At 47.4% G+C, this 63,875-nt stretch overlaps 2 protein-coding genes across 2 annotated transcripts; one reads left to right on the plus strand and one right to left on the minus strand.

The window, feature by feature from the left end:
• Window positions 1–25,144: 25,144 nt before the first annotated feature.
• On the minus strand, window positions 25,145–26,651 carry C1QL2 (complement C1q like 2). The gene is made up of 2 exons (XM_042877913.1): window positions 26,013–26,651; window positions 25,145–25,863 (listed from the first exon to the last, which is right to left on the minus strand). The coding sequence occupies exons 1-2, from the start codon at window positions 26,649–26,651 to the stop codon at window positions 25,684–25,686; spliced, it is 819 nt and encodes a 272-aa protein (XP_042733847.1). The 3' UTR covers window positions 25,145–25,683.
• A 16,394-nt stretch (window positions 26,652–43,045) lies between these two features.
• On the plus strand, window positions 43,046–60,500 carry STEAP3 (STEAP3 metalloreductase). Its single transcript, XM_042877689.1, has 5 exons — window positions 43,046–43,111; window positions 52,366–52,849; window positions 53,307–53,834; window positions 54,998–55,162; window positions 60,075–60,500. The coding sequence occupies exons 2-5, from the start codon at window positions 52,367–52,369 to the stop codon at window positions 60,363–60,365; spliced, it is 1,467 nt and encodes a 488-aa protein (XP_042733623.1). The 5' UTR covers window positions 43,046–43,111; window position 52,366; the 3' UTR covers window positions 60,366–60,500.
• Window positions 60,501–63,875: the final 3,375 nt, after the last annotated feature.

Genomic DNA, 63,875 nt, shown 5'->3' on the forward strand with positions numbered 1-63,875 from the left:
TATAGAGCCAGCCTGCAGGACATCTCATGAAGATCCATCCAGATGCTGTGTTTGTATACAAACACAACTGGGAGGTATGGCTCTACATTTTCATGGGTGGGGTGACTGACATTTAGCTGATGCTGTTCTTCTGGAAGCTATTTGTTTCTCCTCTACTCCAACTGCATGAGCAGCTCTGCTCCCGTGCTCATTGTGTTGGTGCTGACTCCAGCAGCTCCCAGCTGACAAGCTGGGACAAAACAACAATCATGAAGCTGGCTTGAAGAAAAATCACAGGGCTGAGTATTTCAAAACACCACTACCAATGAGTAAATGCCCTAGACTCGTTGCTCTGAGTTTGCAATGCCTTGGCGAGAGGCACAAAACAAATGCAGAAAGCAAAGGTTTGGGTGTATACAAAACACAGGCATGATGAAGCCAGTTGGCTCCCTGGGGCTCTACCATGACTTTCCCTTTCCCGGGGGGGCTTGTCGCACCCCTGTTCCCCCTCAGCCTCTCCCACCCTTCAGCAGAAATTTAAAGAAAAATAAATTTGCGTGCAAGCAGAAAGAAAGTTTTGGGGCATGGGTTTGGCTTTTAATTGATTAATTAATTTAATTAATGGCCTTTCATTTTATTTTTCCCTGGGTTTGTGCAGACATCTCCCATCCTCCAAGGCACACACCAGATTTGCAGGAGAGCTCAGGCCGGTGGTGGAGGTAGGTGTTTGGCAACAGTGCTTACGTGGGGACGTGTGTTTGCTCCTTGCACATCCTTGCTGGGGCGGCATCGAGGAGCCAGAAAGTTTCATCATGTCCAAAGAAAAGAGCAGAGTAATGAAAGGCTGCTCAGACAGTGTGGCAGGGTGCCAAGGTAATAAATCACTGCAAGGGAAGTAAAAACAAACAGGAGTGAAAACTTCGATTTGTGCTGAATTTCAGACTTGCTTTGTGCTAAACGTAAAAGCATTCGCTGAGAGCAACTCCTTATTTTTATGCAAAATTTGAAATTTCCTTCAATTTCTCTCCAGGTATTTTTATAAATCTAGGATAATTTCGACAATATTTCCACAAAAGTTTTTGTATACAGTGCATCTAAAGAAATAATAATTTGAATAAGATTCTTTTTCCCCAAATTGATTTTTGAGATAAAATGCTTTTCTCTATTTAATGTGAAATGCAAAAAAAAAAATCATCATTCAAATCCTCCTGGCAGAAACCCTGGCCACAGTGTAATGAAGGGGATTTTTTGTTCTTGATTACAATGGGGACCAAGATTAATCACAAAATTTTAAGAAACAGCTGTATTTTTGGCTGTAGGGGAGGGAGTTTAAAAATAAAGTTGGCATAAAGATGAAAACAAAAGACTTAGGCATTATGCTTAGCTAATTAGCTAATTATCCTGTCCTAGCAGTTCTTCTGTCTGTACAAAACTAAAATAGTCTTAAGCAAGTGCCAAGTATTTACAAAGAATAGAGCTTACAAAGAAGAGAGGGATTGACTTTTTATATGGTCTCATAGTGATAGGACAAGGGAGAATGGCCTTACACTAAACAAGGGAAGATTTAGGTTAGATGTTAGGAAGTAATTCTTTACTCAGAGGTGAGGCACTGACATAGGCTGCCCAGAGAGCTGTGGCTGCCCCATCCCTGGAGATGCTCAAGGCCAGGTTGGATGGGACCCTGGGCAGCCTGAGCTGGTGGGTAGCAACCAGCCCACAGCAGGGGGTTGGGACTGGTTGTCTTTGTGGTCTCCAACCAAAGCCATTCTATGATTCTATGATTCTGTGTTTATCTGTGTAATACCTTTTTCGATCCCTCTTCTCTCCATAGACGTACTGCTGGTGGATCCAATGCCCCTATGGATGGAAGCCTAGCTTGGAGGCAAAGGGCTTGGGGTGGTGGCCAGACATCCACAAGGATATGTCACAAAGGAAAGCTGGGACTGTGATTTGGGAGCTTGGAGTCAATACTTGAGTCATCAGCATGGACCAAGTTGAAGCTTGCGGATGAGAAAATCTGAATAAGCATAGAGGGAGAAGGGGGGCCAGGATAAATCTGTGATGTTTGAGGTCCCTTCTAACCCAAGCCATTCTGTGGTTCTGTGAAAGCTGGAAAGACAGCAAGGATCCTGCAGAGGAGATGCTCACAGCTGGCATGCCACCAGAGAGACACAGGAGCAGCCAGCCTGCGCTGCTGGTGGGGCTTAGATCAGATAGAAGCTAGGTCCACAGCAGCCACCGGGCACTTGGACCATGACAAGGCTTGGCCTCTGGCCTGTCTGGGCCTCAGTAAGATGCTGACTCCCATGTCCTCCCCTTCCAGGACAGCTATTTCTGCCCGCAGAGGAGCACCTGTCAGTCAGCAGGTTGTACCATGTACCTGATGGGTACCATTCTGGGCTTTCAGACCCCACAGCCTTTCTCAATGAAAACAGTGCTTTTTTGACAACCTGCTCCCCAGCCTCCTGCACTGCAAGCTGCATGGATTATTAGTACAGTGCGTCCAACTGAATACATCATGCAAACTTCACCAATCCACATGGATTACATGGGGTTCACCCTGCCTAGTATAATTAAGTTTGATAGTGTATTGGAATTGTTGATCACAGCCTTAACATCTGATTGACCACCTGAGGCAAGCAATGGATCAGCCACAGGAGCACAGGTGAAGGTAATTCCTTCTCCTAGATCCCGTTTAAGTGCTGACTGCCACTGAGGAAGGATCTTTTTCTGGAGATTGCTCCTTGTGGAGTGTATTGTGAGCCTACAACATTGGTGAATTTTTTGGTTTTTTTTTTTTTTTTTTTTTTTTTTTAATTATCTTTCCACCATGATGATCCTATTTAGCCTAACCTTTGTACACTTATTGATTGTACAGATGTGCACAATTCCTTAGTTGGGGTTGGCTGTAATACCTCCTGGTAAAGTGATCCTGTAGTAAAATTAATAGGGAGCTGCAGAAGGGGGGGATGTTACCAGCACCAACCACCTGCCTCTGCCAAAGGTGTATCTGAAGCAGTCTGCAAAACTCAGAGTGGACCCCAGCACTGGGGCTTGGCTCCTGTGAGCACATCAGCCAATGTGAAGAGAATGCTTCCAATTCCCTCAGCTGTGCTGGCTGCATAGGGATACATCTCCACATGCCTCCAGCAAGTGAGGATGGGCAGCGTCTGTAGTCCAGAATCAGCAGCCTTTTTGCCAGCCACACCAATAAATCAGTGCCTACTGTTTCTGTGAGGTTGGTTCCTCATGCCTGATCCACTACATAAATGCAGTGAATTGTAATGATTTCCTAAAACCGTCACTCACTGAAGCCCAGAGTAAAATACCTCTTGTCCTTCTCTGTGATGCTTCAGTCCTCAGTGATGTGAATATAATATTTTTAAACAGGCATTTTCCCATGACACTGTTTAGAAATGTTCTCCAGAACAAGCCGCACTCTGATTTACAGCCGCACTTCTGCTTTCAGCATCTCTGTCTAAAAGCCTGTCTCACAGGTTTGATTTGCGCATGGCTTGTGGTACCCAGCAGCACTTTGCTAATCAGTACATCACCAGCAGGCCTGGAGCACGCTGAGCAGTTTCGTCATCATTGGTTCAGGTGCAAGCAGAGCTTTGTAAGAGTTTAACAAATTTGACAGTATGCCTATGAAATGGGGAGTGAATGGATGCTCAGGTACAGCTCGCGTTTGTTCAGGTCTTCCCAGGCTGATGCTGGCCTGCGGTGGGAGTAGAGCAGAGTTTTGCCTCTAGGATTGCAAGATAGATAGATTCAGGCTGAATATTTGGAAAAATATCTTCTCAGAAAGAGTGGTGATGCACTGGCACAGGCTGCCCAGGGAGTGATGGAGTCACTGTCCCTGGAGGTGTTCAAGAACTGTGGAGATGTGGCAATGGAGGACATGGTTAGTGGGCATGGTTGATGTAAGTTGAGGTTGGACTGGATGATTTTAGTAGTCATTTCCAACCTTAAAGGTTCTAAGATTCTAATATATATGCTGGGTCCCTTGGGCAGGAATGTGCTTGCAGGTCTCTCGATAGGACCAAGTCACCCAAAGCCACCCAGCAAACAAATCAGTAAAAATTAGCAGTCACCCTTGGTATGCAATAGATTTGGCCAGGACCTGGGCTGCTGTGCCAGCAGCTTTGCCTGCAGATAGCATAGGAAGGTGGACAAGCCAGGAGCTTTTTTACACCCATCATAGTTTGCTCATTACTTAGTTCTCACAAACTTTCTGCTTGTAAGTCTCTTTGCTCTCAGTCAGAGCACCAGCTTTCAGGGTGTGTTTTTTGTTTTGTTTTGTTTTGTTTTTTAAGCTTCCCTCATTTCCTTTTGTGGTGACAAGGGCTGGCACACTGCATAAAGACAATTTCATACCTGTTTATTATGTGGAATGACACACGCGTCTGTAACTGATTTGATGGAAGACAGCATGACAGATGTTTTACAGGATTTTCCATTGAAATAGTGAGCAAGAGGTTTGCTAGCACGTATGGGACATATTTATATCCAAAACAAAAGGGCAGTAACATACATAGCAAGAAGCCTTGCTTGTACACAGCTTTCAGCAAGTTTGTGCCAAGTGCTGGCTCCTTGCCAGGCTCACTTCTGGTGCAATCTGGCACAGCCCCACTGACTGCAAGCAGCTGCAGCAATCTGCACAAGGAAGAAGTGAGGGACAATTTTCTCAGTTATGCATAGAATGACAAGGAAGGGAAAACAGGTGATCTACAGAAAGCTGGGAGCACGTAGCATCTCCTTGTGCTGGAGGGGAGAGCTCTGGGCATGCCTGCAAGGGCTGAGCAGTTTGATTTGTGCACGTTCCAGGGGCAAGCATTAAGGAAACAACCATCTTAAAAGACATGAAGACTTTGTCATTCTTAATTTTAGCTTGCTTGTACTAAAAGCAAGATTGGAAATTGAAATGATGTGCCTGCATCCAGCACATCAAACAATACAGCTCCCTGTAAAGGCGAAGGAAGGTTAAAAATCTCCAGTCTTTCTGCCACCAGCAATTTTTATACCCAAGCATTAGGAAGAAGAGGTACAAAGATCACCTCCAGCTCTGTCAGAGCCAGAGAGGTCTCCACTTTAGAGCAAGTTAAAACTGATTTTTTGTAACTCAGTGACCAACATAAAAAATAACATATTCTCTTCATCATGCTCTATAGGAAAGACACCACTTCTCCGTGCTACCTCCACAGTACCTTGCACCACCAGGCTCTGGGCCTAGAAGTGTATACTTCAATTCATTAAGAGGGGAGAGAAGAAATCCCATCGAGAAGAGATGCCCATTGAAGGACATTGTCAGAAGGCTGAGAATTACTGATCAATGTCCTGATTATATCACTTCACTTTTACCCCGGAAAAAAGATATGTGTAATACAGAGAAACAAATAGAACGTAAATCTTAGAAGTTCCCATCAATTTACATTCCTTCCTATATAACGAGTTTTATGAAAGATATCATGAAGTTGGCTTGTTATGTCAAGACCAGTATGTTAAAAGAAAGGTCTGGGATTTTTTGTTTCCTTTTTCATCAATGGAGGAATAAACTTCTCATTAGTTTTAGCTTGCTAATACAACAAGTACCTTTGCTGTCAGAAAATTGAGATAATTTTGCCTCCAGCTATTAAAAGCAATAGTAAGGAGTATTATATGCTTTAAAAAAAAATGATACTGAAACAATGGCAAAACAAGAAGCCAGTGTAAGCAAATGGATGAGGCAACAAAAATTGAATGAGTCGTTCTCAAACATTTAATGATTACATGTCAAAGCACAATTTAAATGTCACAGCGCCTTATGTGTTCATGAACAGGAAAACAAAATGACTGAGAACTCCTGGCTAAAATAGTCTCGTTCCTGGCACTGATTGATATTCTTGAATGGAAGACTTGATGGATTATGATTTTTGCAAGAGAATCATTACACGCCAGGTGCACAAATAGAGAAGTACAGCTTGTTGACACTTCTGTGCAAAATAAAGCCATTCTAGGAATTTTGATTCATTATGTCTCTATTAGGAATCAATCCGCCTGACCTAAATTTTGAATCATAAATCAGATGAAGAACCCTGACTGGATCTCAACAAAGACTGCACATCCCTGATTTAACATCACTCCACTATATCCAGTGCACCATTATTATTCTAAATTCAATAATCTATGCAATATAATTTAGGCCAACTTTATCTCAAAGTAGAGACGAGCATTTCCACCCACTCATCTGCATAAGAATTTAATCATTTTAGGGTCATTATTAGGCTTTCTGTGCATGGGTTGTTTTCTTCTTATTTTGATGCTCACTGCTGAAGACATAAAGACACCCAACATCATGCATAAGAATAGAAAAGTATGATCATAAAGCAATTTTGGAGACCTTTAAAGTAGTGATACATCATTTTCTTACTGGGGCACTCTTTAATTACAGTGAATAGGATTTGCTCAGCTGAGTTAGAGGCACCAATTCTCACTGGTTGGCCACAGCCCGTAAGAGGAGCCAGGTAGGTTTGTGTGATGCTGCCTGAAAGGCTGTGACAACTGAAAACTTCCCCAGAAAAATAACTAGGAGCACGTAGGTCTTGCTGAAAGTCAAAGGGATTTACATCCAAGTCTGAGGTGTTTTTGAAATTATCCCCATTGGCATCAACTTGGAATTTGGTGTCAGTTTTAAAAGGAAAGATGGCAGCATTTTCTGCATAAAATTAGACAAGTTCATTAACCGTGAGGATTTTTTGCTTAACTTTGAGGAGCCGCATCACTCAGTCTTCTTTGAGCTGCAAAAGGAAACCCAGGGGTACAGCCCCAGCCTTTGAGCTACACATAGAAACAAAATGGGCTTTTGAAAGCTTCAAGCCCATGACAGCTGCGAGAGAGCAATAATTCAGGAAATGTCTTGGGTAAAATCAGCTCAAATGACTCAATGCTTTGTTTTATCATTATGAACATAAAGGAGTTTATTTTAGTTATCAACTGCAAATTCTCGAGGGGCTCCCCGCAAGATTTGATAATAACATGCCTTGAATAGGAATGGCTGCAAGTGGCAGGAGAGTAGCAGTAGAAAAGGGACATTTTACTCATCAGTCTCAGTTCTACCACTAACACATGAGACTCGCACTCTATTCCCAGCCCTCTCTCCATCCCCAGCAGTACAAGTCTCATCCAGCCTTCAGTGCATTCACCCCTAACTGTCAAGGCTGGTTATTTACCTTCCTATGGAAAGTTCCTCTCCTCATAGCGTAAATGGATCTGAACAGGAACATAAAGGCACCTGGATCCTTCCTGACTGACTCTTTTATGCAGCATAGTGGAGTGGATGGAGTAAGTAAGCACAAATCTTACCTATCCTGTATTCTATGAAATAACTTCCAACTTCCTCCTTACCTTCTAACACAAGACAATGAATTCTCTTCAGACTTTTCTGATTTTTTCCCAAGTTCTCATACATACTTTCTTAACAAAGAAAACTAAGTCTTTCTCCCAGAACTTTTGGAACAAATGACAAGATGGCATAACAGATCATTCATAAAATTGATTTCCATATCCCTTCAGTATACAACTACTCACTGACTACCTACGGGAGGAAGAAGATACAAGCTTTAGAAAGCTATAACAACATTTTTGCACCAGGAAGAGGCAAGGAGGAGCGGGCAGCAAGCTTCAGTGGGTAGTCTGGGGATGCTCTGCAAGCACTGCACCAGTGACAGCTAATTCTCACATCAAACACTGTCACTGCACCATATCCTGATCACCAGCAATATCAATGGGTACTTCACAGAAAATAAAGACTTTGCAATAGACACGATTTAAATAATACAGTCTTGGCTTTTTAAAAGAGAAGGAAACAAGCCATTCAAATGTGGCATGATTTCTTTCTCAGAATATTTCAAAGTCATGTCAGTCTATCTATTACCCAAGACAAATTACTTTGACAGCACTATCTACTCTTGACATCTGAGTTGTCTCTCCAGCCTATTATATTTTAGCACAGGCATAAAACATTGTTCAGACAGTATGGTTAGTCTAAAAGAGTAAATCTAACTGCTTTGAAATGGCCTATTAGGAGATGAACTCTCAGTTTGGCTGCAGGCAGAGAATTAATCCAGTGCTTTTCTTAGTTCTTCAATAGCAATCTTCTCTTCCCTACTAACTACATACTCTTTATTCTGAGGGATGCAAAAAGGGAGTAATCTTCAGAAGGAAAGGGGGAAGCAAATTAAACAGAAATCAGACAGGAAAGCATCATTAAGAAATCCTGATAGATGACATAGAGGACATTTATCTTGGCTCACCTACCATTGGAGAAATAGAGAGGAGGATCAAATTTTGACTTCAGTCCCAAGAACAATTATACATGCAGCTTGCTCAGCTCTGTGCACACCTAAACATTGCAGCCCATCGCTGCTCCCGAGCACAGAGGAACGTCCCTGGGGACCCCCTCAAAGTAGGAAGAGCTCAGCCCCAAACCTTGTCCCCCCTGCACCAGCAAAGCAGAGGGATGCTGCTCAGTTCAACAAGGCTTTTGGCTGCATCACAGTTTAACCTTCAACTGTGGAAGTGGTACAAGCTTGTGCTTGGACACAGCATCCTCCCAGGCATATCTGTGTATGTGTTTTTAATAAACAAACAGTCCCAGCTGCTTCAGCACAACTCATTTCAATTCTCCCCTGGAGCTGTTCCTCACTGTAGCACCTGCCTAATCAGTGCTTCCCTTCCAGGGTGATTCAGCTGCTTTTATTGTAGCTAATACATCCCTGGGCAGCTTCTCCAGGGAAGGATCTGAAACTAGAGCCATGGATGCATCCACAAGGCCCAGTTAAACACATCTCAGAAGCTCATGTGTGATGGCATCTCAGAGACCTGGCGGATTGTCCCACACCCCCACAGAGCTCGCTGGCTGTGATGGAATGGACTGTGCAGATGAAGGCAGGCATTGCCACCCTGTGGAGAGAGAAGGGGAGCAACCGGCTCTGCTGGGAACTGCTGTGCCCCTCTCTAGCCAACCACTCCACTGCCGAGCCCACAGCTATCCCAACATGTCAGCACATAGGAGGCTCACAGGGAACTGGCTCCATTCTTGGCAGGTCCCAGGTGCCAGGTTTGTCCCTATTGCATCTACTTGGTCACCCACTACATCCACTGGCTCAGAGATACCAAAGAGAAGATGAAGTCAGAGGTCCCACCTGGTCTAGAGAACTTGAGAAGTAGCCACCAACCTACAGCACCCAACCTCAGTGAAGCAGCACACAGAACCCCTAGTTGCCACCTTCAAGTTCTCCAACAGTACGTGTTAAACCTGTCTTCAGCCCCCTCGCTCCTGGAGAATGGTGAGGCTTAAACTCTGCAGTGCTTCCCACACCACAAAGTCACTTCTTGTTAAAACACATTTATTGCCATAACAGCTTCACTTTGTGTAATTATCTGTTGATCAGCCTACTCCTACTAACAATCTTAGCTCTTTTCTTTTTTATTCATTGCCCCTGATTAGTCTTGAAGATAAATGATAACAGGTGAAACAAGCTTCCTGGGCTGATCAATCAGCCCTGGAGACAGTGTCTTGCCTTGTTCAATGAAAGCCCCCAGTAGCCCTCCCTGTACGGGGTGATTGCCTCTCCTTCTCCTGGGACTGCAGCAAAAGGATCCTGGAGGCATTTGTTTTGCTTTTTTTAATTGAAAAGTGAAAACTCTCCTAATTAATGATCCACCTACTAGGCCTCATTGTGTCATTACTCCTTATTGATGAAAAAGGAATAACAGTCATTGGATAAATTAGGGTAGGCAGGCACTCTAGGACCTACATAGTTCTTCTAAATGGAATGTGCTCTTTTGTGAAGGACAAAGTAGCATGAAGAGCACTCATTAAGAATAGGTGGGAGGCAGAAAGGGACACCCCAGAACTACTGTCTTCTGCTGTTGCACGTGTCTGAGGTACAAACCCCATTCATAGACCAGGAGGAGCTTGCACTCATTCTCATATTCTCTTGGGAGCTGTACCAGAAGCCCTTTGTGCTGGTAGGTGGATAAATAAAGTCTTTTGGGCCATTAAGGAAGCAGCATTTTAAAAAATCTGTCCCATGATCTACCTTTGAGAAATATCTTCATTAAGATCCATCCAGCCTGATACTTCTCTTTTCAAAGCTCCTTACTGTTGTCCATCTATGAACTCTCTATTGACCTTATTTTGTTCTCCTGCTGAGAACCAACTTTCCTAGTTTCACCAAAGCCTTCTCGTGAAGTACTTTCTCATGAGTATATTTCCAGCAAGGATATGTACTGCACTTGTGTTGAAGGTGTTTGTTAGCTAAGCCAAGGTGTGAGAGAAGTCACATTAATCTGGTGCAAAGTTTTTTGGCAACACCTTGCAGGATTTTGCCTTGCCAAACTGCTTTTAAACTGCTTGGGACTCTGATCCTTTGTCTTCATAAATCAAAGCAATCTTTCCTACTGTTTTCACAGTCTACAGATCAAACCTGGCTTCTGGCAGCAACCTCTGAAGGTTGTTTGCCATGGTCAAATCTTCCCCAGATCTCTACCCTGTGGAGGTGCTGCCTCCCATGTCAGCCTTGTATTCCCCTGAAAGATGGAGAGGACACCCAACCCCTCTGAAGTTAGGAAGAAGAAACAGGAGAATAATACCTGCCTTTCAAAAAAATGTATTGAGAGACTTTCTCCAGTTGCACAAAGCCCACCTTCATACAGAAAACTGTGGAGCTGAAAGACTCATGCAGCTCTGTGCTGATTCTGCCCCAGATCAGTGCTACAGCAGAAGTAGTACAAGAGAGGCTACAGCAAAGTTGGTCCTAAACTTGGCTCACATGAAGATGGCATCACATACAGTAGTGAACAAAAGGCAGATTAGAGGTATCACTGGAGCACAAACAGTAATCATGAAGGTGTCTTCGGGGCACATGAGTTGTATATGCACACACAGCTATTTAATTGCATTATAAAATGTCTCACCTCCTGAACCACGCCAAACCAGCCATGGGAATTCTGCAAGCCCAGCAATTGTAAGGAAGAGAGACCCATGAAAGACTGGCATTTTTATATAGGCAATAAATCCTACTTCGTGAAGAAACATGTTGAGGTAAAATTGCCAGTGGCTGTTTTAATAAGTATTTATGATACATAAAGGGATTTGATTCATAAATATAGTAATTATGTCCTTACTACAAAGCAGTACAAATATAAAGCCTCCTACCTATTACATTGAAACTGTAATTGCATCTCATTAAAAAGAATATAAGCAAATCAAAATTAAAATCTTTGGGGGGAGGGGGCGGGAAGAAGTGTTACCCAAAGTCTTGATGGTTAGATATTATGGGCTTTCTGTTGTGCCATTCAATCTGTCTAAATACCTCATAAAGTGCAGTGAAGCCCTGAAGATCTGGGTGGTGTTTGTGCAACCTAGAAGAAAGTGTTGCTCACCTTGGACAGAAGTTTCCAAAGAGACCTGTGCACTTGAAAGGCTTAAACAAAATCTTGGCTTTAACATCAGACAAGTGGGAACTCCACTAGGGACTTCCATGCAGCCACAACAGAACTGTTCCAGCCATGCCAGAGCCACAAAGAAGAGTTAAGGCCTTCCTCATTCAAACACATCTGATAGACTGAAACAAGCATTCAGCTTTTTTAATCATGTTTAAGTACAGGCATCTGAAGAGAGAATTGTTTGCACTGCGGTAACAGAGAGGTGTAACAAAACCGGGTTCCCATACTGTAGGCACCAGGTGGTTAGAGGGTAAAATAAAGTCACGTAGAGGAATAATAGCACTGGGGATCAGGGTTAGGTCACGAGAGTACAAGAGGATATCTCAGATTGGATATATGGAAAAATTTATTCTCAGTGGTAAGGCATTGGCACAGGCTGCCCAGGGAGGTGGTGGAGTCACCATTCCTGGAGGTTCTAGACATATAGATGTGGCACTGAGGGACATGATTAGTGGGATGAGGGGGTTCAGTCGGGTTGGACTAGATGATCTTAGAGGTCTTCACCAACTTTAATGATTCTATGATACTACGATTCTAAGAGTCTGGTGAAATCCCTGATGCTTTTGTTCCCCTCCAAGCTAACCTCATCCCACACAGCCTTTGTCAGGACTCCTGTGGGTTCCTCATTGGGTCATCCATCAGTATTCTGTTATTTCCACTTAAGCGGCATGATTTTGGGGTGAGGAGTTCTCTATCTCACATACACTTAATTCCTGGCCAGTATGACTCTCTGAAGGCATCAGATTTCACTAATTGTGCTCATGATTATCTCCTTATGACCCACAGCAGCTTTCGTTGTTCCAAACCAGTGACTGGCCTTGATACAGGAGCACCTCTGCAGCGTGTGGGAGCAGTGCTGGACTTATCGATGCAACTTCCCTACCAAATGTTCTTCGGTCTAATCGCTTTCTTAAACTACACAAACACAATCTCTGCACCATGATCAATTATTTAACAGAAAATGATGCATCAAGTTAGAAACTAAATACCATTTAATATGCTCTAGGAATTCTAATTGAGAGATTTCACTGTATTGCTAATGAAAACTTTAACTTTGCGGTATTTTTAAATCTTCCTTGCATACAGATAAGCCAGTATCTATATGCTTTCTTTTAATGTCTGGAATTATTTTGGTATTTTAATGTAATCAGTCTTTCTATTTTGAAGAGAGTGTCCTTGTAGGTTATTTGTTTTCTTTCTGTTTTGCAAATTGTTCCCTTTTCAAGACTGTTTGTTTAGTGTCAAGGGGTTATTAAACAAACCAAGCACAGTCCTTAAACTAATCAGCTAGAAGTGACGATAGAGATCAGGAATAATTCAATATTAAAGAGGTTACTTTTAAAACTGATCTGAAAGTGTAACGTATATGGGGGGAGGGGGAGGCACACGCACATCTCTTACAAAAGTTGAAAGGATGAGCTGAAGAAGATGCCTGGCAGCACAAGCCAGGCGACACCAGCTCATTGCCACAAATTCTCCCTAACCAGAATGACTCAAGCAAAACTATCCGGGGCTTTACAAAGAGGCAAGAGCTGCTTTCCACTCCTTTCTTCAGGAGTGTCACTTTCCAGGCATTTTTTCAACACCCCCTTGAAGTGCAGGCAAGCCTTGGGCACGGTGGTGTTCCTCTTGGCTTGCTCACTTTCTTCTCCCTCCTTCCACTTTCCTGCAGCTGGCCAAAACCCAGAAGGGGAAGGAGAAGAAAGCTGCCCACTAATGGGACTTTTTGAAGGACTTTTACTCATTCTGACTGGGTGCTGATCCTTACACAGTAAAGACCATGCCTTTGCGAGGACCCAGCCACCTGCTGATGTTGTATGTAGAGCTTTCTGTGTTCAGCTTTGCTGCCGCATCCTCGGGGGCAATACCCTGGAAATGTACAGGATCAGTTCTCATCTATGTATTAAAGTTTCTAAACCTGAAATCGTTTGGTTTTCAGAAGAGGAGGCTCAGAGAAGATCTTATCACTCCTACAGCTCTCTGAAAGGAGGCTGTGGTGAGGTGGGGGGTTGGCTTCTTCTCCCAGGTAACAGCAATAGGATGAGAAATGATGGCCTCAGGTTGTGCCAGCCAAGGTTCAGGTTGGATATTAGGAAACATTTCTTCTCCAAAAGTGCGATTAGGCTTTGGTACAGGCTGCCCAGGGAAGTGGTGGAGTCACTGTTCCTGGAGGTACTCAGGAAACATAGAAATGCGGTTCTGAAAGACATGGTTTAGTGGCAGTGTTGGTGTTGGATGGTTGACTAGATGATCCTAAAGGTCTTTTCCAACCTTAATGATTCTATGATTCTAACTGGGCCTTGACACAATGAGCAGATTGTGAAGCACAAATGAACTGCACACAACAACACTGCAATGAGTCAAGCATGTCCAGTTGCTCACATAGATAAAGAAGGAGGAGGTTGCTAGGAGCAGCAGTTGATGAAAAGCCATCAAGTAAAGTTTTGCCACCAGGAGGTTGAGAGACCACACTTCTCCTCTTTCTCAGTGTTTTTCCTTTTATCTTTCATAGATGAAGCAGCATTTTCATTGGGGTCTAAGTTGCCTCTGTGCATAAAACATACATCTGTCTCCAAAAATATCAAGCCAGACCACAACTTGGGCCACAGAAGGGGCTGATTCACCCTTCAGAGGAGCCTTCATGTCCTCTGACCAGCCATGAGCAGCCCTTGACCAGTTCTATCAGCAGAGTGCTGCTGACAGAGGCAGAGCTGAGCACACTAGGGTCCCTGCTTGGAGAGATGGCTTGTGGAAAAGCTGACATGTTGAATTAATGTAAAAACTCCCTCCCATCAGCATTTTGGGCAAAAGATTGCACAGCCAGACTATTTATATCAGAGATATTCATGGCACTTGTCTTCTGTCTGGGATGCTTGGCCATTTTTTCATCTTAAACAATGAGAAAACACCTCTGGAGATCAGGAGAGGTGATCAGGGTGGGACACCACCAACCCAGTGCAGGAGCTGCTGCCCGGGTCCTTCTGCTCTGCTCTAATGGGTCTGTGTTGGCTTTTCTTCTTCCTGATGTTGCTTGAAATCAGCTTTAATCTGAAATGAACAAAGTAAGCTGCTCTTCTGCAGAGATCTGATGGGTTTACTGGTCTTATTGTAAGGTACAACTTCCCTGTCTTTTTTCCTGGGGGGAAGGAAGGAAGAGTGGGAGGGCGGAATCTGGCAAGAAAACTGCTGCTGTCAGCAGGGGGGGATACTGCTGCCTTTAGCACAGAGGGGGAATCCAAAAAGCAGAAATGATATTACCACTGGGCCAGCTGTTGAGTAAGTGCCACTTTTCTTTTTTAAGCTATTCTGGTTACAATTGTCTTCACAAAAGGGAAATAAAATATGCAGTCAAAAATCACAAATGAGGAATAAGATATTGCAAAGAGGACAAACACCATAGTCTAAGTGTCTTTCTTTGTTACAATCCTGGAATAAACAAAGTTTCTTAATAAATATTTATATTGTTTGCATATCCTGCCTTTGAAAATAACAGAATGATTCTCTCACCTCTTTCCCTCTCTGGACAGACATCAAGTTCATCACCTCCATACCATTTGTCAGAGAAAACTGAAAAATAAATCTACACCACCACTGAAAAATCCATTATGGGTTTTTTTTTTAAGTGTTTAGCTGTCAGTGCCCATTCCTCAGTTGTAATTCCTGGGAAAAATCAAATTTTTCCATGCAGAATAGACAAATTGACTCCAGTACCAGATTTTTGCCCAAGATGTTAACTCAGGGTGGCTCTGGGGTCACCTTACCTTTGGATAATTTCCCATGGCCAGACTGGGCTGCTCCCAGTCCATGACTTTGCTGGGGTTGCAGAGGAGGACCTGAACCCCATGCACTCTCCTACAGGAGTTTTGCACACCCACATGCAGTCTCCAGAAAAAGGACATGCCAACATTCCTGTGGTGGGTTTTAGTCTTGCTCACCTCAGCTTCAGCTTATTGAACACATGCCAGTGTGTATGTAAATACTGAAGCAAAGCTGAAGTGTAGGGAGGTCCCCTGTGGTCAGCAGATTGCTCCACTGGGAGCTGTGACATGAGTGTCTCTCACATCAGATTCACAAGCACACAGAAGCCAAGACAACAATGGCCAGGGCACAGTTAAATCACCCCCTGGCTTCCCTCCTGCTGCCGTCAGGAGCCATCAAGCCAGACTTAACTCCAGCCACTGCCGGCAGCGACCGCTTCTTTCCCTCTTATCTCCACAGGCAAGGACGATGCTCCCAGCACCAAGGGTACCGTTGTCACATCAGGCTGCCAACTGGATGCTGTTCTCAGCGCTCTGCTCCTCAGCTCCTTCCAACAGGGGACATCTCACAGGCTCTGGTTTTGCAAGTTTCTACCGACATGATTCTGAGGATCTTTCCTACAGCCCAGAACTTCAAGGATCTAGAAGTAATGAACGTGACCCTGCCCGAGGCTATTGTTCCAAGAAGTGAAACACTGAGGATGTCCCAGATCAGCTCCAATACAGCATCCCAGAGGTACAGGAGTGCTGACCAACAGGGTTGGGTTCCTCCTTGCTCGGGAAGGCAGGGAGGTTTGGAGCTGGCTGCCATAAGTTGTTCAGCCATTGTGAGTCTTGCCCAGGGCTTGCGGCACTGGAGCTGAAATTTTTCCCCTTGTTTTTGTCATGAAGTTGAATTTGAGAGCAAAACATGTCACAGAGGGAGGCACCTCCCACTCTGGCAGGTCCCAGCACAGTCCACATCCCCCCATCTTGACATCTGCTCATGTCACCAAGAGCTGGAGGCAGCTCCACCACCAATCCACAGCAACTTCATTTGAAATAAGATGATTTTTCCCCTTGAAACATCCCTACTTCTCCAGAGAGGACATGACTTTGTTTTTCCATTGATTAGAGAAGAGGCAAAAACCAAAACCTGATCCAGAATAGATAAGGCCAAAACACTCTGTTTGAGTTGAGCCCTAGGACATCCGCAAAATCTACAAGGCTCAGGCCAACATAAGGATAATCCATTGCAAAATTCCAGCAGGAGGTATGTTAAACAGACCCCGTGCCACCCAACCCTGCCAAGGCTTTGCCAAATGCTGGAGGAACTGACCACCCCTGTACTTCCCCACCAGGGCTGAGCCAAGGAGTAATTCATGAAGCTTCTCTGTTCTCCGTCCGTATCATTTTTTAGTACTTGCCACACTTGTTTGCTTTTTCCAGTAGTCAGATGATGACACAAACCGCTAAATAACGTCTTCAAAATGTGCTCGTCCCATATAAATTATGTGGAGGTGTTTAATTATGACTTAGCTCTAGCACTTGCTGCTGCTGGTTCTGTATCTCACTGTAAATATGCCAGTGCTTGGTAAGGGACTGAGTGCACACCCGGGCAGTGGATGTGTGATCTTTGTTCTGTATCCTCCCCTGCTCTGCATCTCTGATATCACAGAGAGATGTGCATTAAGAATATTCACAGTGCTTATTTATATTTATATTTATTCTTCATAATTTTTCCCACAACCTCACCAGCTTCTCTGATGGTGGAGAGCCACACTGCGTTTCACAGCCAAGCAAAGATTAACATTCAGATGCAGGTAGTGCAAAAGACAGGAGATAACACAACAATGTTTGTTCTCACGCTGGCCATGCATCATCCCTCCCCAGGCTGCTGTCTGAGGCAGGGCGGATTTCCTCTGGAGCAGCAGCCGGCATGAAACCATCATGCATGGTCACTGCCTGCATGGAGAACCACGCAAGCATGGGGCATGAGTTCATTAGCAGGCACTGCTTGTTGTACCTCTCTCACCATCCTCATCCATGCTCATCAGTGCTCTCTGCACACAGTAATATCTACTTTCAGCCCTGGTTTCTTGCAGGTCACAGACCCCAGTGCTCTGATCCCTCTGGATCATGCTGGTTCGCTTCACTCTTGATGTGCTTGTTATCCTTCTAATTTTGGGGGGAGATCAAGGATGAAATTGCACCTGAGATACCCAACATGAAGAATAACACTGAACAGAGGGGTGGGTGTTTTTCTGTTTTAGTTTAGCTGTCCAGAAGCCTACTGGGAATATTTCAAAAAAAGCTTTACCCAGAGGGTTGTTATCAGCAGGTGATTCTCCACCCTGCAGCAGAATTTGAGAATCATAAGGCTAAAAACACAGCATCAAATCCTTGTCTTTTCTCTCCCTCCCTGCTCTTTGCAATGAGGAACAGGTCCGTGTTGGTCTGAATTAAAATCATTTTAACCAACGGATCACACGGACTGCTTTTGCTGTTGATGAGGTTCTGCCAGGGCACTGCCCATGCATCATTTCTGTGCCCACTTCAGCACCCACTGAAACAATGCTGCTCCGTGAGGTCACACCCCTCAGCTGCTCCTGGATGTCTAAGGCTGCACCAAAAATGCAAATCCAGAGTGGGGGGATGCAAATAACCCAGTGGGTTATTTGGAGTGAAGGTGCTTTCAGGTGCTTTCCCTATTTCACACAGGCTCAGCCCATAGGAGCTGTAGCACTGTAGTCACACTGGTGACTGGCATTGCTCTGCAGGTCCAGGCTCACAGAACCCTTTTCGGCACGGAGTTGGAAGAGGAGGAAGGAGAAAGCCAAGAAAGCCCCAAGGCACCAACACTACATGTAGTCTGGGAAACAGACCAATTCCTGCAGAAGAAACAAGTAGAAAGTCACCTGCTCAGGCTCAGAAAGAGTCATCCCCATCCCACCAGGCTGGGAGCAGATGTGGGTTACAGTTCCCAAAGGCAATCTCATGCTCTGCATCTCCCGGAAGTATTGGTGATGCCCCCATGGCACCACTGCAGGCAGAGATGCCCCAGCCCCAGGCTGTCTCCCAGCCTCACACAGGAGCACAGACTTCCATGCCCCAACCCCATGTCTTCCTCCCTGCCACCCATCCCAGTGCCATCCCTGCATGTGAGCACATACAGGTAATTTTTTCTTCCATGATTTTGGCTGAACTGGAGGGAATAACAAAACAAAGCAACCCAAAACACATGTTCTCCCCTTTCTTTTTTAAATTCCAAAGCCTTTCTTTCACTGAACACCTAGAAAAGCTCAAGGACCAGGACCTGTGGATCACACTGGTTTGCCATATCTTCAGTTTTACCTCTCTCTCCCTGTCTCTTTTTTAGGTTTTTGAGAGGGTTTTTTGTTTGTTTGTTTTGTTTTGTTTTTGGGAAGGATGGCAGCGGGAAAGGGAAGAGGAAATTTGAATTGCAGTTCCCAGAAAACACCAACCACAAATTACTTCAACAGCTATTTATCTGATTTGTGCTATTCTGGAGGAAAAGCACATCCATCCCATGCTCTGCTCTGCCTGCTTCAAGGAGCACATACATCAATACAAAGGCCTATTGATTATGCCAAGACCAAATCAAATAACTTCATGAGAACTGAGAACAGTAACAAAAACCACTACCACCATAAAATCCTAGCCAAACATTAAACCTAGCCTTGACCCTGTCCCATTAAAGCCCTGAGAGCCTGCCTACTAGCTCTGATGGGAATCAGGTCAACCCCATGGAGGATGCGGTCCACCAGCTGCACGCCTTCCCTTGGGTCCTGGTTATGAGGGAGTAGGGCTCTTTCAGACATGGGGAAGCTCACTGACGGTGAGTAAAATGACAACAAAATCTCATTCTCGAGTGGTTTGAGACCAAGAGGCAACAATTCCATACAATGACCCCCAGCACTGCCACCTTAGGGAAAGATACTGGAAAAGATTTCAGCTGAAGTATTTTTTCAGGCTCAGTTGGTGTATCTTTCCTCTCTGCCACCTTAGTCCTCAAAGCAGTGCAATGTGCAAACATATCCTCAGCAGTGACACACTTCTTCATGGTCTTCTTGTCCCATGGCGACAGGCAGTGGTAGAGCAGGTGCAGCACGGTGACTGGGACTGGGAGTGGTGTCATTTGGAGACTTCATGGTGCACACTGCCAATGTGTAATAACATTGTGCAATGTGAGTTATGGAGTTGCTGGCATCGATGAGATTTTGCATATTAATTGCAAATACCATCCCCCCTCTTCCCCCCTCCCCCGCCACCCCACAAAAAAAAAAAAAAAAAGAAAAAAGGACAAAAGGATTTATTGGCTTGATTAGTGCTTCAGCTGTAATAAAGTTCAAGTTTCATCTTCATACAATTGACAAAGTGCAGCAGTGTCACTCCTCCAGGATGTTCAGCCTTCTGAAAGGGAATGCTGAAGCCTACCACAGCTCCAAGCTCTTGGCTGCAGTGAGCACTCAGTGAGGACTCAGAGTGGTTGAGCTCTGCAAATATTTCATACCACTCTGAAGGAGGTTTGCTAGAGGCTGGCAAATGGAGCTGCTTGACCCTCTCACAGATGCTGACAGTGTTTTCCCTGTGAGATGTTTACAGAGTGACACTTACTGGAGAAGGACACAGAATGGACCATTGCTATCGCTGGGTACAAAGGGTGAGATTCATTATGGCCAGCCCCAGATACTGCCTAACAGGAACACTGCTGTTGCACTGTATGGTGGGTACATGCACTAAAGGACAAAGCAAAATTCAGCTTGAAAATGCTTAGATTGATGCAACTGGAAGCAGAATTTGTGCCTTGGGCTCCCAGAGCCCAGGAAGGAAAGATGCATGGCAGATTAGGTGCCAGGAGAAGGAGAAACAAACTTCAACTTTGTACATCAAAACAAAACAGAGGGAACCCTACTAGGATCTGATCCCCACCACCTCACACATTGGCATGCTGCAGCACAGCACCGTTAATGCAATGTTTCAGAAGAAACAATCTGTAATGAGGGAAGATCAGGACAATACCTGAAGAGCAGCTAACTCCCCAAGGAGTTAAAACATTTTCTGCATTATCATACCATCGATATTGCATCCTCAAACTAAGATCAGACAAAGACTCATTGTTCATAAAGCCTGCTCAGAGGGGAGCTCACGTCTTCAAACGCGTTATCCTCCCTAGCATGCTTCCCCCCTCCTCAGAGGCAGATCTCTCCTCTTCGGGATGACAACCACAACCCAACACTCAGGCAATATGCAATTTGTTGACAATGAGATATGCCAACAAGGAAACATTTCAGCTGTATTCAAGACTGAATAATTTTTATAATTTTTTTCTTTGCTTTTCTGGACACGATCTGGCAGCTGCGAGCAAAAAGAGAAGGCAGGATGCTGCATGTGTCCCCTCCCCACAAGGAGCACAGCCAGTGATGCAGGCAAGCCATGCTCCCATGTCACTGTGCTCACAGTGCACTGGAGGAAATAATCCTGCATTAGCAGGGCAGCAGATCACAGGGATCAGATGGGTCTTTTCTGGTTTTGACCTAACCAGTGCCAAAAAGCACAGAACAGGAGCAAATGAAATAGAGAGAGATATGTCACCAGCCCCCTGCAAAGAGAATCTGCAGAGCTGTGCTGCACAGGGTAATGGTTAATCCAGGGTGTCTCATAATTGGAAGAACTCAGAGAAGACAGGCATTTGTCTACAATTATAACACACAGTTCCTACAGAACCACACTATATAGGGCACTGCAGCATTCAGCTCCTTCAGGATGTGACCTTAAGCACCTAAAGGCTCTACCTTGAACATGGAGGGAGAAAACACCATCAGACAATCATAAAATGGTTGGCTTGGAAGGGACCTTAAAGCCCACTTAGTCCAACCTCCTGCTGTGGGCTGATTGCCACTACATGTGAATTGCTAAGTCAGGGCCTGAACCAATGATGGAGCACCTGGTGAAGGGACACAGCCAGCCCTTGGAGCACAGGTGAATTGCTTCCACCTGTGCAACCAGAAGGGATGGAACCAGGTTCCACCCCTTCCTAAGCCTCATTTAAGGGCTGGCTGCCACAAAGAAAGGATCTCTGCCTGGAGATCTTTTCTTTTGGAGTGTTTGGTAAGCGCTGATCCTTGGGATGGGTAAGTAAAACTTTATTTCTTTAACTGGATTGTGACCATTACCCTTTTTGAGTAATTTGGAACTGGTTATCTGCCATTGCTTTTCCCTTTAGCCACTCACTAGCTTAGGCTGCCTGGGGCCCCATCCAACCCAACTTTGAGAACTTCTAGGGATGGGGCACCCACCCTCAACTCTCTGGGCAGCCAGTGCCTCACCACCCTCTGAGTAAAAAAATTCTTCCCCATATCTTACCTAAATCTCTTACTTTCTTAGTATAAAGCCATTTCCCCCATTTCCCCCTTGTCCTATCACTATGAGATCATTTAAAAACAACAACAAAAAACTAGTTTTCCTCCAGTTTGTAAGCTCCCTTCAAGTACTGGAATGCTACAATGAGATCTCTGTGGAACTTTCTCTTCTCCAAGCTAAACAAGCCCACCTTCCTCAACCTCTCTTTATAGGAGAGAGGTGCTCCAACCCTCTGGTCATCCTTGTGGACCTGTTCCAACAGCCTCTCATCCCTCCCGTGCTGAGAGAGCCCCAGGCCTGGACACAGTACTCCAGATAGGGCATTTCAATAGGTAGGTATTCAAGTCTAGGCTACCAAATCACACAGGCTTTTTGCAGGCAACCAGCATTGCCCTCTGCTGGCCGCCTCACAATGCCTTGATGGCCAGTGATGAAAAAGCTGCCCAAGAGGATGTGGATAGAGCCTTGCGTCAGGGGAGAAGTGTGGTGACCTCCAGGGAAAACTGAGAGGTGACCAAGGAGCACAAATCTGAATTGGCATAGCCCTGGCCTAGGGAAACAGAACTAGCTGAGAGAAGTGGACCCTGTTGGCACATTAGCCATAGCTTTCCATCAAGCTGCACATCTTGGAGCTCAGACATGGAGCAACCCCAGAGGAGGCTCTCACCACTGTGCCAGTGCCTGCATGCCCGCCATTCATCTCCTATAATCAATCTTCCCCATCTCCATACAGCAAAAAGGCCCAAACCCTTTGGAGCCTCAAAGTCAGTGAAGATGCAGTTAGTCTTTATTTCATTCTGACAGGCTCCTTTATCCCAGAGACAATACAGAGACATGGGATCTTAGCTGGAATTCTTCCCAGAGTTCAATCCAATAAGGGTAAGGGGAAAAAAGTCTCATGTTACTGAAGAAAGGTATTTAATAGGAACGTAATAAATTTACATGCTGTTTTGTTTTAGTCCTACACAGACTTCTTTAATGTGTGAAAAGAAAGAAGCCATGCAAAGGCTCAACAAACCCAGCCTCCCTGCTTTGTGCGCTCACAGATTGAGCCCATCAGGCACTGGAAACCCTGAAGGAGACGAGCAAGGAGATGAGCAAGCATTAAATCACCGAGAAAAATGGCCACGGTGAGTTCCAATAGTGGGAAGCCTGAGAGTAATGTGTGGCTCAGTACATGTGTGTGTAAAGGCAGAAGGCACAAAAAGAAGCACTGGCAAATGGGAGGAAACAGGAGCTGGGTCAGGGACTCTCTCACTCTGCTCCGCAAGAGGAGGATTGAGGAGGAATTTGGGGAAACCTTCACTTCCGCAGCCCATGGGCAGTGGAATGGATTCCCACCAGGGGCATAAAGATCCAGGATTTATTGCTGCAACATCTTGCTGTGAGAGCACAGATACCTACTTTTTTTAATATTATCTGAACTGCTTTTATCATTATTTTGAATACACAACTGGTTACAAAATGAGAGGTAAGGCCCCAAGTTATGCCAGGGAGGCTCAGGTAGGATATTAAGAAAAAAATTCTTCTCAGGAGGAGTGTTGAGGCACTGGAGCAAACTGCCCAGGGAGGTGGGGGAGTCACTGTCCCTGGAGGTGTTCAAGAACCATGGAGATGTGGCACTGAGGGATGTAGCCGGTGGGGATGGGTTGGGGTTGAACCAGGTGATCTTGCAGGTCTTTTACAGACATCATGATTCTACAATTCTATGGGTGAAGCTGGGGGAAAAAAAATGCAACCTGCACCCCAAGGAGGACTCTGTCCCAACAGCCATGGTGGGAACAGCTCCCACACCCCCCAGTGCCATCTCGGAGCTCTGCCAGGAGGAGAGGAGCAGAAAAACACGCAAGCAGCCAGCAGACGATCCTTCCATCGATTGTGTAAACTGTCAGTGGAGTGGCAAGGAGCATTTTTTTTGTTTCTATCCCAGGGAATAATCCAGCCCAATAATTAGTACATAAGAGATAAGTGGAAAATGAGACATCTAGTGAGGGTGGTTCGAGGCTCCTCATGACATTGATAATGTGCAGATACATAGATCACTGTCGGGGCAAACCGCCACCACGAGCCTGTGTCTTCCCATTGCCTCATCAATCCATCATCTGCTTAGCTGCTGACACCTTGGCAGGCACACACCACCAGCCCCGCATTAGAATTGCAAGGAGCGGGCTCCACCGGGGAATACAGATTTAAAAATCTAAGATTCAAATTTGTTTAAGTATTGTGAACAGCAATTCCCTTGCAAGGCATCTTCATTGCCCTTTTGCCAAGGGGGAACAGTTGGGTCTTTGTTAGAAGTACAAATTGCTTCTTAATGCAAAGGATAAAGCGGAGCCCAGGCACCTCCTTAGAATTCCTCCTGGCTCCTGCTAATGCTGCTGCATGTCAATTTTAATTTTTTGAAATTTAAACCGAGGGCTTTGTGTCTAAGCTCCATTTCGTCGAGAAAGGGGGGGGAGGAATAGTCAAAAAGGATTACAGATCTGGAGGGAATTGGGGATCCATAGCAATTATACTTCATTTGGGTCTGAGACACTGCTTTTAATCATATTCTAAATGGTACAAATCGACAAGGCGTTGGAGATTGATAATTGTTGAACGCATGTACCTGGGTATGAACTCTGCTCCCCTTGGCCAGGCAAAGCTGGAGGATGGGATGAAGGCAGGAACTGCCTCTTCCCTCCTGGAACAGGGCACGCTGTGGCCCTCTGCGCAGCCAACGAGGGGACACATCCCACCAAGGGCTGATAGGGGACTGTGAGAGCACAGCCATTGCTGGGCTGCCCAGTGTGGGACTGGGGTGAGCCCATCCCAGATGTGAGTCTGCACAGAGATGCTGCAGTTGGTGAAAGTGAGAGCAAAACAGGGAACCAGCATCTGTAACTCAATTAACTCCCTCGCAGTCAGGAAATCCCATTTTACCCAGATAGAGCCGTTCACTCATTGCTCGTGGAAGAGCTCAGGGCTATGTACACCATCACGCACCTTTACAAAAACACACTGTGCCCAGGATTTACCAATGTAAGTGGTATGAATCAAGTCCCATTGAGCCTCTCTTATCCCTGTCCTGGAGCTGACTGTCAGCTGTAGCTCAGTGCACATCTGCACTATGCTGTAGGGGCTCACTTCTGTCCCCACACACTTTTGTACTTGTTTGGCACAGTGCTGGAGCACAGCTTTCTCTCACTGCTGACAAAATGATTTTTGTGTTCTTCAGCACCTCTGGGTCAGCCTCTGCCCCGTGGATGTTCAGGAGATCCACTCTGCACACCCACCTCCACCCCTTGCTGATGCTGTGCCTTCTTTACACCTTCTTTACAAAACCACATAAAGGCAAAGGGCTTTTTCCTCTTCCTACTTCTTCCCAGACCTCTTGAGCCCCAATCATGTTCTACATAAGGTGTCCCATCCAAACTTTTAATGTCACTGCAAACCTAAAGGACTGAAGCAACACCTCCCACCCCCTGCCACCAGTGCAGGGCTCCTCTGCAGCACCAGAAGAGACACACAGTGAGAAGCCATTGTCTAAAAACATAATTTAATGTGATATTTTGTTGAGTGTGGTCAACGACTGAATTCTTTCGCAGACAGGAACAGGTTTGACGTTAGAGACATCATCATTCACACGAGCATCGCATTGCACAGAAAAGTTTACATTTGATCCCATACAAATGAAGCAGCAGAGGAAAAAATATGGTCCAGTGCCACATCATGAATAATCCATCTGAAAATTCATCATTGTAGTTAATATTCATTGACCAAAAAAATAATGATCGAGCAGTTCAAATGCTGTGTATGGCACAGGCTGATCTCTGAATCTCTGATACAGCACAGGAACCTCTTGGGTTTCTGGCTGCAGGTTCCTGGTGTGACACAGAACACTGACATGAGGATGGGGGTCAGGGAAAGGGGGCAGCCAGGGAGGGGTCGCGTTGTTCACGTGTATTTTGTTTCCACGGGAAAAGAAAAAAAAGAAAAACATAGAAACCGATAACGAAGCTGAAGTGACCCGCGGAGAGCAGCAGGGAACCGCGGCACAACGGGAGTCAGAGGGGAAAAGCGGGATCGCCCGGGCCACGTCGCTCACCGCGCTTTAATCGGGGTATAAAAGAAAGCCAGAGAAAGTGCTGTACTTATTGTTGTTGCCCCCGTGCGCCTTGCCTCCGTCCAGCTTGACGTACACCTCGTCGCCGGAGTCCAGATGCAGCACCACGCTGTTGCTGGCGTAGTCGTAGTTCTGGTCGGCGTCCTGCGCGATGGCGCTGGCCCGCACCTGCGGCACAGCCCTGTCAGCCCCATCCGTGCCCACACGGCTCCCCGCCCGCTTCCCCCTCCCCGTGATCGCGGTCGTCGGTGCGCGCCGGCCCCGACGGCGGGGGCCGCACGGTGAGAGCGCGGCGGGGCCGGGACGCGAGCACCCACCTGCCCGTTCTTGCAGAGGTCGGCCCACATGCTGGTGCCGTCGCCGCCCCGCATGAGGATGTGGTAGGTGAAGAAGTAGATGCCGCGCACCTGGCAGGTGAACTTGCCGCTGGCCGGCTCGTAGTGATTGCCCAGGTTGGTCACCACGTCGTCGAACTTGAGCACCTCGTAGCCCTCGTGGGGACTCTTCAGCCCCACGTAGAAGGCGATGCGCGGCCCCCCGAAGGCAGCGCTCAGCCCGCCCGCCGCCTCGCCGCCCGCCGCCGCTCCTCCGCCGCTGCCGCCGCCGCCCGTCCCCGCCAGCGGCAGCCCGGGCAGCCCCGGCTTCCCCGCATCCCCCCGCTCCCCCGGCGGCCCCCGAGGGCCCGGCGGGCCCGGCTCCCCGGGGGGGCCGCGGGGTCCCGGCTTGCCCGGCCGGCCCGGTTCCCCCTTGGGTCCCTGCGCGAAGGGCGGCGGGGGATTGGCCCCCAGGTCCTGCAGGGCCTCCACGGCGGCGGTGCTGCCGGGGCCGGGCGGACGGGCGCCGCTGTAGGGGTCGCAGATCATGCGGCAGGTGCCCATCATCTCGTAGTGGGCACCGCTCTCGGCGGGCGCCTGCAGCAGCAGCAGGGGTACGGCGACGAGCAGAGCGACGGCCATGGCCAGGGCGAGCCCGGCGGCGGCCAGCAGCCGCCTCCTCCGCTGCCAGAGCCGGGCGGCGAGAGAGAGCAGGTCCTCCTTGCCTCCGTGCGAGGTAATGGTGGCGCGGGGGCCGGCCGCTCCCTGCGGGGGGGGGACGGCGAGAGAAGGCGGTGAGCCCCCCGCCGCCGGCGCCTCCCCGCTCAACCCGCTCGCCCCGCCATTCCGAGAGCCGCCGCCCCGCTCCGCTCCGCTCCGTTCCTTCCGAGGGGGCGCGGAGCCCGGGGCGCCCGGCGGGGCAGGGCCGGAGCGGGGGCGTCGCGGAACGGCCGCCCCTCGTCGCCGCCCCGACGTGCGGGGGGAGTGGAGCGGACCCACCTGCGGGGCAGCGCCTCTCGCCGGGGCCGCGTGCGGTCAGCTGCCCCCGCGTGGGGCGGGCCGAGGCAGGGGAGGGGCGGCGGGACGCTCCCCGATCCCCCCCGGATCCCTCTCTCGTCCGTCCCGTCCCGTCCCGCCCGCCCCTCGCGGCGCGATTCGGGTATTTTCAAGCGCATCCAACAAGCGGCCGTCTTACGCGCGGTGACATCGTCCCCTCGGCTCCCGCTGCTCCTCCCGTCCGGCCGCGGCCGCGCAGAGCCGCGCGGAGAGCAGCGCGGCTGCACCGCACGCCCCTTCCAGCTAGGTCCCCCCACCCCCCCCGGCTGCCAGGTGGGAGAGCGGCGTTGCGAGGAAATACCTTCCACAGAATTCTCGTTGTATGGGTTTCCCTCTGTGTGTTGGCTCCAAACCAAGCGCTCGTGGGATTTTTATTTTTTTATTCCTCCCCCCGTCCCATAAATTGTAATTCGTTGCCTTTGATGTTCTGGTTAAGCGGTGGTAGGGCAGCCGAAGCTCTCGCAGCGTTGCATTCTTTCAGGGATCTGCCTCCGGAGTATACACTGTGCCCAGCAGCGGGGCTGAGGTGAGGGCACAGGGACCGTGTGAGGTCCAGGCAGATCTCTGCATTTGGGTGGGAGATGGGGGAGTTCAGAATGGGTACTGCACAGCTGAACACAGCCCTGGGACTCTTCTGTGGCTCTCCTTGGAGTTAAAGAGGGGACAGCAGGGCTCTCCCAGCAGGCATGCACCTGAGGATCGCATCTCTCACTCTCTCTGGTGCTATCCTGGAGTCATTCAGGTTTCGCTGCGCTGCTGCTGGGATCAGGATTCAGCCCCGGCCCTCCAGAACTGTCTGCATCTTTTATGTCTGTGTATGCAAAGCTGGTAGGGGAATTAATCCCATAAATGCAAAGCCTTTCCCCGTGTGTCGTACTGGTAGTCACACCAGAGTAAGGATGTCTATTACTCAGCACACTGCCGCTGAGTGTTTCAAGAGGCAAAGTTGTGACAAAGCTGTAAATCCTCTTCCTCTCTTCTGAATTAACAGTTGCATCCTGCAGTGTTATTATCCAAAGCCTTGTAACATGTAACTTGTCCAAAGCCTTGTAATGTGATTTCTAGTCACTGTTTCTGTTTCAGCCCTAGTGTAATTTTCCGTATAATAGCTGCATTACATACAAATACATTTGCAAATAAGTGATGCCACTTTGTTGATCATCCCTACTTACGTGTCTGCTAATTTCCCTTTTGTTAAGGAATTTGTCACTAGCTCAGCTCTCCCTGTGTGCGTGAGTCTTCCCTGTCCCCCCCGCTCTCTGCAGCCCTCACCACAACATCTCTAATCTCCTGTTTTCCAAAGGCAGCCGCTACACCGTCGCTTTGCTAAACCTTTTTCTGAATAATTAAGTGTCTGTATTATTTGGGCTTTGGTGCAACTTCCCCATTTCCATCGGCTCCCTCCTCTAATGAGGTGGCCAGTGCTGGGAACTTTATTCCGAGCGGAGCTCACAGGTCCCTCTGCAAAGCCGCAGTAATTTGTAGAGCAGCGTCTGCTGTGCCCGCGGATCAGCACAGGCAGAAGCAGAAGTGTGTTCCAACTTCCAGCGGAACAGTTCTTAATAAGGGAAGTTAAGCGCTCAAACAAGCAGGCAGAGGAGATTATGGAGATATCGGCGCTGAGGTGTCCAATTCCAGCAGTTTTGGTTAGGAATAATTTTATCACTGCTCTGTAATGCAGTGAGAGGGATGGAGCACCCCGTTAATCTCTCTGTCAGATTGCTTTAAGGTAAACAGTGATTTCAGCATTGTCTCCAGGAGGATCCGTGTTTCAACCCTAACGCAGTGGGTGCCACCAAGGTAGCCCTGTGGAGGTGAGGTGGCTGCTGCCATGCTGTGACATATCTGGGGCTCTGGGTTAAAGCACTCTGGTCTGGAGATCCAGTTTTCCACCCAGAGCTGCTGCTTCATTGGGTCCACATCCTCACCCCAGCAGCTGGCTTTGTGTGGCTTTCTTCGGCCACAATTGATGAAAGTTTTGGGTGACATTGCCATCTGACCCCCCGAAGTGCTTCATTCTTCCCCTTTCTCAAATCACAAGACTCACAGGTTATCACTGATGGAATAAATAATCTGAAACTTTGTGCATTCAATAGCTGGTAACACATAATGTATGCACTCCTGAAAAGTGAGCTAAAGTACTCAGATCTCACTAAAACTAGGTGTGTATGATATGATTTCCATTCACAGCATGTAGAATACGAAGATGCTAATTGCTTCCACTTGATAGTAAGCTTATCTTTCACCTGCCACTATCCCCATGAACATCACTCTATAGGTTTTGACCCACCCTGGAGATTCTGGCAGCAGCACAGTGCTGCACTGAATGTGGAGGAACCCTTAGGGGAGCTCTTGGTACCCATCCCCAGAGCAGACTCTCAGAGTGAGGGTGAATACAGCCCTCCTTCCCCAGCCCTCTGCTTCTCAGCGTGCTCTCACAAACTGCTTGAGGAGAAGCAGGTTGGCCCTAGATTTGTCTTGTTCAATTTGTCTCCTTGGATAACTAACGCTTTTCCAGTGTGACTGCTGGGATAACTCCGCACTGGCGATACAACCAAGCATCTGTTTCTGTAATTGAGCTGGGGCCTTCCGTACAACATACAAATGATGAAAGCACATTTCTGGTAAACATCGGATTAACTCCAAGCGGTGAAGACTGACATTTTAGCAGGCAGTTGGATATCAGGGAATTTGGATATCTAGCAGGAGGCAGAGATCCTTCCCGTGACTTCTGAATGTAACACGTGCACATTTGGTCAGTGTGGATGAGACCAAACCCTTGGCAGAGTCTCCCGCTGAGCACCACCATCCGTCTCATGAGCCCTCTGCAATGCCTCAAGCCTCTGTAACTTCTGAAGAGGGAATGGGGAGGCTGGAAGGTCAGAGAGCTAAAATCAGCCCTGTTATGCATATCCCTTATCTTCATTTAGCAATGTTTCCACACCCAACAATTAGGCTAATTATTTCTATTCTGTGAAGGAAAAAATTGCTGCGGGGATTTGATGTGCAAGGGCAGCTGGTTTAACCAGGATGAAAGACAAACATTATAAACACTTCTGAAGTGCATTTGGGCTTCCCTCTGGGAGTCAACTAAACCTCCAGTCAGGTGCCAGAGAGAATTCATCCCCTCAAGACAAAGACAAGAGTAAAATCAGGAAGGAATAATAGCCAAATCCACAGGTGTGACAGATGGCATTGAGCAGACATCTGTGGCATCGCGTTCTGCAGCCATGCTCAACTTTTACTATACATCCCTCAAAAATTAAATGCATCCCTCTGTTAATCAGGTAGCATAAAGAGGGAGATGTGAGGGTCAGAGAGCCAAAGCTAAGTATGTTGGGACACGTGCCTTCGGGATGCTTAGGCATCAATAACCAGGCTAACAGAGGTGGTTATTTTTGAGAAAGCCTGGTTAACCCAAGAGAAAGATTCACAAAGATGGCTCCGTAAGACTTAAAGAAGGTTTGATTAAAACATGGTAAAATTTTCCCAACATATGTAGTCACCAATGATGATTGATCCAAAATGAACAAATTAAAAGCATGACAATGGGCTTTATTTAGAAGCATTCTGACCTTTCTCGTATGACTCGTGTCCTGCCGTCTCGTTACTTGTCACTCTCAGTCACTGTATCTCGCTTAAATGAGAAGTGTAAGCTCTCCAGGGCATAGGACTGCATCTTTTTTCATCTGCTTTGTACAACAATGCGGCAGGGAGACTCCTAAAACTGTTACACAAAACACAAACAAAACATTTTAGCTTCAGTTTTGCACTTGAGTGAATTCTTTCGCCAGGAAAGAAAAATACAAATCTCCTGTGTGGATATCAGCAGGAAGTTCTTTGTTCACATAAGCCAAACGTAGACTAAACCACAGCCATGGAAAAGCAGAGATCTCCTCAGCAATGAGGCTTATTAGATTGTGGTGTATTTCCTGGGGGGGAGCAGTGGAGGCTGCAGTGCTTGGGGTTCAGAGGGCAAGGTTGGGCAGAGCCAGTGACTGCACTGCAGGGCTCCATCCCCGCTGGCAGGAAGATGGATGCAAAGCCCAAACGATCTTTTCTGTTTTGTTCCTCTATGATCCTTATAAGAGAGATTGATGCTGACAGCATCCAGGTGGCGTGCCCATGACTCAGCTGTCACGTCACCGCTTACAGCTTTAAGCCAGTGAGTCAAGGAATGAAAAACAGGTGGAAGGAGGAGGAGAGCCCTCCTAAAGTGCTCACCTCCAGCCATCTCTCATCAAGTGAACAGAGCCAATTGCAGACCACAGAGGCGAGGAAGAAGGAGAGGCAATGACAGAAGGAGCGGCTGGTCACCTTGCTCCAAGGGCAGCGAGCATCCTCCGTGCCCTGCGTGGCATGGCAGATAAGCTTGGGGTGAGTTAATGTGCTTCTCTGAACCAGAATTGTCCAAGTTACGTGGTAGGTCTGGGGCCTGCTGAGACCTGTGAACATGCTGTGGCTGAAACAAGTATTAAATCCATCAAGTTCAGCTCGTGTTAGGCAGGAAAGGTAACCTCACGGATGTCTGGCTATGTATTTTCATCAACACAAGGATTAAAGCTAAGGTCTGACTTCAAATAACACCCCCAGTCCTTTCTGAAAATGTGTCCTCAATGCACTAGTGATAGCAATGACACTATTTCACCAAAAAGACAGCAACAAGACTAATTGGAAGCAAACTCCTAGGTTCAGGTGTGCTTCTGAGAGATGGGCGTGCCCAAGATCTATACATGGGCCTGATTTTTCACTCCTGCCTTGCCTACAAGGCATCCCTTTTGTAATTCAAGGCAGCAGAAGGTCACTGACATCTCTAGAGGTGGGTACTCCATGCTATCACTGCTGTGGGCATAATCAATGACTAACACATGGGAATCTCTGCAGGGATGGAAACTCCACAACTTCCCCAAACCATCTGTCCTCCCCCAAAAAAACTTTTCACAATGTTTGATTTTAATTTGCCCACTGCAGCTCAACCTCTAATTCATTGTCTTATCTGTTATGGAGAGACAGCACAGGTGATTCCCCTCCTTCTCACGGCAGACTTTCACACTCTTGACAGCTGCTACCTTGCTTCCCTGTCCTTATGAAGCTGGGTAACCTCAGACCACTCCACTTTTCTTCATTGCTAGTGCTGGTGTTTCATAGAAACGTTTGAGTTGGAAGGGACCCCTAAAGGCCACCTGGTCCAACTCCCCTGTAATGAAGAGGGACACCTACAACTCCATCAGGTGCTGAGAGGCTCGTCCAACCTGACCTCGGGTGTCTCCAGGTATGGGATATCCACTGCCTCTCTGGGCAATCTGTGCCAGTGCTTCACAACCGTGTCATAAAAAAATACAAAAATGCCATCTCCTTCCATGTTGAACTTCACATTGAAGCATTCAGGAAAAGGAAAGTATTCACTCTGCAAACCCCTTTTATCACAAAACAAGGCAACCACTTCTTCCCGCGGAGCTGCAAACAAGTGGAGTATTGGATTCCTGGCATCATCAAGAGTCATAGCTGCATCTCGATTTAACCACATTAAGCCTTGCTGGAGGCTAAAAGACATCATCTGCCTGCATGCCCCTCGCTGCCTGCTCACTCGCTGTCTGTGCCACCTAGGATGCAAGTCAGGCGGTTCTTTGGTTTTCAAACCTGACTGCTTCCAGTATGAATGACACATCTTGTGGTGACACAACTGCTACAGGGTCTGCAGGAATTGTCTGAAAGCCAAGAGCTCTGTCCAAAGGAAGGAAAAATGGCAAGGATATAGCTATGTGAAGTGAATGTGTAAAAGACATCAACTTCGAGTCTGCAAGGCACAAGAACTGAAAATGTGTACATTTTGTACTGTCCCTGCCAAGTAAGCCCATTATAAAAAGTGCTAAATCATGGCATTGGTTGTGGTGAGCAATGAATTTTGATCTTATTGTACAGGCTGTGATGTGCAGAGGCACAAGGAGGAGCACTTTCAGGCTCAGCTCAGTTTGCATGGCACTTGGGACAGCAAAACGTGAACCAAGACTTAGCACCAGTGAATGCTGCTTATAAATGCAAAGTGTTTGCAATTAATTACGGCTTCATTTTCTATTGAAGTGTATTTATAATTACTGTTTATTGCCATAAAGTGGACCATCTTCTTTCCAGCAGTTCAGAGGACATTCAGAATATCAGGAAACCAAGGTAATTCTTTGAACACTGGGTTATTAGTGCAAATGTTAACACTTACAGAGAATATATCCCATGAGCAGCAGAAATATTCCAGGTAATGCCTGAGGCATTCAGCATGAAATGGATGACATGGGGACCTCAGTGCCATGAAAATGGCTCGACATGAACATCTCCCTTCTGCAGACAGCCATGGTCTGCTGCTTGGCCTCGTGTGTTTGCGCACAGGTGCCCAGAGGCCCAAGTGGGCTCATGTTTGCTGAATCAGGAATTAAAATTGGATGCCACTGATTTCTGGGGAGTGCAGGCGGCTGCCCACTTTAATATATGGCACATATGGCATGAGAGTGTTAATTGAACATACAGTGTAAAAAATTATCTCTGTACAGAGTATGGAATTACCTGGGAGGATTTATGCAACAGACATAAAATCCACTGGAAACAGTCTAACCTTTGTAAGGCTTAATAAGTTTTCTACTTATTTACAGAAATATCTTAATTTATGCAAAATGAATGCCAGGGAAAATGCTATAGATTTAGTTGGACTCTATCTCTTGCTATTTATAGACCCACGTGGTCTTATTCTGCTCTGGTTTACATCAGGAGTAAAATGATTTGATTGGGCCCCATTCAACCTCTTTTACATTCTTCATCCATCCACACATCTTACAATCTTACCTACAACCCACACAACGTCGTCCTGTAGTTTTCCACAGCTGTATCACTGAAGCATCTCAGTTTCTGCCATACACTCATGAATGCAACCTTAAAATAACCCCAGGACTCATGGGGGGTTGTTAAATATTGGTGCTCAATAAATAAACTTTAGCAAATCTTGCTGGACACCTTTCAGATGTCGTCACCCCATCCATCTGCTTCTCTGCAGTGTCACAGAATCATAGAATTGTTTGAGTTGGAAGGGTTAAAGGTCATCTGGTTCAACTCCTACCACACACTTGGCAGAGGGAAAACAGGGCTCCTCCATTTCCCAGCCCACATCCCACAAACAGGCAAAATAACGCAACACCAAATCCTACTGCTTGTCCAGAGATGGGTATATCTCTTGTGCACACCCACAGTGACCTGTGATGATGGGGAGGCTCAGGCCAGGCACTCAGGAAGGTCCTGAACCATCCAGCCATCCGCAACCATCTTTTTTGCTCTCCCTTCTTCATTCACTCATCACACACTTCTCAACTTCCTGCACAAACCAGTGCAACCGCAGTCTCCAAGGGTGACACAAAGGACTTCAGATGCTCCCTGCCAAGGAACAGCCCTCACCTCATGGGCAAGGGAAAGCACAGGGTGGGGGCAGTGTGCAGGAAGGAGATTGGAGATGTGGCCACTCCTGGTGGCGGCCAGCATAAAGCCGTCCTTGTGCAGCCCCTAGAGGGAGTCCCTGTCCCAAGCTTTCTCTGCCAAGGGACTCAAGGTCAGCGCCAGTCTTTCGGAGGACTGTCCTACGCCACGTTGTGGACTATCTCCTCACCATCACCAGCATTTCTGCTTTTGTTGTTGTTGTTGTTTTGTTTTGTTTTGTTTGCTGCTGGTGTCATTTTCCCCACCTGAGCTGTGTTTTATTCCTCCAGTCCTCCCTTCTCTCCATTCCCTGTTCCAGCTCCACCTAGGTTCCCTCACATCCTCAGATCCCATCTCAGCACTTCTGGGCACTGCTGAGTCCTCCTGGTGCTCAGCAGTGTGACTGAGATTTACCAGGGCTCAGAACTTCACCCAATCCAACTTTTGAAGTAGGACCTGGAGAGCTCTGCTATCAAATTAGAGCTTCACTTCAAAGCGTGGTGCTTCTTCCACCCAGAACAATTTCTCTAATATAGAAAAATCATCTGCTTTTCTATAAAATTATTCCCAAGTGTAACTGCTTTCTTTCAGCTGAAAATCTGCATTGGTACATATGAGCAAATCTATGTGACCATCTGTACACATCAGCCACGAGATGGAAATCTTCGAAGCACTAATGTTTGACAAAGTCATCACCAAGTGAAAACTAGAATCTCATCATGAAAATCCTTCAGAAATCTCAACTGTAGACATTGCAGTCCTTATTACTTAGGATGGTAAAAAGACTAATTTCGACATCATTCTGTATTAGAGAAATTTGAAAATGATAGTTCATTTACTCTTTACTCCACCAGAACTCCCTTTCAAAGCAAACTGATGTTGGCTGAAAGCAATATTTTATCACACAGTTAAAAAAGAAAAAAAGAAAAAAAAAAGATCTTTGGGTTTGTTCACTCAGCCACATCTCAAATGGCACAGGTTCAGGCTGTATTTGGGAACCTCACCACACCAGATCCTACCTATGCCCTGTGCAGCACTGGGGTATCACATTGTGCTTATGGGATAGCATCTACTGGGGCTGTATCCCAGTACTGAGGTACTTCCCTGTGCCCTCCTGCCAAACTGGCATTTGGGAACCGCAATATCAAGCTGTTTCAACATCACCAAGTTTATGCAGCATCTCAGTTATCCTTTAATGGTGTACTTACCTCTTCTCAGAAGGGAGTGGTGTCTAATCACGTCAGGATTTTCTTAAGCAATTCTGCCTCAGGGTGAAGACTGTTTTTTTGTACCACAGCAGTGGATCTATATGGCTTTAAGAGGCAGATTCTCCCAACACTCAGGGCCTGGCTTAGAGGAGGCTCCTGAACTGATTCTGTCAAGAAGGGTTTGCATTTTCTCCAGGGCTAGTTAGGAGAGGGGAAAATCTAAATGCGTTTTGACATTTGTATTTCGAGTGTTATCTGTCAAATATGCCAGGGCTGGATCACAAATTTCCTGAAGATTGCTATGGCTCTCCATAATATCAATAGCAACCTGGAGCTTGGGCATGACCTGAGCAGAGGGCACATTTGCAGAGTGCAGGGATGGATGCTCTCTGGATTGAATCCCCCAGGTTTGTTACTGATTCCGCCCGTGACATCAGGGAAAAGTCTCCATCGACCACAGAACCATGGAGGAGGATTTCTGGTACTCCAGAAGCACTTGCTTAGGTCTACCTCGAGATCTGTCCACTCCATAACACTGCCATTTCCATAGCGCTGTGCCCTAGCACTTGGGTTTAATGTCATGCAAAGTCCCAGTGTTATTTGAAATTAAAATTCATTGTGTTGGATGCATTTCTAGGCTTAATGTATTGGCACTGCTAGCAAAGCAGAGAGCTCACTGAACAGAAGATGCGTTTAGCTGCATTGTATTAGCTACATTGATTTGTAGACTGGGAGTGCACAAATTGATGGCACACTGTACTCGAGCGCTGTAAGTAAAGCACCAATGAAATGTAATGCAGTGCAGAGCTGCGAGTTGTTACCGGTATATTAATAGCCAGGCTGGGCTGAGGTGAAGAGGTTTTTGTGCTTGCTGCTGAGTGCTTTTGGGCTCCTGTGCAGCAAGGTGACACCGCCCTGTCCAACCCACCAGGCAGGACACTGTCCTCAACTGATGTGTGCTCATCTCAGGGTTGCCCAAGGATCGTCAGTTCCCTGACCCCTGCTGTAAATGCCGTCAAACATTTAATTAGAGATAATTAGTCACTGCTGGGGGTTCAGCCCCTGATCTCCTCTAAGTTTGTATGGGCAGCAAAACCCACGTTTCCCAGCCTGTGCGGTGAGCTCCTGGGTAGCTTGGATTTCCCATAAGGTTCCCACGTCCAATGAATACCTTCACATCACATCCAGGTCTTCTCCCTCCTTACTTAATTCCAATCAGTTCCAGCACCTCTCACCACCCAGCCTGTAATTTACACTGCACACAAGCACTGAGCTGCTGTGATCCTTCCTCTCCAGGGGTCACAGCATTCATCACTGCCACTGTGAGCAGGAGGCATTGGCCACCACAAGATTGATGGAGTCTCTGGAGTGTAGGTGGGACAGTGAGGTGGCACACAGCATGACTCCGAAAACACCACTACCATCTATTTCATGGCACTGATGGATCTGAATACTGGCTGTGTTGCTGTTATGAATAGTTTACTAAATTTATGGGAATTTTAAGATCCATGTTTTAGCTATAATCCCACTTTCCTACCAAAATCAAATGCTTTCTGAATCCTCTGTCATTGCAGACATCACAAATAGCTAAAATAACCCATCAATAATAAGGAAATATAAGGGGTAGATTCATTTTTTAGCATCAGCAGATTGCTGGGATGCAGAAGTAACTGTGAATGATATGTCATGACCCCACGCCTGCACTGCTGGAGGCTGGATTTCTAAAGTCAGGATCAGAGGGTTTGTGCATCCCAGCCACTGCAGATGAGCCATGAGGGACACAGGGCAGCAAGGGTGCAGAAATGTCCCTTGCAGAGCAGCAGGGATGCTCCTGGAGGCAGATCATCCCAGCACACAGACCTGAAAAATAAAACAAATAGCATTCATACACCAGAAAGGCTCCCAGCACAAGGCAGCACAGTCAGCAGCCCCTGGACAGCCCCAGTTTCAGCCCATGCTCATGAACAGACCTGAGATGGATACATGCCCACTTCATAGAATAACCAAGATTGGAAGAGCAGTGAAGTGTCAGCTGTGGGGTGTGTACCAATGGACTGAAAGAAAATTAGGTCCGAGGGTTTGGGACTCTCACTGTCATTGTACCCAAATACCATTTGCAGAAATTATCCTTCATCTGAGATCCTGGAATGCAAACTCATAACTTCAGGCATTCCCCTCCATCAGGGTGTCCCTGAGCTGAAGTGAAGACATCATCCCTGGAGGTGTTCAAGAAACCTGTAGATGTGGCATTGGAGGACACGGTTAGTGTGCATGGCAGGGATGGGTTGGGGTTGGACTGAATGATCTTACTGGACTTTTCCAACCTTAATGATTCTACAATTCAAGTTCAGCTGGGATTTAATGCCTCCCTGTCAGGGTTTGTGATGCCCAAAGCCACACTACCTGGCATGGTGAGGGATGCTCAGCACCACTGGACCAGCCCTGAGGGGCAGCTGGGATGTGGCAGAGACGGTTGGTACGTGGCTGGGATATGGTGGGACATGATGGAGACATGGCTGGCACACAGCTGGCACACAACTGGGACACAGCTGGGATATTCTGTGTTGGCTCCTTTGCTTCCACTGGCTACAGCCAGAGACTCACCGAGGAGTTTTGCTGTCTGCCTGTAAATACCTCAAAGCACTTTCCCTTGATGGACGCATTTGCGGTATAAATAGTCATGTCCTCTTTATTTCACTCCAAGGTTTAATTAATATATAAATCAAATGCTTATAAAACTCACAAATGCTCGGGAAGATGTAAAATTTAATTAGTTTGCCCACACAACTCCATATGTCAACTGTTAGCTCAATTACTCTTCGCCATGAAATACTGACTGCACTTTCCCATATTAGTAATTTCCTTCTATCTCAGAGTCATGGTTAATCAACACCCTGAACCCAACACACACACTCCTGTTAAATTAAATATTGAGCACAAGGAGCGAGAGCCTCCTTAATGAAATCACAGCTGGATTTTGCTCTGCAAACCACTCATAATATTGGAGCAGATCATGATTCTTAGGGCATAGGGCCTGTCCTCCCCAGCCCCAGCTCAAGTGCTCCCAAAGTCTTTCCCCGAACACCACGGGACACTGTCCTGCCTCCTGAGGGGCACAGGGATGGGGATGGGGACAGGGATGGAGATGGAGACAAGCACAGGGACAGAGATGGGGATGGGGGCAGGTATGGGGATAAGAATGAGGACTGGGATGGGAACAGGGATGAGGATGGGTAGATGGGAACATGCCCATGGCCTCATGGACAGCAACAGACACAGCCTGAGTCACTGGGAGGAGGACGCTGGTCAGTGGATGTGCTGCAGAAAAGGGTGAAGCTGCCAAGTGGAAATTAGGAAACTTGGAGAAGGGAAGCACTTTAAGATAAGCCCTTACATTTCATATTTGTGCTTTATGCTTTATACATGCTTTAATACATATATTTCCATTTGTGCTATGAATAAGAATAATAGAGTAATAGAATAATTTTCCCTAAAACTACTCCTTTATCACCTGTGCTTTCAGTAGCTGATGCACAAGCTGCCAGCATCACCTGCGCCATGCACAGCATGGAGACCTCAGCCCCAGCCTGGTGCTGGGTGCACCAGAACACCCAATTCTGACACTTTTTGGACAAATTAATGTCCTTCTGTCAGCAGCAAAGATGCTGGGAACACAAAAACACTCTTTGAAGCTCTCCCATTTTCCTGTACATGGGCTAAATCTCTCCTAAGCTTATCAGATTGTATCAGCACCCCATTTCCCAGTGGTTTGTGACCCTCTTCCAAAAAGGTTATCATTTCAATGGGAAATCACTTTGAGTTGTTGTTACTTTTTTTTTTTTTTTTTTTTTTACTGTCCTGATATAAACAGAACTGGAACCCAGATACAAAATAATATGATTTTCATCCTCCAATTTCTGTCTCCAGGCAATCAGCTTGTTTCTTTAATCCAAATTAGCTCTTCATATTCGAGTCTCACTTTATTTAATCTTCTTTTTCAATTAAATTCAATTGTCTGTGATCTTCTTAACTTCCTATGCTTCCCTGCATTGCTAATACAGACAAATTCTGCATTTGTTCCTTTCACTTCCTTTTTTTCTTTCAGTTTTCTTTTGTCCTGGTGATGTGCTGCTGAACAACAGCACTTCCTCTCCCTGATGCCAGAGCAACAGCACATCTCACCCATGCCATCCACACGTATGCAATGGCTGCTACACTGGAGGTGTTTGGAGGTGGAACACCTTTTCCACCAGACAAGCTCATCTGACCCAATGTGGCACCAACACCAAAGGAGAAGAGGTGTCCCACTGCTTCTTGAGGAGTCCCAGGCAAGTCCCCAGATGTGGTTTGTTGGACAAGGGTGTATAAGGGGTAAGATACGAGCTGGCTGCCTCTATGGAAAGGTGTTGCTCTTTGCCTTCCTAGATGATAAATGGAAGTGTCTTATGTGAAGCATTATTTGAACCATTGGATACCAGTACTGATGGACTTCAGGCAAGATGATGCTCCTGACATCAGGTGTCCAATATATAAAGCACTGCATGCTGAATGCATCACAGCACCTGCAGTAGAGCTGCAGGACAGCTCTGGACCATATGTACTTGTTCTTAAGAAACCCTTTTCTTTGGGGTGCTCCATGACAGACAGCACAGGAGCACAGCCACCATTCCACATCAGCTCCACACCTCCTGCAACCATACACCACCTACAGCCCCCAGGGATCCCCACAGCCGGATCCTACCCTCGGGTGCTCAGGGAAACTCTGACTATGACAAAAAGCTAGAAGCAACTCCCACGTGCATTTCAAAGACCAAAAGACCAGAAGGCAAAGAAACAAAGACCCCAGTTTTACTATTTTGAATAAGCAGAGTTTAATAGGAGAGCAGATGCTGTCCACAGTTTGCTGCCATCAGGGATCCCAGATTTCCAATAAGAAATCCATGGGGGAAGGAATCAGACATCACTTTGGTGGTTCACAGGGATGCATCCACAGTCAGACCCATACTCTGAGCCACCATACTGCACAGGGAGCAGGAAATTTGGATACGTTGTGTAAATCTCTGCAAAAACCGGGTCTGCATGGGAAGAACAGCCCGTTCATTACTGCGGCACTAGTGGAAGTGCTGATAATTAGGAGGTTCTGGTGTTCTGGAAATCAAAGTGATTTCTATTCTTTTCTTTAATTAATTCAGGCTTTTATCTATGAAAGTGGAGATGAATCAAGGCTCTGCTCTAGGCAAGGAGCAGCAATGTGCTGTCCTGGGTATGGGGATCCTGCCATAAAGAGAGCTTGTTTGAACACTGTGGACCAAGCCATGTATTGCAATTCACCCAACACTGTAGGCGAGGAGCTGCCTGGAAATGATGCTCCTGAATGTAAAGCTCCTTTCAACTTCCCCGTTTTAGTCTCTGTGTTTTCTACTTTCCCTACTAGATGGCGCCTGCAGACAGGCAGCTCCGAGCTGAGCATTGCACCGGGTCCCCCACGAAGGGCTGATTGAGTTAATACATTTTTCTCCAAAAAGCCATGCAGCTGCCATAGCAATAGCCGGAGCAGAGCTGATTAGAGGCAGGAGTCCATTCTCTGGCAGCGCTGTGTTCATTAACTGGCTTCTCCCACTGACCTCTTCAAGAGGTGCCAGCAGCCCCTGGCTGAGGATGGAGGGCGACTCAAAACGGAGCAGGGTGGGGATGGTGGCAGCACTCCTTAAGCTACAAAGTGGTGCCAGAGATGAATTAAGGGGCACCTACAAGTGCCCAACAAAATGTGGGTTATCTTGTTTGGCTCTTCTAGTCCAGGCATCCCTCCCAGGTACCACTTGGGTGCACTAAGTAACGCTGCACCTCTGGGTGGTTCACTCAGAGCAAAAAGGACACCTAGAGCAAAATGGAGAGTGTGTCCCTGAGAAATGTGCTCATCAATGCACGTGCCCCTGGTCCTGGAGGCAGGGAGCAGTGGAGGGGAGGATGAAGTGTGCATTACCTCCTGCACGTGGATTTGGTGAAGGTAGAAAAGTGGACGATACTTGAGGGACATAAAGGAAGAAAGAAAAAAAAAAAAAAGAGAAGAAAAAAAGTTTACTGTTTTATGAAAAGGGAGCGAAGTCACAGAAGTCAGCAGATCTCAGCACTTTGTGTTAAAGGGATGTCAGAGGAGCGGGTGCTGCTAAAGGCAGAGATGGGAACTCACTGCAGCAGCTCACGGAGGCTGCAGGAGCCCTGAGAGTAGAAAAGAACCAGCTAAAAGGTATTTCAGCAACTGAGGGAGAGAATGGCATTGACGGAGAGCTCTGTAAATAAACTAAAAGGGCAGGAGAAAGACAAATGTGTCCTTTACATGATCATAGAATCATAGAATGGCCTGGGTTGAAAAGGACCACAATGATCATCTAGTTTCAACACCACCACCCCCCCAACCCCCCGCTATGTGCAGGGTCACCAACCACCAGACCAGGCTGCCCAGAGCCACATCCAGCCTGGCCTTTAATGCCTCCAGGGATGGGGCATCCACAACCTCCTTGGGCAACCTGTTTCAGTTATGATGCAGGAGTACAGGTAACAAAATCCTGAAAGTCCAGCAGAGTTCAATGATTTCTTCTCTTGAATCCACACAGAACTCTGGCTGTGGCATGGCAGTCACATCACCAAGACACGCACGGGGCAGCTGGGCACCTTTATCAGCTGCTGGAGAGTCCAACAGCTCACATCATCACCTGTGCCACCATCCCGAGATCAGTTTGAAAAGCATCAGAGCGGCGGATAAAGCTATTCCCAAAGATGCTTTTGGAAAGAGCCTCCAGGGGAAGGGGCAGATGAGGTTCCAGAGGGGTCAGTGGTAAATCCCCGCGGCTCTGACCGCGTTATTGGCCCCCTGTCTCCCGGCAGCGTGGCACCGCGCTGCCGCAGGAAGCTCTGCGCCGTCGGGGCAAGGCCGCTTATCTGCCCCGCTCCCCGCTCACAGCCCCGCGAGCAGGTGCACAGACCCTGATAGCACTGCCACGGCCGCACCGAGCCGCACCCTCCATTAAAACGAAACGCTCGCCGGCTCCGAAACGCCCATGTACGTGGAGAATTAAGAACTCCTGCCCCGAACGGGTCTCGCGTCCGCTGCGGTGCCCGGCGCTTAACGTCGGCGCGGGGGCCGCAGCTGGGACGGGGCCGGAGGGCGTGCGCTCCGCATCCCCCGCTGCCGTGCCGGGCTGCGACACGCCGAGCCGTGCCTCCTGGGCGTGCCGGGCCGGGCCACGCCGGGCCGGGCCGGGCAGGCCGATCTGCGCCGCCGGCGGCACATGGACAGGAGGGCGGAGCCTCGGGCTGACATCAGCGCGCCTCGCTCACCGCCAGCGGCCGCTCCGCTCGCCCTCCCGCTGCCCGCCCGGCACAGAGGTGAGTGCGGCCGAGGGGCTGCGGCTGCGGGTCCCTGCGTGCGGCTGAGCTCGGCGGAGGGAGGGAGCGGCCCGGGGTCCGCGGGGCCTCCGCCGCTGTCGGTGCCGGAGGCGGGCGCCGGGTCAGGGCGGTGGGGCCGGGCTGGCGGCGTGGCGGGGTGGTGCGGTGCGGTGCGGGGCGGTGCGGTGCGGGGCGGTGCGGGGCCGGGGGCTGTGCGCGCACAGGCGTGGATGGGAGGGGAACGGGGCTGCTGGTGGCTGCCAGAGCGGGAGCTTTGCAAACGCTTCGTGGAGATGAATGACTTCTTCCGGCCCGGGAGAAATCGGGCTGTGAGGTATTAAAAGAGCCGGAGCCACGCGGGCCCGCAGGGGCGAGCAGCGGGAGGCTTCTGCTGCTTCAGTGCCCCTGGGGGTTCCTATAAGGAAATAAGGTCGGATGCGCGGCGCTCCATCTGCTCCGTGTCGCTGTGCCGCACCGTGACAGCTGTGATGGAGTTGGAGGGGTGACTTTGGAGCAGGGATGCCCCGTTGGCGGGATGGTCCGGCTCGGGCTGTCCCCGTACTGAGCCCGTCGGGGACAGCTGCGGGCAGAGCATCGGGAGCCCCACAGCACCAGCCCAGCGCTGCGGGTAGAAGTGGTGCATTAGGAAAGTGCATCCCGGGGAGAGAAACCAGAGACAGCGAGAGGGGAACGTCGCTCCTCCGGTATCAGTGTTCCTGCAGGCTAAGGAGATGGAGGGCTAACAAGATTGAGCTACTTAAAATACTTTAGATTTTAAATCAGCCTTACATTTTCTCCTCTTTTAAAATCCCATTTGCTATAAAACAAATGTACAGTAATGTAGGATCCAATACTCAGTGCACGGATTCGATTTCCTCCATAATTGTGGAGCTGAAAATGTTGGTGACTCAACAAGTCTTTATTTAAAAAGAAAACGCAGCAAGCCCAAGGAAAACATGCTTCTTGAAAGCATAATTTGTGTTTGCTTTGCTTTTTACTTCTGTTTTTGTTTGGTTTGCTTTTTATTATTAGGAGCTCTGCTTTGGCTGCGACCTTGCAGCACTACACCCATCAATGAAAGCAGCTTTAGATTCAGGGGAAACACATTTTTTCCGGTGGTGGAAGAAGTGGGGCAGTGGAGGAGCTCTGACGTGTGAGGGATGGCTGTGAGATGTTACATTATGGAATTGAAGCCCACCAATTTGTTATCCAGATGTTTACCGTCGCTGATTACAATCAGGTTTCCTGTCAGTGTCACAGCAGAGGACAGATTTCCAAACTTTAAGTTACTGCTTCTCCATAGGGTCATTTCCCCTGCAGTGAACTGCAGGGTGCTTCCCATCTTCATCTAAGTGGAATATAGCTTATCTGAATGGATGAAATGGTTGGAAATCAGTGATGTGGGAGCCAACATCCCATCTTAAAAGCCCTTGGGTACTCCAGAGCCCAAATCAGTGGAAGATTTTTAAAAATTTGGCTAAGGTTTCAGGAATTCCTGAGCTCCTTCCATCTTTTTCCAGGTGCTCAGACTTCCAGTAAGTCTGAAGCCTGGATTTGCTAACACTTGCATTTCAATTTAGTTCACAGAATCACAGAATGGCTTGGGTTGGAAAAGACCTCAAGGATCATGAATCTCCAACCCCCCTGCCACATGCAGGGCCTCCAATCTCCAAATTTAATACTAGACCACGCTGCTCAGGGCCCCATCCCACCTGGCCTTAAACACCTCCAGGGACAGGGCATCCACAACCTATCTGGGCAGCCTGTTCCAGAACCTCACCACTTTCATAGTGAAGAACTTATCCTTGATATCCACCCCTAAATCTTCCTTCCTTCCACTTAAAACCATTTCCCCTTGTCTTGCTACTGCCTACCCCTGTAAAGAGTTGACTCGCCTCCTGTTTATAGGCTCCCTTTAGGTACTGAAAGGCTGCAGTAAGGTCAGCCTTCAGCCTTCTTTTCTCCAGGCTGAACAAACCCAGCTCCCTGAGCCTGTCTTCATAGAGGACGTGCTCCAGCCTCCTGATCATCTTTGTGGATCTCCTCTGGACCCTCTCCAACAGCTCCCTGGCTTTCTTGTATTGGAGGCCCCAGATCTGGACGCAGTACTCCAGAGGTGGCAGAGTTGAGAGAGGCAATCACCTCTTCAGCCTTTGCAAAAATGTCCTATGAGTTCCCCACAGACCATGGTCTGCCAATATGGGTCTGTAGATAATGCACCCAGAGCAGTGTGCTGATACCAACCACCGGCCATCACTAACAGGTACCTGCTTGAGTGAGGCAGCATCACTGAGCACCTTATTGACCAGATGGGAGGCAGCTGGGGCCCTGTGCACACCGTGCATGCCTGGACCAGGTTTCTCTCATGCATCAGAACTCACCAGGCATTTGTTGTGTGCTGCTGCCTTAACCAGAGGTGTTTCCTCCCCAGATACCTCTGTGCCCATTGCAGCTGCTCAGTAGAGAGGTGTGTCCGTGGCATAGTGTGGATGTGCCTGAAGGGCACACAATGTGTTCAGGCAAAGCAAAGGCTGCACTCACAAGGCAGCATGATCTCTGTAGGCACCGTCCTTTGTGCTCCTTTCCCTGTGAAGCCGCTTGCCCTCTTCTCTTGCTTTTCCTTCAGCTCCTCCCAGGTCAGTAACACCTCTTCCTCCTTTCCTTTTGGCTTCAGCACCCACCTGAAAGAGTGGGTGAAAATAAATGCAGATGTAAAACAGCTTACTGAAACTGCACAGGCAGCAATGATTCACAGCAGGATGTTAGCACTTCAGTGTCCCTAAGGAAAAAGCACCAAGGGATGATAGGCGAGACCCCACTTGCTTCTCCTGCCATAGCACAGGATAGGCTGTGCTCCCATAGCAGCAAGCTGGCACTGGCCTCATGCTGGAAGTGTTCTCTCCCCTCCACCCCAAACCACCCCCTGGGCTACCCTCTGCTCCACACGGCCCTGTGCATCCTCTGAGTTGCTGCAAGAAGCAAAACCAGAGGGCATGCTGATCTTGGAGGCCCTTCTAACAGGCAGCAGCAGCCAGCCCAAATATTTTCATGTGCAGGCAGTGCAATTCCTCTGCGTCCTTTCTGGAAAGAAAGAGGTTTTTTAACAGCAGGGTCTGGCAGCTCCCTGGGGGGCTGCTGTGCTCAGAGCACACCCTGATGCTTTGCTGTAGGAAAGGGAGAGCTCAGAAGTGAGTGAGTCACCGTGAGGTAGTTGTTAGCATGGTAAGAGCAGCAAGCAAAGATCCCAGAAGAAAGGAATAGAAGCCATGCAGGATTCCGCTACAGCACTTAAAGTTGTGGTCTCTTGTTGACAAGTTGGAGAAATAAACTTCTTATTCAGAGTCACATCTCTCAGATAAAGTTGTGTGTGCTGTGTCAGCATCAGAACTGCTCCACCAACACCTCATGGTGCTTCAGGTTTGTGCTCCCCATGCCTTAGGGTGAGACCTCTAGGCTTCCCAAACCTCAGATTCCCAATTTATGAAGTGCTGCCCCAATCCACGTCCCTGTCAGGCCTCTCCACACTGTATCAATTTGGCAGGCACCAGCAGAATGGTCTCTTGGTACACCAAAAATTTGTTTCCCAGTTTGATCAAGCCCCAACCAATACTGTGGATGGGTGATTTTTCTGCCCAGCATCAGTATTGCCTGTTTAACCTCACCAGGTGCCCATAGGCTGGTGCATTTCTATAGGAAAACTGTGGCCAAAATGTCTGAGTTGGTGTGGGAAAAGCAGAGCATGGAAAATTCTGGGAAAACCTCTGCTTTGCCCTGTTTTGAAACATGTTTTTGAGTTCTGCTCATGGTGAAGAATATCCTGTGGTCAGGGACGTGCCTTTGGCTTCCAAACCCAACATCCTCAGTATTAATCAATGATTAAACTGGAGGGAGTGTGTAGGTATGTAGCGGGGGGAGGGGGGGGGCTGGCAGTTGCGTTGTCATCAGCAGGCAGTGGTGCAGGGAGGGACGTACTTGCTTTGTGGGTGACATAGGGGAAATGTTTGAGAGAGGGGCTTATTAAAGAGGAGGACAAATTGGAGGGGAGGTCAGAAAGAGCAGAACATGCGCTGTGTCCCATGTTTGGACTGAGTGACCGCGTGGGCAGCGGGTGAGGGACCGGCCAGGCAGCACAGGGATGGGGTTAGGGGCACAGCACAGCAAGTCAACAGTGCTGTATGGTTGTGCAAAAGCAAACAGCGTGCTTTGAGGTAGGAACAGAGAGAGGGATGAGGGTGAAGCACGGTGCGATGGTGGGCGCATGCTGCAGCACTGGGACCCCTCAGCAGCTCTGTTCCCACCATGTGGCCACAGACAGCCTCAGCACCCAGCAGTGTTGCCCCAGCAGTCGGGGAACCTGGAGCTGCCTCAGGGCTCTGCTGTTGGCATTTCCTCATTCTCACAGCCTGGCTGGCATCCTGGGGGAGGTTTGCGACATTGCTGTTCTGGCTGAAGCCATACAGACGGTTGGTTTATTGTTTTTGCTGGTTCCTGGTTTGCACTGCTGGGAAGCTAGCTCTGTCTGCTTTGGAAGGAGAAAAATGGAAACAGGTAGCAAGCCTGTTTTCCCCTTCTTCCCTCATCTGTGAGCTATCCACAGGGCAGACGTGTTATTTGCAGTCAGCCTGGACAAGACTGGGAGAACTCCAGAAGTGTGAGCAGAGCTGAGATTGACTGGCTTTGGATAAGCCCTTTTCTTACTTAAATCTGTGCCAATCTCAGCAGGTACGTGGTACCGGCTGTGCTCTTTGGAGGGCCTCTCTGGGTACAGCAGAGACTTATGTGCTTTATTTCCCCTGGAAACAAAACAACTGTAGCCAAGACATGAGTATTTCTATGCACAGCAAGACCTGAACAGAGACTTCAGGTGCTGAATGCATCCCTCCAGCCACGACTTCTTGGTGCATCAACTCCATGGAGCGCACCAGGCTCTGCAGACAGGAACTGCAGGACTTCAGCATCATGGTCAGAAAGGGAAGTGCGAAGGTCCCTGCATGCAGATAGATGGCCTGGGGGCAGAGATCACCCCCATCCCTAGAATATGGGGGACACCATACTCCGTAGCATACAGAAACTGTCTTGGAGCAGACAGTGGGACATTCCCCTCATTCCACCCTGGTACCCATCAGGAGATGCAGATAATCTTGTCTTCTATCTCAGATAACTCCCAACGCCGAAACTGAAGCCCTGATGTGGCTCTGTAAGGACATGCACCGCAGCTACTCAAGACTCAGTTGTGGTCAGTCTAACCAAAACCTGACCCCAGGGGAAGACACAGAAGTGGTTACTCGAACCAAGGTGCTGCCTTCTAAGTCTGTATGTGAGCTGAGCTCACAGATGAGGTTTTTGGACAAACAGGAGCCAGTTTCGTTGTGCTGCACAGCACCATGGCAAGGAGCTCCTTATGAGATTGCTGCCATGTTCTGCAGCACAGTTTGACTCAGATATACTTAAGAAACTTCTGTTAACTGGAGCTATTACAAAACCAACTTGTCTTTAGTGATAGGACAAAGGGGAATGGCTTTAAACTAAGACAGGAGAGGTTTAGGTTAGATATTAAGGAGAATTTTTTTCACTCAGAGGATGGTGAAGCACTGGAACAGGTTGCCCAAGGAGGCTGTGGATGCTCCATCCCTGGAGGCATTCAAGGCCAGGCTGGATGAAGTTCTGGGCAGCCTGGTCTGGTGGTTGGAGACCCTGCACATAGCAGGGGGGCTGAAACTAGATGATCATTGTGGTCCTTTTCAACCCAGGCCATTCTGTGATTTTATCTGATAAACCTAAATACTAAGGCAGGCAAATGGATCTTGATTTTTTTTTTTTTGGTCCAGAACTGAAGCAGACCGCATGCCTTGCCTCAGTACGGGCAGCCTCGTTCAGGGTTTACATGCCAAGTGCTGACTGTGGGTTACAGGAACCACGAGGCTGTAGTCCCCTGCCCAGAATAACCGACAGGGTCCTGTAAAGATGGTCTCGTTGTTAAACAAGTGGTCAGGGATATCTGGGTCTTCCCAGGCAAACTTGCTGGAGCCCCGTTATCGCTGGCATCTCAGTCCCCATGTCTGTGGAAGGAGGATAACGATGGCACCAGCTTCCCAGATAATGCAGTGGGGCATTATCTGAGTGCAGATTGACAGTGCAGGGAGTGCAGCCACACCTGGAGGGGCTCCTGCAGCAGCTCAGCCCAGAACGGCCGTCCTGTTGGAAAGCGCTCTGAAAGCTGTGTTTGCCTGGCACCCAGCCTAAGCTAACAGCCTGCCAAGCCTCAGGTGCAAAACATGTAGAGTTATCCTTGCTTTTCTTCTGCAGAGCCCTCCCACCCTCTCCTGTGCAGCAGAGATTTGACTGCTTCAGTTCACCCAGCTTTTGTCTGTCTGATCCCATTCTGCCTTCTGTCCTGTTTTGGCGCCAGGCGGAGTGGAGCTCCTGATGTTGCTTGCTGCTATTGTACTGCAAATAATACAGCCACTGAGATGCAATAGGTGAACCACACACAACACTCTGGATGTGGGCACAGCATCCCCATGCAGTGATATAAGGGTGTCATTAACCATCAGTCTGTAGGGCAGCTTCACATTGCACTTGGTATTTAATTATGGAACTGCTGCCCGGTTAGGATTGAAGCTGGTTTACTTCCATTGTGCTGGGCTTTAAATCATCATGCAGCTTCCTTGCTGCTCTGAACTTTGTGTGATGTAACTCAGCAGGGGTACAGTTTCCTTGACAGAGAAGATCAATAAATGAGGTTTATCCAAGACTGCAGTGCTCACGCTGTGTCTGGCCTCTGCAGCCTTCCCTGTGCTGGTGGCTGCTCTGCCTCACAGTGACATGGCAGTAGCATGGCCCCCTGGAGGGGCTGGTGGGGCCCTGAGGAACAAGTGGATGCCATGGCCCTGGACGTACCCAAGTTGAGGCTGGCTGGGGCTCTGAGCGCCTGATGGAGATGTAGGTGTCCCTGCTTATTGCAGGAGGGCTGGACCAGATGGTCTTTAAGGGTCTCTTCCAATGCAAAAGATTCCACGATTCTATGAAGTCCTGTCACCCTGAGCATTGCTTCCTGTTCCAGTGGCCAGGGGCCAGAGACATCTCTTTGTTGTAGGACAACATTTCATGCATGCAGGTTGCTGAAAAGCAGAGGGTTGTGTAGGCAGGAGAGGTGGTTAAGCTAAACAATAGTGTGGGCCCCATAACAAATTGTGGGCATGAATACACCTAGGCAGAGCAAGGACGTTTCTTAAAAGTAAAGCAACGAGTTTTCGATAAAGTACGTGATAAGCAGGGGCCAAAAAAGAAAACCCAACATCTCTTCAGACAGAGCTGGAGTATTTACAGCAGGGTTTTGCAGCCTGGCTCTTCAGCTTGGCTGGGCGAGGACACAAGGCTTGGCATGGACCTGAGCTCCACCTCTGGGCTTGCTGCTCACTTCAGGAAATTTCAAGTTATCTCATCTCCAACCTCACCTGTGTGCTTCTGTTCTGTGTTCAATTTATGTGTTTACAGTGCTATACTCACCTTGTTTTGCAGCGACTGAGATCTGTATGGCCTATACTTACTGCAGGGGTGTGTGCACGGGTAGCAGCCTTGAACTAGACCATTGACACAGGTGCAGAACAAAGTCAGCCTTTGTGCACACAAGCCCTTCCACAGATCTGGAGCAGAAGCAGAAACCTTCAGGGTGAAATCTGAGTAATTCTCTCTTACCAAGCCCATGAGAGGAAGCTGCATGATATGAGTTACAGCTCATTAAAGTGTACTCATAGCACTTATGCCCATACGCAGCCCTTGGCATGTGCCAGTAGTGAGTTTTGGTGCTCAGGCACTTTGCATGAGGATTGCAAATTGCTTGCAATAAAGATTGGCTGTCCTAAACAATTATCACACCCAAGCTTGATCTTCTCTTTGTCTTTCCCAAATCCTTTATGAGCATGTTGGAAAAATACAGATCTGTGGGGAAACCCCATGACAGCCCATTCCCATTATGAAAATTACTTATTCTTACCCTTTGTTTCTCATTGGTAACTATTCATGCAGAAGTGCCCTTCCCTTTTGCACCATTATTGCTCCAATCCCAGAAAAGCATTGGATAAAGAGCATTTCCAAAAGCCTATGATAAACAAAGCCCAGTGACCAGGTCACCTTGTCCAAGCGGTCACCCTCACTTTGAAAGAACTGTGCCAGCTATAAAGCAAGACTGTACTGCAAAAGACTGTCTCTTTTGCAAATGTATCACGAGTCTGTTAATTCTGGTCTTTACTACTATTTCTCCCAGTGTGCCCAAATCAAAAGTCAGGTGTGCTGGTGTGACTCCTGAGCACTTTAAAAGTCTGGTGTCCCTTTGGCCATCTGCATTTTTTTAAGCAGGTTTGAGCTGTAGGTGACACATCATGGGAACAGCCTGGCAGTTCCCTGATTGAGCTTCTCCAGACCTCCAGGCTCAGCTGGTGTGATGCTGTTCATTTTGTTGATTTGCTTAAAGCCTCTTCATGGCCTCAATATCTAATCTGCTATGGAGAGCAGAGTGTTACAGGGTAAAATTCATTAATGTTTGTAAAGCTCATCAAGATCATTCATGAGCAAATCCCATCATATTTTAATACTTTTTTTTTTTTTTTTAAATGTCACAAGGAAGTTCTCCATGTTCATTGAATAAATGAAACAAATGGACCCAAATATTGGAACAGGCAAAAGCCACAGCTCTCTTCATTTACCACTTGGAGGACACTTTAATTCCACCTCAAACTCCTTGCTTTGATGCTGCTCCCACAAATCAAAAGAAACCCCCAGCTCTCTCAGTTGTGTGCCCAGAGATTCCCACGGACACCAGGGCTTTTCAAAAGATCTGCCCTGGTCCTACACGGCTCCAAGAGTTCCCATTGCTGGCGGCTGTGAGAATTGATCTGGCTTTGCAGCATGAGATGCAAGTAAGAACAGCATAGGATGGCTGAGTGCGGGTGTTTGATCGCCCAAACTGGGGAAACTTGTCCCTAAAACCATTTCTGTGTTGATGTCTTGTCCCCCTCCAACGGTGGCTGGATGTTACTGCACTCATGCTGGTGGGTTTAGTAGATGAGTCTGGGCTACGGGACCCAGCGCTGTACATCTACAGTTAGGCATCAGGGAATTCCCTCTTTCCCAAAACCTCATGTACTTCTATTCATGCGTCGTAAGTAGCATTTTCCTCATGACTGCAGATGTGGTCTGAATTTCTGCAAGAGCTTTGCAATGAACTTGCATTTCCCCTTGTTTTTTCCTGGCAGGATGCCTGGAGGAGACATGGCCAAGCCCCTCCTTGGCCACAGGAGCACAGAGGGTGATCCCAGCGTGGTGCCTGCAGCTGGCCGCACCATCGGCGTGCTGGGGAGCGGAGACTTTGCGCGCTCGTTGGCCATCCGTCTGGTGTGCTCTGGCTTCAAGGTGGTGGTGGGCAGCCGCAACCCAAAGCGCAAAGCCTGCCTCTTCCCTTCTGCAGCAGAGGTCACCTTCCAGGCTGAGGCGGTGAAGAAGACGGATGTCATTTTTGTGGCGGTTTTCAGGGAACATTACTCCACGCTCTGTGACCTGGCTGATGTGCTGGCGGGAAAGATCCTAGTGGATGTCAGTAACAACACTGAAATCAACCACCACAAAGAATCCAACGCTGAATACTTGGCCTCTCTGTTCCCAGCCTGCACTGTGGTCAAGGGCTTTAATGTGGTTTCTGCGTGGACGCTGCAGTCTGGTGCCAGGGATGGCAATAAGCAGGTATACTGCTTTCTTCTGATATGTGCCACATCTCAACTGTTTCAGCAGCTGAGGTCTGACATCAGTAAATGACCTTAGGCACACAGAGAAGGGGCATCAGTACTGGTTTTGGCATCCAGAAACCATCACACAGCTTGCACATTTCTTTGATCAGAAAAGAAATACACTGCTTACTCCATACCTTATAGTCCCTGGAGTCACTGTGTAAGTGAAAAACATCATTTAATTGTCTCTCTATCTAAACACAGCCAGTAAAGCAAACTGGTGGTATGCATAAGAAAGAAAACCTGTCCAGGATAGAGATCTTTGGCAACCACAGAATCCCCATCAGAAAGTCTGCCAAAACACATGATGATCCATGATAATGTAGGCTTCCTTTAGTGCAGCATCCCTCCTGCCACGCTCGTTCCCACCACTTGATCTCTTTGCCCAATATGTATCTTTCCATTTATTGCAGGTTCTAATCTGCTCCAATAGCCAAGAAGCCAAGCGTACTGTGGCAGAAATTGCTCAGGTAATGGGCTTCACCCCTGTGGACATGGGCTGCATGTCCTCAGCCTGCGAGATTGAGAACATTCCCCTGCGCCTTTTGCCAGCCTGGAAAATCCCCATCTTTTTGGCTCTGGGGCTTTTTCTTTGCTTTTTCACTTACAACCTGGTGCGACAGGTCATCCACCCTTACATCAGGGAGCAGAAGAATAAGTTTTATAAGATCCCTGTCGAGGTGGTCAACACTACGCTGCCGTGCGTGGCCTACGTCATGCTGTCTCTGGTCTACCTCCCTGGTGTGCTGGCAGCCTGCTCGCAGCTCTACTATGGCACCAAATACAGGCGCTTTCCAGACTGGCTTGACCAGTGGCTGCAACACAGAAAGCAGATCGGCCTCCTCAGCTTCTTCTGTGCAGCCCTGCACGCCGTGTACAGCCTGTGCCTGCCCATGCGCCGCTCCCACCGCTACCAGCTGATTGAGACAGCCGTCAAGCAGGTAATGTTGGCACCCTTCGGGTGGCACCTGTGATGATCTTGCAGGCACATTCAGAAGTTGGGTAAGAGGGCTTCATGGCCTTTGCATTTGCTTTCCAAAGGATTTGTTTTATGTAGGAGGTATGTCCTCATCACAGCGCACTTCCAGTGCTGTAACAAAACAATGCTGAAGTCTAGGCCATAGTCTAGGGGAACAAGGAAATGGGAAAGTACCCTACTGCCCTATCGAAGCTTTCAGCAGTGTTTATCCAGAGATTATATCCCGAGATTGCTACACCTTCAAGCAATTCAGCTCAGCAGCGCCACGGAAGAATGTGATTCTGCCATCTTTTGTCCCTGCTGTTCTTGCTGCTCTTCCCTGCCTCCTCCTGGGATGGTGCAAGAAGCTCTGTGCATCCCAGAGGTGAACCAGATCAAGGACTTGCCCCCAAACCTGTCTGCTTTCTGTGCTGGGATGTTTCCCAAGTGCTTCTCACTGTAGCCACCCAAACACTTTGTCCAAGCACAGAGGCATGGAGGCAGCTGGGAGCAGGACAGCTGGTTTTGGGAGCAGTGCCTGCTCAAAGCATCCACCAGATATTTCAGTTCCAGACTGGCACAGCCCCTTTTCAATTGCTACAGTCACACATTAATCTCGGTCAAGCATCCTGTGTCCATTTCCCCTCTATGTCCTGTTTTCTAGCAATATCTTTGTTTAGTAAATTAAGCCCATTTAATGGGCTAAAGAAGATGGTTCTAAATGTTGTTCTCTGCCATGAAGCATAAAACCCATCTTCCTTTCCATTAGCATGAACAATTTCCCCCATTAAATGCACTTAAAATGAAGGTTATTAGGAGACTACTGCATATTCAAGCATGTGTATTTGTTTTCATGGCTTTAAACTGACTTCTCATTCCAATTATCTTTCCAAATGCAACTCTGGGGCTTGCTGCTGTGGTTACAGGCTATGGGAGCTGTGAGCATCAAGCAGTTCTTCCCAGCAGGCTGCAGGTCTGATCCAACTGGAAAAATGGCAGTGGCACCTGCCACAGGCAGAGGCCAGTGGCAGCAGGAACCAGTGTTCATCCAGGAAATCTTCTTCCAAAACGAAAGTGAATACACATAAAATTCAATTCCTCTATTCCTATGTGCTCTGTTTTAACAAAACTTCATTGTCATGCCAGGCTATGGAGAAGAAGATGAATATCTGGGTAGAGGAGGAAGTCTGGAGGATGGAGATTTATATATCTGTTGGAATAATTGCCCTGGGCTTGCTGTCGTTACTTGCCATCACCTCACTTCCATCCATTGCAAACTCTCTCAACTGGAGGGAATTCAGTTTCATCCAGGTAAGGTTAACATGTGACAATGCCCGAGAGTGGTTCTGCAGTCAGCCGGTGTTACAGGCACTCTGCCACTCACCATAGAGGACATCTCAGGGCAGTGGGACAGTGGTGCTTCCAGGGAGTCATGCAGGACTCGCGTGCTCTGCTGTGGGTGCTGTGTCTCAGGGAAAGGAAAATGTAATGCATCATGTGCATCCACGTGGAGCTTAGTGGCAAGTTTTGCATGAATGAGTCTTTAATGTGCTGGTGGAATTTCTTTCTCACCCTACTTTTAACAGTGCTAGCTAGAGATCCTAAGAAGAACCAGCATGGGTTTGCCTGTGTGATGCCCCCTGCAAAATTCTCTGGGATTTTTCCTCCTCACATTGTGCCCATGAGCAGTGCTGCATTCACTCCTGAAGTCATACAAGGTAGAACACTTTGCAGACATTTGGAGAAGAGAGGATTATTCCCTTCTGTATGTGAATTGCTAAGTCAGGGCCTGAACCAATGATGGAGCACCTGGTAAAGGGACACAGCCAGCCTCTGGAGCACAGGTGAATTGCTTCTACCTGTGCAACCAGAAGGGATGGAACCAGGTTCCACCCCTTCCTAAGCCTCATTTAAGGGCTGGCTGCCACACAGAAAGGATCTCTATCTGGAGATCTCTCATTTTGCAGTATTTGGTAAGCCCTGATCTTTGGGAAAGGTGAGCAAATGTTTTTTTCTTTAACTGGATTGTATCCGTCACCTTTTTTTGAGTAATTCAGAATTCGTTATCTGTTATCATTTTTCCCTATGCCTTCTGTATTGTGGAGATGCTGTGGGGAGTCTGCAGCAGGCTGCAGATGGATAACCCATGGGGACAGCCAGTGCAGAACACAGATCTGAATGATCAGTGAAGGGCATGTCTTCTAAAAAATGGGTTAGGAGTGTCTGGATAGCTTTTCTTTCTCTCAGGTTTCCTAGTGGTTTGGGAGTCCTCTTTCCACTTGCAGGGATGTCCAGGCTCATGAGGCCAGATCTCCACAGTGACCCATGTAGGGATCCCAAACCCTCAACCCAAGGGCTGCCATTCTCAGTAATACATACAGAGCAGGGCTTCAGGTTAACAGGAACAGCAAGGAAAAAACTTCAAGTAGTCTCTGCACCTTCAGAGCTCATTTTAAGACCTAATTTCCTGAAGGACACTCACCTGTCATATCACATAATCCTGAAACCCATCATTAACTGTGCTTCCTACATGGCTGCAGCTTAGCTTGCAGTAGGCTCCCAGTAATGCTGCAGTGCCACCCAGCACGCACAAACCCCACAGATTCCCCCCTTCCCCCCCGCCATACCTCCTCTGCAGAGCCCCTCTGTACACTCAGAGGTTGGAGTATGTAGAGTTAGGGTGTGCAAAGGTGGATATCCATCATTCATTCTCCCTTGCTGAAGCTCTTCAGCTGCACATAAATAATTCAATATTCATTAGAGCAGGAGTTTGAAGCCTGCTCTCCCACAGGTGCCCTGATCTCCAACTAGTAAGTCAGTTAGTTCATCTCTTTTTTTTCTCCTCTCTTGCTGTGAGCTGTTGAGTAATTATTTACAGTGCATAAAGAAGCCTCACCTGGAGAGCCTGACCTCAAGAGACTGTCCCTTGGGGAGAAGGGAGATCTGGCTTCAAATCTCTTTCTTAACAGACAGCAGGAGCAAATTAATTCTCAGCACCACATCTCAGGGGTGCACTGCAGCCACTGGGACATTGGATAAACTCCTGTCCTGGCTTAGGCATTTCATACCAGGAATCTGAGATGAAGGGAAATAATTCCTTATAGCCTGGAATGTGGCTCTGAAACTCCCTGCATCTCCCTCTGTCTCCCTAGACAGCTCTCTGGTGGGTGCTGCTGTTGTGTTATGCAACATGTATGGTATCTTCTACCAGCACACATTCCACAACTGTCTCTTCTGCCCTTTGCCATCTTTCCTTGGGTCTTTCCAATGATATGTCAACTCTGGCACTGGTATTTGATGCTCTGCTCCAAAATAGCTCCTGGCTGCCCCAGGCAGTCACTGGCTGGCTTAGAGCATGGAAAAATCACTCCTACCTATTTCTGTGGATGTAGGGAGAGGCATTGTAGCACACCCTGCTGATGACAGTGGCAATGTGCCCGAGGAGAGGATTAGAGGCTTTTGTCATGTTAGCTTCCAGGTCGGGCATTACTTGTTTTTTAATGAGGAATGTTTTAGAGGAGTTTCTTCAATAAGTTGTTGATGCCAACTTGAGGAAATGAGTAGCAGATATATCTGCTGTTCCCAGGTGCTAGAGGGTAACATTCACATACAGCAACTCAACTCTCCCTAAATTAATGCACAGTGACACTGTAATGTAAATACAAGGGGTGAAGAACAAGGCTGTACTCTCAAGCCCTGGGGATGTCTGACACTTGAACCGACTACGGTGCATGAGAGGCACTGTGGCTAGTTGTGAAAAAGGAAAGATCTGGAAAATACAAAGCACAGCAGTCCCTGCTGAGTATCTTCCCAAAGCTGCAGCCATTTACTGCCATTTCTGTTGAGGTGGCTGCTGTGTTTGAGAGGGGTTGCACTCACGTTTGAGTGAGGGCTGGGGCTTGCTAAAAGCCAGGAACCACTCTGATCCACTCCTTACCTGGAGTTTCCCATGCCTCGCACTTTCCAACAACACTGTGGGTGCCTCTCAGCACCATGGGGTACTGCCATTATCTTAAAATACACATCTGTTGCTTAACAGGCCAAAAATAACACTTGGGTTGTTGTTCAGCTAGCAAATACAGCTGGGTTGAATAGACAGTTTCCCTCCATATCCAGTTTTGACTAATAGAAAATATACAGGATCTAGGCACTAGATAACAGGAACAATTCAGATGCAATTCAACTTACAAGGGAGATTCTTAATGTTCCCTAGTGACTTACAAATCAAATCTAATTGGTGGAGAAGTGAAAATGCGTATGATTCCTTTTATCTCTCCACCCTGAAAAATCCTCTTGGAATTTGAAGGTTGGGTTGACCTGATTTCCTTCTTAGCTCACATACTGCAGGATGCAAAGAATCTGTCATCAGGTGCCTGTAGCCCTCCTGATGATGAAGTGAGAGCCAGCTTCCACACAGTTAACAACTCTACAGGACTAATGGCAGCAGAAGTCAGAAACCTGAATGTGTTAGGAAGGTGCCTTTTGCCTTGGATGCTGCACAGGCATTTATAAATGACAGAGTCACCTTCACTGATGCATTGCAACACATCTCCTAGACACTGAAGAGAGGTGGGAGAGAGAAAAATCAATCCAGAATGGGCAGTGCAAGCTAAACCTGCATTAGAAAGATCCCATCTTCATAGAGCCATCTCTCAGGGGGCTTTACCACCTTATCTTGGCAGCAGCCCTGCATTCCCCATGCTGTGACAGTGTAAAAGCCCTGCTGACCACAGGGAGCCCTGGTTTGTGTCATTGCTCTGCTCTGTGGAGCTGCCAGCACTGTGTCCAGCTGCCATCTGCTCACCTGCACATTTATTGCTAATTAGCTCTTTGTTCTGCGTGCCCTGCTGCTGTGCACAAAGGTGGGTCACTGCACAGCTCTGATGTTCGGTCGTCTTTTGTCCTACTAATTTCCACTTCTGCTTTTCCCTGGTGCCAGCAGCAGCTGAAAGAGAAACTGTAGAGGAACAAACTAATTATCTCTAGCTCTGACACCTCTGCCATCCATGGAGCCCCATGTGGACTGTACCTGAAGGCACCTTGCACCCACTGCCAAAAGCACCTGCTGCCCTCAGCCATCACTCCTCACCTTCTCCCCAGCCCTGCCTTACAGCTGTGCTCTGCAGATCAGCCTCCTGCTGGCACCTTTGGCCTCCTCCCATCTAGGGATGTTCTACCTGTTGGAGGGGAGCTAAGATTTGATAAATTATGGGTGAGCCATGGGTTGGTGCCCACTGTTAAGAGCATTATCATCTTCAGCTGCATGGTGTATCCCAGCAAACACCTTCATTTGCCAAGTGAAGTAAATTTTGACCCCATTTGAGCTTGCTTTGGGCTGAGGAATCAGATGTGGCTTTCAGGTGGATGTGAGCTTCAGCTGAGGGGGCTGTTGGTGGCTCTGGGAATGACCTTGAAGTGCAACACAGAGACAAGAGCTCTCTAACTTGGCAGGGCTTACAGACACCCTCATGATGGCTGGAGAGGAGCTGTAAAAGTGAAGTGCATAGATATGGGGCATACTTTAGAGATCTTTCCTTGTCTGCCCAGTCCTCTCAGCTGTTTCAGTAATTCACTCTGAAGAGTAGAGGAGCCTTGATCTAGTTTGTTGTTAATGATACAGTACACATTAAAAAGTTATCTGGGTTTTAAAATGGTTTGTCAGCCATCAAAACCAAGAAGAGATGTTCTGAAGGAAGTAGTTGTCCAGTTGTCAATGTGGATGATCATGTACTACACGCATACTTTTCATTGAAAATACAGCTGGTGGCCCTTGAGGAGGGATTGTGCCTGTGATGAGCTCAGAGCCCCCACCTCTAAGGCAGGTAGGAAACCACCAGCAAGGGGACTGTAGTTTAAAATCCTCCTTGAAAACAATCTTCAGCATTCTTGGAATATTCAGGCAAAATGTTGTCTCTATGGATGCTTGGGAGCCACAGTCTCAGCTGAATATGGGGCACATTCTGGTCTGCAGAGCAAGGCTACATCCTTGCTGCCTCCCTCAATGGACAAAGGGCTCCTGACTCCCCATTCCAAGGACTTAGTCCATTGTATATCCTCATCTTGGCACACTGCAGTTTTCCTGTAGGTGACAGCTGGTTTGCAGTTGCATTTTATTCTATCAGAGAGGCACAGGAATATTCACTGCTTTCTCTGTGCTGCATATTCTTACAGGGGAAAACAGGCATGAGGTCTGCTGACTGCTTTGTGTTTCTCTTCCTTTTAGTCTACGCTGGGATTTATTGCCTTGGTCATCAGCACCCTGCACACCCTCACATATGGCTGGTCAAGGGCCTTTGATGAGAACCAATACAAGTTCTACCTGCCTCCCACCTACACTCTCACGCTGCTTGTCCCATGTACTGTGATCCTAGCAAAAGTTGCCTTCAGTTTGCCCTGCATTCAGCAGAGACTCGTGCGAATCAGAAGAGGCTGGGAGAAGGGGAGGTATGTCAAGTTTGTCCTGCCCAGTGCAACAGGGGAGTATTCAAGTGGGGAGACCTCTAGCAACGTCTGATGGAACCTCAGGGGTGACAGAGGATTTCAAAGCACTATCAACATTTCTATAAAGGTGTTCCTTTTTCTTAAATGTATGTATGTTTTAGTATAATTATATTGTGGGTAAATAATAAAATCTGGTGACTTTAGAAAATGGGCTACTATGAAAGTAGTTTAGGCAGTGGTATTTAAATTATATTGCTGGTTTGCTACGACAAATATTGCCTTAAAAATCACTGTGAAAGCTGAGCTAGCAACACCAATATACAGGGAGAAGTGATGGATTCTGTCACTGGGGATGCTAGTTGGCAGATCTACAGCAGTGCTTCTCTGTTGCTTCCTTATTATCTACTCTCATGAATGTCAATGTTTTTGTTCTTTTTTTTTTTTTTTTTTTTTTAAATATGAAGAAGCACAGATTTTCTGGGCTTTTTGATGGCAAAGACATCCTGCTTCTTGAGCATCTGGATCAACCTAAGCAGTGAGCTTTAGAAACACAACTTGTCCCTGGCTTTGGTCTCTTTAATGAAGTAACCACATAAGCAGAACAATATCCCTCTTATGTAGTGTCTGCACATTTTAGTAAAGGTATCCAAACCTGACAGCAAATCCAAGTATCTGCTTTCTCAAATACAGACAGCAGATCTGGACCTGTAGGCTCTACCTGGTGCACATTTATAGGCTGCTGAAATAAACCATCTTTGCTATCAGAGTGAAAGCTTTTGGAGAGAGGAATGTCCCTAACACCCACACTTCCTGTCTGCACTGCTGTCTCTGAGACAACAACTGCTGCTGCATGTTCTCTGTTTTACTAAATCCATTTTAGGCAGTATTTGGTGGAAATAGGGTGAAAAAGAAAAATGTGCCATTTCACAAAGAAAACCAAAGGCCTACATCAAATAATAGTTTGAAGCTCTTAGAAATCATTGTCACCTGAACATGTGTGCTTAGATAACAAAACAGCACCTCTAACACTACCGGCTCCACCAGCAGTGATAAGGTCTTTGAACTGTCTTGCAAAGAGACTGGTGAGTCTTGATCACAGCATGAGAATACAGGAATTGCGCATGTGGGGCACCATCCTGCACTGCCTTGCACCTTAGAAAGTCACTTACTAGACCACAAAGCATGTATCAAATGCTTTTCTTCTGACTTCACACACACTTTGGATGAGGTCCAGGGCAAGAATTCTGCCCTACTTTCCTTTGCTACCTTTTACTTTCTGTTCCTTCAAGCTCTTGCTCTTTATCAGAATAATTATTTAGATTTTGGAGATCCAAGTCACCCATATAGAGAATGGGCAGCCATTTGCAAAAGCTCACTTAAAAGCAAGCAATTGAGATGACACAAAGAAGACTACCTCAGCAAGACTAGACACACCGACGTGGGTGGGATAGCCTAATTTCCTTGCAGTTAAGTAAAAGGCACCGCTCAGCATTCAGCTTTGCTTTGAAAAATGTCATCAATTAGGTTTTATTTGTGGGACCAAAAAGCATCTTTTAACAGTTAATACAAATGGGAAAATGTGGATGAACTTTGGTGCACATAAGCCCTTCTATGAGCCAATACTGCTCTTGTAAACTGGATGATTTGTAGGAAAAGGAACTTCAGAATTCCCTGTTTATCCTTTAATGACAACAGTGTGTAATACTCTGCAAGTAGCGCTCAAGCTGCCAGTAATGATATCGAGGGGTTTTAGGTTTTGCATAAGGCTTACAGTAAAGTCTCCAACCACCTCCTCTTTTCACTAAGAAAAAGGAAATCAACATTGAGGGTAATGCCAAGTTTGCATAATCAGCTGATTGTTGGTTTGTTTTTTTTTTTTTGCAACACCAAAGGGAAGGGGCACTGTGAAAGTGTCCCTTTCAGAAAGCTGCTGTTATTCAGGTTTCCCCGTCCACCTCCGCAGCCTCACCCAGATCAGCATCTCATCAAATCACTCACCAAGCAGATTGATTGTGCAGCACAATTTAGTTGTGGATGAATGGTAGGCTAAGTTTCCACATGGATTTGATGCACTTCCACATGAGTACAATTCCACCCACTCCAACATAACTCATGCTTGAGGGAAAATGGGATTCAGCAAACTTCTGCTTTCATCAAGTAAAGTCAACATAAAAGCACAAGTAGGCACATTTTATGTTTACAATAAAGTATTCTAATGTCTTTTTTTTTTTTTAAGCTAAGCTTTTCACATCCTTAGGTCAAGCAAGACAACTGCCTGTTGGCCAAACATAGAACAGGAAGGAACAAGCATTACACAGGCTTGCAGGCTTTGTATTCAAGGGGGAAGATGTGATTTCATTGTGGGATGCTTCAACGCTAAAGACTCACCATTTTGCCCAGCAGAACAAGGGTTGCACTTTAGCTTTATATACACAACTTTCACACCCACATGTCCTTCCTATTGATGGCAAAGGGACAATTTTCACAAGCAGAAGTAGAGCTGGGCACTCGATATACTCATGAAGCAGCACAGTTCTTTCCAGTTTGATGCCAACCTGTAACACGAGCCAACTCAACATCCCCACAGCATCTATATAAAGATCCATCACACTGCTCCAGGTAATGCCTGTGCCAACATACTGGCCAGCCAGTCACTGTATCTTTTGAAGACTGAAACCAATTCCTCTAAACACAGAACCACATTTCAGATGGTGCCCTCTGTACACATCTGGTCTCTAAAACCTTTGACATGGGAGTTTGGATCATTTATTCTGATTCCAGAATACTGAAAAGTAATTTGAGGTGGTTTTGAATGCTCATTTCCCTACACAATTTTGTGGAGAGGGGATTCAGTATGGTTAGCTTAAAATTTCTCAATGAATTGTTTTTATACTTAGAAATTCTCTGCATATATGCACACACACAAACGTATATATTATTGCAGAGTATGTAGCTGGAATGTAAATTCTTATATTTTTATTTTCTGTATTGCCTACAGTATGCTTCTGTGATTTGTAAGAACCAATGAAGAGCTGTAAGGCTGGTTTTACTGACCTCTATAGTTACATAAAAGATATTCTGAATAAATCTATAAAACTGAACTCATTTGGATATTTTCACACCCTCCAACTAAACAACACCATTATTTCAATGGCAGAGAGTAAGGGGAGTATGTGCAGTGTAACAACCCAGAGATAAAACACACCAGCAGGTAGGTTCTTGCTATCAAGCTAAGTGAAGATGATCCTTGCTGTGACCCAGCGTGCCAAGGTCTGTATTACAGAGCTGCTATGCACATGGGAGGCCACAAGTGCATACAGACACAAGGCTAGAGGTATTACACAGCAATTGCAGCACTGGAACAAAAATAGCTTCATTCAGTAAACTGAAAGTGCCGTTGATAAAGAGTTCAAGGAAGAGGGAGATCCCAATGAGGTTTATGGGACTGGAAAGAAAAAAAGGAGTTTTAACACTATCATTTTGTTCTCCGTTTCTTAAATCACTTCCTCACAGAAGTGGGACGCCAGATCAACCAACTTCTGGATCTGCAGCATTGCATTTTAATGAGCTAATTTGTAAGTTG

This window comes from Lagopus leucura, unplaced genomic scaffold (assembly GCF_019238085.1).
Source record: "Lagopus leucura isolate 7727_CA_CO unplaced genomic scaffold, USGS_WTPT01 Super-Scaffold_100019, whole genome shotgun sequence".
NCBI lineage: Eukaryota > Metazoa > Chordata > Aves > Galliformes > Phasianidae > Lagopus > Lagopus leucura.

Bases quoted from the DNA above. Each gene is read 5' to 3' on its own strand.
- C1QL2 (XM_042877913.1), bottom strand. From the start codon at position 26,651: ATGGCCGTCGCTCTGCTCGTCGCCGTACCCCTGCTGCTGCTGCAGGCG. The intron at 25,864-26,012 runs GTGGGTGCTCGC...GCTGTGCCGCAG, and splicing joins ACCTCTGCAAGAACGGGCAG to GTGCGGGCCAGCGCCATCGC.
- STEAP3 (XM_042877689.1), top strand. From the start codon at position 52,367: ATGCCTGGAGGAGACATGGCCAAGCCCCTCCTTGGCCACAGGAGCACA. The intron at 52,850-53,306 runs GTATACTGCTTT...CATTTATTGCAG, and splicing joins CCAGGGATGGCAATAAGCAG to GTTCTAATCTGCTCCAATAG. The intron at 55,163-60,074 runs GTAAGGTTAACA...TCTTCCTTTTAG, and splicing joins GGGAATTCAGTTTCATCCAG to TCTACGCTGGGATTTATTGC.